The 60,948-nt window shown below is 34.1% G+C and overlaps 4 protein-coding genes across 6 annotated transcripts; 3 read left to right on the top strand and 1 right to left on the bottom strand.

The window, feature by feature from the left end:
- Nucleotides 1-1,352: 1,352 nt before the first annotated feature.
- Nucleotides 1,353-19,716, top strand: LOC130629223 (uncharacterized). Its single transcript, XM_057442363.1, has 15 exons — nt 1,353-1,398; nt 1,449-2,123; nt 2,159-3,306; nt 4,366-4,501; nt 8,833-9,063; nt 9,997-10,316; nt 10,454-10,625; nt 11,120-14,542; nt 14,628-14,660; nt 15,920-16,197; nt 16,479-16,629; nt 16,920-17,066; nt 17,253-18,056; nt 18,941-19,063; nt 19,438-19,716. Exons 1-15 carry the CDS (start codon nt 1,353-1,355, stop codon nt 19,455-19,457), a joined length of 7,707 nt encoding a protein of 2,568 aa, XP_057298346.1. The 3' UTR covers nt 19,458-19,716.
- On the top strand, nt 5,109-8,609 carry LOC130628852 (uncharacterized). The gene is made up of 2 exons (XM_057441880.1): nt 5,109-5,429; nt 6,036-8,609. The coding sequence occupies exons 1-2, from the start codon at nt 5,287-5,289 to the stop codon at nt 8,605-8,607; spliced, it is 2,715 nt and encodes a 904-aa protein (XP_057297863.1). The 5' UTR covers nt 5,109-5,286; the 3' UTR covers nt 8,608-8,609.
- Nucleotides 19,717-37,793: 18,077 nt separating the features above from the next.
- On the top strand, nt 37,794-49,472 carry LOC130628875 (APOBEC1 complementation factor-like). Of its 3 annotated transcripts, XM_057441915.1 has the most exons (11): nt 37,794-38,294; nt 39,140-39,681; nt 42,603-42,771; nt 44,876-45,092; nt 45,359-45,530; nt 45,759-45,848; nt 46,093-46,188; nt 46,707-46,809; nt 47,331-47,393; nt 47,799-47,844; nt 48,476-49,472. In XM_057441915.1, exons 1-11 carry the CDS (start codon nt 37,964-37,966, stop codon nt 48,492-48,494), a joined length of 1,848 nt encoding a protein of 615 aa, XP_057297898.1. In that variant the 5' UTR covers nt 37,794-37,963; the 3' UTR covers nt 48,495-49,472. The 3 variants fall into 3 exon arrangements, with proteins under 3 accessions (XP_057297898.1, XP_057297896.1, XP_057297897.1); XM_057441913.1 differs by lacking the exon at nt 48,476-49,472 and having other exon boundaries at nt 47,799-48,442; XM_057441914.1 differs by lacking the exon at nt 48,476-49,472 and having other exon boundaries at nt 37,795-38,294; nt 45,359-45,518; nt 47,799-48,441.
- Nucleotides 49,473-57,159: 7,687 nt separating this feature from the next.
- LOC130628851 (uncharacterized) lies at nt 57,160-60,385 on the bottom strand. Its single transcript, XM_057441879.1, has 5 exons — nt 60,363-60,385; nt 60,056-60,199; nt 58,055-58,451; nt 57,606-57,658; nt 57,160-57,415 (listed from the first exon to the last, which is right to left on the bottom strand). Exons 2-5 carry the CDS (start codon nt 60,187-60,189, stop codon nt 57,352-57,354), a joined length of 648 nt encoding a protein of 215 aa, XP_057297862.1. The 5' UTR covers nt 60,190-60,199; nt 60,363-60,385; the 3' UTR covers nt 57,160-57,351.
- Between the last annotated feature and the right edge of the window lie 563 nt (nt 60,386-60,948).

Genomic DNA, 60,948 nt, shown 5'->3' with positions numbered 1-60,948 from the left:
GTATGAAACTACATGGCTAAAACATATGTACATAGTGCAGAAATTTCATTTCAAATGATGTCATGCTTAACTAGCATAATCAAAGCATATAAGTCAAATATCATTTCGACTTTCCAAATAAAAAAGATAAATAAGCAAATAAAAAAATTCAAATAAAAAAGATTAATAGACACCTTTTGAAGCTCTTACATATGAAATCAAATTTCTTTATCGCGAAGGTTAAGCTTCAATTTTTCCCCATATGCCAGGTGGATTAGATTGAAAACAGATACACATTTATTGGCAAAAATCAAAACCACAGAAAAAATCATGAAAAAATAAGTTTAAAACGGTAAAATATTTATATCCAAACCTTTTCGTTAACAACATAAATTAAATTTACATACGTGCAGACATTTTTATTTTTCACATTTGTTTTTTAAACCAACGCCATTCAAGTGTTTCGAAACAGAAACAAACAGAATGTTTAAATTTTCTTCATTTCTTACACGCTCAATTGAACAAATGACATTCTCACGACAGAGTTTGAATGCACAGTTCTGCGCACTTATAATCGCTGTAGATTTCGGTATCAGAAGTATACCGAAAATGAGACGAGAAAGAAAATACTGATTGATGTATGAATAAAGCATGATAATTAAAATGGTGTCTACAGTTTAAAAAACAATGACAGTTAGTAATTGGATTATTATGATTGACAGATGTTGTATAATTATTTAAAATTTATGGAAATTAATGCAGAAAATGATAAAGAATGAGAGTACAATTACCATATCGACAATCTGGGCAGCTGCTTTGGATGTATTTATTTTTACTTTTCTACAAAACAGCAACATCTGATGTTGTGGAAAGGCGTACAACGAAAGGTAACTGCGATGCATTATCCCTACTTCTCTGAATATCTTGCTCATATACCAGGATAGTTTTCTTTATTTTGATGGTATCTATAATGCTTTTACAATGGTAATTCCTGTGCATTTAAAGCTTTCGGTTGAGCTAGGAAAGTTGTACAAATTCTGCTAAACTGGACACCTTCTAGTGGAATCTTATTTCGCTGTTGACTACGTACAAATGACCTATTAGCTACTTGCTAAAACAGCTAGTCTGTTATAAGCCGCCGAGCTAGGCTTGTTGAGATCAAAATAGCTAAGGATTTTCTTTTCTTTACGCAGCATACAATTAGGGTCGATCATATTTAAAAGCACTTTAAAACTAAATTTCTGCATAACATATTTTCGGTAACCTATTATTAACTTTCTACATTTCATTGAGACTCAAGATTTTACAGATATTGAGCTAGCTAGAAAACCATTTTTGGACAGGTAATTGAAAAAATGTTTCTATTCATTAGGATGTGCAAAACTGTTCATGGAAATTTTATTAAGTTAGGACATCATCGTGTTTGGTTTACACAGTCCTGTCTCATTTCCAATTGTTTTTTTTTGCAGAGGACCATGAAGTACCGAAGTATGAAGCAATAGATTTCTTTACCGAAGACAATCAACGAATAAAAAGAAGTAACTATGACAATCAGGAGCTGCATGCTGAAGCATCACCAGAACAAATCTACCCATCTGCTTCAGTAGAGCCGAGTGCTTTTATACAAGACGCATTCACAAGTAAATTAATAAATTCCCTAACATCTTCAGATAATGCTATTGAAGAAAGCGTTCTAGATGGTTTATCTAGAAGAGACAGCAGATTTGTTGACGAGGATGCTCAAAGTGAGAATAATAAAGATGATCATTTTCAAAATGGGAAGGAAGATAAATCATACACGCGGAATTTTAAACATCGTAATAGTGAGGATACCTTTTATGACATCAAAGAAGAGAACGAAGATACCACGGCAGCCGACAGCAGTAACCATCATAATGATGACGATAGCAACGATGACGTCAAGAATTTAGTGGAGTATCGCCACTATCCCAATGAATACTTAACCTCTGCAGAACAAGAAGAGAACGGAGAGAATAAAAATGCCGAAAGTGAGAAAGATACTGAACGTGGAGTAGAAAGAAGTATTGGAAGAAAGGCGAAGAAATTGAAGGACGCTGTGAAGCTGGATACAGAAATGTTGAGAAAGCAATTGTCAGCTATTAAAAATGAGGATGACAACATAGGTTGGGAAAATTTTCCGCTTTTTTTAATTTAAAAGAAGCAAGGATTTCTCATAAAACCAATATAAGTTATTCAAGCTCTGATGAGCCCTTGCATTTTTACAGCCTATTGAAAATTGTAACGAGTCTAAAATTTGTAGCCCAAGTCCTTTCAAAATTTCTAGATGACAAAGAAGGAAGAAAAAATGCTCAAATTGTAATTGATAATAACGCTCAACGAAGTAACGAAAAAGGTATTGAAAACATGACATCAAGCAAAAAAGATGGAAGGACAGAAGGTACAGATGAAGAAGAAGAAGAGGAAAAGAGACATACAAATGAAGAAAAACGTCAAAGCAATAAAATTGATGATGACGAGGATGATGAGCTTGAGAAAGAAACATCAGAATTACTCAACATTAATGTTAGCGCAGATGGAAAAATTGTGGAGCAAAAAAATAAACATAAATTTTCAAAAGAAGCTATATTCGAAAAGGAAAACCTGTTACCGTATTTAAAAATACCCCCGCGAAATAATACAGATTTATTAATACTTAGAAAAAATAAAACGAATCCAGTTTCTAATGCAGAGGCGAGGAAGTTAATGAATGATATAACAATTTTAAAAAATGATCTGAGATCTTCGTTGATGACGTCCAATAAAATGATCAGTCAAAAAATCGATGATGAACTTTATAGTAATCTTAACCTGCGAAAGAAATCGTTTGTTAAACTTGGAAATATAATAAATTCCTCATTGCCACAAGCAATGTTATTGGATACGATGTCACCAATGAAAAAGACAATAGTACCCGCGCATGCGCAGACGTTAGGATACATTCCTGCGCATGCAAAATCCAACGATTTGGAAACTAGTTTGCTAAAGGAAGAACCACAGACAAGTTCTGCTTTTAAAAAAGCTTCCTTTTTTCAACTAAAAGACAATAACCGATACCACATTATTCCGAAACTTCGAAAAAATACCAACACAAAATCGCACGTGTTTGAAGATTCAACTCGACAAAATTCATATAAACTCAACACAACGCAAAATCAACTCGTTAAGGACATGTTTAAACCAGTTCATTTTCGACTGGCAGAAAACAAAAGACTCTTGCATAGTAAACTTGAAACGAAATATAATTACCGAAATGAAGACGCTGTCAAAAAATCAATAAATAAATACATTTTACACGCACACACACAGGTAACGTAACATCAGCTGCAGTCGATCATTTGAATATATTTTTACAGACTGGAATACATAAATAATTTAACCCTATTTATGGGAAATCTTATAGGGAGGGATGTTGGATTTATTTACCTCAATAACTTTTAATAGGATAAGCAATGCTGACAACACATGGCCGATATATACTGCATATTAAAACAAATTATTTGATGCGGGTCAAAAAATGCTAAAAAATTCGGTACTAATGTAGTTGTAATAAAACAGAAAGTTGGTGGAACCCAGACTAAATAGGGTGCCATATAAGTTACATGATTAAGCTGGGGTAGTTCTAACTCCTATTTTTAAGTCAGAAAGCGCTCGTTAAACGTTTTCAAAGTTTGTTGATTGAATTCACGAATTTTATTTTATTTATTTAAATTTTACCCCCAAGTAAATTTTTTTTTAATTTTTGACAATCAATTCAAATTGATTATTTACTCCGGGCTGCTAATAAATTTTTTTGAAACATCGACTGCAGACTGTATATATTATGTGGCATTAAATAGCATCTATTTTGACTTTCTTATGCACAGGCTACAAATACAAGAAAAAAGAAGGTTGCTTCTCTTATTCGTTGCGTTCATTCATCAAGGAATATGTAGTTGACACTGGTAAAATATGTTTCCAAAAATCAAAATAAAACAGTATTTCAGAAATTTAATTGATGAAAATTCCAACCGCTAACGTCATTGTTATTTTAATAATCCTGAAACCCTTTATATTTAACTTCCTAGGGCGAATAAGTGGTACATAATAGTATAAATAAAATAAATACTTTGTGAATAAATAGTTCCAGTGTATGAATTTACCCAGGCAAATAATGACTACAAAATATGTAAGAGCGTTCTTCTCTAGATAGCTAAAAAAATGTTAGAGACGAAGTGTCACAAATTAATTATGCGTAGGTCGAAAGAATAATTTTAGAAATTGAATGTGATCATACCTTCCACTTTATTTGTTAGGTTCGTTAATACAGTATTTATCTAAATGTTTTGGTTTCGTTTCTCAACACTAACACACTAATCATCTCTTTAGAAACGCACACATACTCACACACCACACTCAATAAGATTAGAAAGAGCTTACATTCAATCAGTTCAACATACACATCCCATATCAACACACACGAGGCGACAAAATATTGCAAGCAGACCACATACATTTACAGGAGGTTAGTGTGTCCACAGTAATCATGTCTGGTTTTATGTGAAATAAAATTGCACATTAAAAAGAACGAAATGTAACGAAGAACCACGCTGGTTTTGAAACTAGTTTGAAGAAGTTTAAACAACTTTAAATCTATTTAGACAAACATGCAACAACTTCTCAATAGACCTATTTCCATATCTATTTGATTCCACGAAATACGCATGCGAAAATGCAGAATAACATGAAAACGAGATTAACTTATGATTAAATTTCAGGATGCTAGTTGTTTACATGCAAGTTTACATACAAAATAGACAGTCATAAAGGGGGTATGGTAGTGTGACAGAAAAATTAAAATATTGCAGATGATAAGAGCGTATTCTTTTAGTAAATTTTTAGCTAGTTGAACCTAGCCACGTTTTTAGAATGATGTGAATTTGCTGATAACTAATCTCGTTTTTATGTTATTCGGTATTTTGGCATGCATATTTCGCGGAACGAAAATGGATATGGAAATAGGTCTATTTAGGTGTTACCTTACTTCATGTTATTTGTCATCATGTTCTAACTCATGAAAAATCATTTACATAAGTCGTAAGAAAACTTGATCTACTTTTGATTTGACTTACTTACTCAGACCTATTCTTCCGTAGCAGCTTACTGAACTGACTGACTTAAATGACTCCACATCTGACAGCGACTTAATTTCACTTTACAGCTATATCATACACTGACAAAGAAGGACATGAAGTAACTTTTAGTATTGGTACAGAGCTATTAACCTATGACAAAGCTAGAAGAAGTTGTATGGAAAGAGGGGGTGATTTAGCCAGTATTGCAGACAAAGAAGAAGAGGAATTTATAGAGGCAGAGGTCATATCCGAAGCAGATAATTATTGGTTGGGTTTAGATGATCAAAGTGTGGAGGGACAATTTGAATGGGTGGATAGGTTAGCTTGATTTGTTTTGCATGTAACATTTGTAATTGATGGTTTAATCCCTGACTAGATTGTTCCACAACATTTGCTTTTCAAAAAAACCATCGGTTTCAATTTTGTTTTGATTTCCTTCAGTTATAACTCAACATTTGTGGAGAACTTTTTCCGATATGCGTAGTAACCTTCATCTGCTAAATATATTTAGTAGTCATTTATATTTCGTATCACGCTTATACTACGCTCATTTAATTTATCCTGAGAAAGTATGAACATAACATTCCAAAAACAACTGGCAAATTCTCCTACTACATTGTTTCAAAACTAAAAGTAGTAAGCGCTTTTTTAAGTCTTTCCGCATTGAGTGCTTAAAAGAAAGTTAGCTCCTTACTGTGGTTTACTTTGTAAAATGGAAGATTATAAACGACCATTTCACCATTGCATGATTAAGGTTGTCAAACACTTTCTTTCCCGCAAAATATAGAGTTGTGAAATAAACCACAGATTTTTGTCACTTAACAAATCCTGATTTACAAATGTTTTAAATAAACAGAGCGAATTCCTTTAGCAAAACAACAACAAATGAATTCATAAATTTAAGGAACACAAAAACATTTTTAGAATTCCTGTTTTGTACACAAAATGGAGTAATCTTGAACCTGACGATGGCACAATGAAGACCGGTTCTCTAAATCATGACGAAGATTGTACAATAATCAAACCAGGGATGGAATGGAGTGATGTGAGATGCTGGAATGAATACAAATATATTTGCAAAAACTCAAATGACAAAACATCTCATAAACCATTATATGAAGAAGAGTTAAACAAACTAAATGAACATGTACAAGCTCCTGATATTCCGAACACTGCTCATCTGCCTAGTGCTAGTGTCGCTAATAACGTACTATCAACGTCGTCAAGATCGAGTACAAACGTTAATAATGACATAGGTAGCGAAAACAAGAATCTACAAAATAAGTCAATTGGAAGATTTACAGATGTTCCTTTAAAGGAGAGTGTGGGTATGAACAATACGGAGAATCTGAGAGACATTGAAACTGAGCTGGGAAAAAAATCAAATTCTAGGGATTTATCACCAGCTTTGAGTCACTTTAAGGAAGTGCATGCTGGTGGTAATGGAGGACCAAGTACACAAATCATAAAGCAGGCGTTTAATCTTCAACAGGAAAAAGCTGTATCTTCTGATCGTATAACACCTGATAGAAAAGATGGATTATTAGGCTCTGGACAGGAAGTTGACTTTGTTTCACTGCAAAGTAAAGCTCTAGGAGATACTGGTTATACCACGAATAATCTGTTAACGAATATTAACAACTTGAACTCGCCCTTTGGGCCAAATGTAACAACAAGTAGTGATGATGGAAACTCGCCCAAGTTATTAAATTTTCTCGCTAACCCACATTTTAATCTAGCTAAAAGTATTGCTGAAAAGATTGCACCCGATATTGTTAAAGACTATTCAGCTAAATTCTACCCAGACATTTTGTTGGTACAAAATATTTGTGGAAAAACCTGCGGTGACGCAGCGGCTCAAATGAAATTAGGAAATGCTAAAGAGCTAGGTGATGTGTGTGGTAGATCATGCGCGAATTCCTTGTTGTCAATGAATCCTATGGAATTCATGACAGTTATAGGTAAAATAAGAGATGGTGAAAAGTCGAAGGACGATGAAAAGTTTAAAAATGCTCGACAGCTTGCCATTGATGCTGTTAATAAAATTCTAGCACCTCTAGTTGGTACTAAAAAGCCTTTGTCTGTACAAAACTTTAATTCTGAAACAAATGAGAAGCCCTCTAGAAAACCGGAGGAAGAAGTTGTTGCTCAAAATGAACCACAAAAACAAGAACCGAAAAAAGAAGGACAAACAAACCTTGTGGAACAACCAGAACATGTGATGATGTCATTTCCAGGAGAGTATCCATTCATCCATGGTACAAGTTATTACGAGCATGGCTATACCATTCCTGACGCTGTGTCACCGGTTACCGTTGATAATACGTACACATATCCAATCAGTTTGCCAGTTCCATCAATCGTTCCCAGTTCAGCTTCGGATTCAATTGATAATTCATCAGTACATAAACAACCATCTGTAAGTCAAAACATTCCCGATTCTGCTCCGATGCCTTTAGAATATGGCAAAAATAAACAAACATCGGATGACAAAAACTACAAGGACGAATTTCTTAAAGCAGATTCAAGTGCAGCAGATGCTGGGAAGAAAGATACGTATAAAGGCGAAGATGATGAAATGTTTACAATATCTATGAGAAAAAAGAAGAAGCATTCCAGGGGTAGAAGACTAAGAAAACAAGAAGAATGGAAAGATCATGACCACCAGAATACGCACCCGTTCGAAGATGAAAATAATTCTGTTCCTAGCATAACCGAAGGAGATAACTTAAAAGCATTTGAAACATTGGCAAAAGAAATGAAGAATTTTGTGCATGAGAAACATATAAAAACGAAAAGTAAAAATAAAAATAAAGACGATGAAGATCTAGAAGACTTTATTAAAAATAAATTAAGCGAAGGTGAAGATGTTGTTGATGTGATTGGCCATGCGGCAGCAAAATTTCAAAACAGCAACGGCAAGAAATCACACCATTCTAAAAAGAAAAGCTACGGAAAAGACCTAAAACAATATAAAATAAAGAAACTGAAATGGTTACGAAATAAAGTTACAGAGTACAAGGATTACTTACAGGAGCTAGCTGCCAATTTTCAGCCTGACAATGCACACGATGCCATTACATCAAGCAGATCATTTAATCTTCCTGATCAAGGTCCAGATGAAAATGAAATAACAGAACACGTTCAATATGCTACACAGAATGATAACTTTGATCACAAAACTGCTGCAGATATATTGGCCAACGATGAAACCAAAGAATCCAGTGATAATGGACAAACTGCTAACGAAGTTATAGAAGAAGCTAGCGAGGAAAACTTGAAAGATAAAGATGAAAGAAGTCGTATTGAACAGTTAGATACCGACCTGCAAGATATAATTGATGAGAAGCCATTGAGACATTCTGGAACTCCATTTAAAAAGAATGTTAAGGATCGTACTGAGTTTAAATCTGTAGACGGGATGGGATTTGAAGACTACCTTAAAGGATCAGGTAGAGACATATTTTCGACAATACTACTAGACAATACTACTTAATAGATACCGTACAAAAACGCATTTGCTTTGAATATATAACGCTTTTGCAAAGTTCTGCATTTTTTTAACTTTTCTAGGTGTACCTTTCCTTCCATAATTTTTTTTTTATTATCTATTGTATCTTATCCAAACAAAGTCACATGCGTGAAGGCAATTGATCGCGTCCAATATATAGTACATTGACATAAGTTTATATAAAATAAAGTACTAAAACCATTTTTTCAGACAATGAAAAAGTGAGTCTGTATAACGAAGGATTGGATGACAATCCAAGTGATGACGATAAGACTTCCCAATTTGTTAATCAATGGAGAATTCTATCCAACAAAAAGAGTCATCGGAAGTTTATACAGCCTGATACGACAGGTAACAAGCGAGGTGATATTTATGTGTCGAGAAGAGAAAAAGAGATGAGCGAGGAAGCAATGAACACTTTAGCAAAAGCTGCAGCAAAACGTAAGACAAAATTATCCTACTTTAAAATACTTTAAAATACTTTACAATTCCTTTTGCAAAGCTCTTTTACTTCTGTCATTTTTATATTTTAAAGGTAAGAAAATTAATGGATTCTAGCACTCTTTTTGCAATATCCTTGTTCTAGCTAGATCAGTAGCCACATAATGAAATTCAATAGTGGAGAAGTTTCTGCATGCCGTATATGCATTGCCCTTATTAACAGCAAATCTAAAAAATTGAAAATACCCATAACCAGATGGATTTTTTGATTGAGATTTGATCCAACTAATCCATTTTAAGCATGTTTTAAATTGCTATTCACTTCTCTTTAGATATCCACATCCATGTAATCTGGGTAGTGCCTGTATAAAATATATTTTTATGTCACACAAAGCTCTAAAATTGACTTAGCAAATTATCATAGTCACTTTTTGTGTTACATTATCCAGAATATCATACGAAATTTAACAACAAAAATTTTTTAAGGACGTGCCTCTTGATAAAAAAAAAACTCAAACAACGTTAGATTCAATTCTTATTATATTTTAACAAATAAATAGACAACAAACCAAGCTTAAGATCAGTCCTATTAAAAGTTAAAACAACTCAAATTACCATATTGGTAAAAATAAGCGGTGATACAACATATACGCTCTCTCATTGCACATTCTAATCAACCCACCACCTCCGTAACGATAAACTCATATACCACGTGAGTTGAATATAAATGATTCAAATTAGTACAACAATGTTTTAAATTATTACACGTAAAAATAGATTAGCATAAGCTTGCTGAAAAATGAAGCAACGGTTAGACTGCAGGTTGTTTATGCGTGTGTGCTTTGTTGTTACAGAAGACTTGGATAAGTCTTTCTTGTTTACGGTGTATCTTGAGAGAGCTGCTATTATGAATTATATTTTAATATATTCCAGCCACGACACTTCGTTTGACTATTAAATCTGTTGGATGTTTCGACCCGCCCTTCCATGGAAGCAACTGTGATGATACTGTAGGTTCTATCGTCGTCAATGGAATAGAACTGAGTCAAAATAAACCTGGTTTCAATTTTGTTGTAATCGATTTTAAAACTGGCGAACAAGAGAAGTCAGTTTCTTTTGACACTCATGGCGAAGCAGGTGCTTACGAAAAGTTGGAGGAGTTTATCGGTGGCCTAGACAATTGGAAAATAATATGTGTAGCAGTTAAAGATGATGGGAAGAATTATTTACCTGACTCAGCAATTAAAAACTTTGTAAATATATTTATCCTATGCCTTTATATTATTTTTCTTTCGATATCTGTACAGGATTATTGGATTTATACCTTTGGCCATGCTAAACTTAGCGCAAGAATGAATCTTCATCTGATTATTAAATTTTGATATTTTAGGAAAAAATTGGTGCCAAAGATATTGCGACACAAAAACTTGAATTTCGTTCCAGTTACGCTTTTGTTGGATTGACTGGACCAGAGAGTGCTCGTGCAAAAATGGATTGGATACGTGAAGAAAACAGCAGAGCTGCTGAAGGTCCAAGTGTAATAAGTGTCAGTATTGTCGCAGGTAATTAGACTATACCTTAATTTGACATGCTTGCCTCAGTTAAAAAAAAATATATGTAAGATCAATTTATAAACCTCTGACATTTCTACCATAACATAACGACCGCAAATGGTGTAGCAATTCACCTTAAATTCAACGTATTGAATGATGGTCGTATTCTCTTCTTCTCTTGATTCTAATAAGCAGGGAAGACAGCAACATTATGTGTCGTCTGTCTGTCTATGCGCAAAATGCTACCCGTCAGTAGCAAGACCCAAGCAAACGGTATATAAAGGTAGACGAACCCGTGGATTTTAAGCACAGGTCACCGACTAGTTTATAATAATATGCCTTCTTTAAAGAAGTGACTCTGTATACACACTTCTCAAAATATCTTATCTCCCTTTATTATCCACGTTTCTTAAAAATTTGTCGGTTTATGCCAATTTTAGTACAAAAATTGTATGATTATTACGTGTGATATCTTATTGATGTCTAATGAATTATTACTATAGGTTTAGAAGCTTATCAAATAGCTGGTGGAAAGATGACACAGGTTATGAATGGAATGTTAAAAGGTGCACAGGCTGGAGCCACAGTAGCCGGAGGGAACATGGAAGGTTCAAACGGCGCTGGAAGCAGGGTTACAAATGAAGGAGAGGTAGGTAAAAGCGACAGTGCAGGTGGTGCAGGTAGTGCAGGTGCTGCAGGTGCTGCAAGTGCTGCAGATGGTACAGGAGGATCAAGCAATGGACTCTCCGGTGGAATTGGTGGTGGGCTTGCTGCTAGTAAAGAAGCAGGAAATTCCGCTGGTTCTGGTGGAGGGAGTAATACAGGAGACAGTATAGGCGGTGTTACAGGGGGAAAACAAAATGGAGGTGTAAATGCTGGAATAGGGGATGCTGCAGGCAGTAGCGAAGGGGGAGGGAAAGGCGGTGATGCTGCTGTTGGAAGCACCATTGCTGGCGGAGGTTCCGCGGGAATAGATGCTGGTGGAAAAACTGGTGCTGCAATTGGTGGAGCAAGTGGGGGAAGAGCGAACAATGGGATAGGTGGTAGTGCAGGTGGTGGAAGAGCTGCCGGTATAGGGGGTAAGACGGGTGGTGGTATAGGTGATAGTGAAAGTGGTGGCATGTCTGGTGTTTCAGGAGGTATTTCGGGCGGTGGTGTAGGTGGAAGCGTGAGTGGTGGTATATCTGGCGGTGCAGGGGATATTGCGAGCGGTGGGATAAGTGGTAGTGCAGGTGGTGGTATAACTGCTGGTGGAGGGGAAATGGCAGGCAGCAGAATAAGTGGTAGTGCAGGTGGTGACGTATCTGGCGGTGTAAGTGGTATGGGAGGAAATGCAGCTGGTGCAGCTGGTGTAGGTGGTGCAGCTGGTGTAGGTGGTTCAGCTGGTGTAGGTGGGGCAGCTGGTATAGGTGGTGCAGCTGGTGTAGGTGGTGCAGCTGGTGTAGGTGGTTCAGCTGGTGTAGGTGGGGCAGCTGGTATAGGTGATGCAGCTGGTGTAGGTGGTGAAGCTGGTGTAGGTGGTGTGGCTGGTGTGGGTGGTGCAGTTGGTGCAGGTGGTGCAGCTGGTGTAGGTGGTGCAGCTGGTGTAGGTGGTGCAGCTGGTGTAGGTGGTGCGGCTGGTGTAGGTGGTGTAGGTGGTGCAGGTGGTGTAGGTGGTGAAGCAGGTGGAGGTGGCGTAGGTGGTGCAGGTGGAGCAGCTGGTGCAGGCGGTGCAGCTGGGACAACCGGGGTAGCTGGTGCAGCTGGTGCAGGAAGTATATCAGGCGGTGAGATGGGTGGAGGTATTTCTGGTAATGCGGGAGGTGGAGTATCTGGTAATACGGGGGCTGATATAGCTGGTGGTGCAGGCGGAGACTTAGGAGGAAGTGTTAGTGGAGGAGCAGGCGCGTTGGGAGAAGGGACAGGTGGTGGTAGGATAGGAGGAGGCGGCGAAGCTATGGGTAGTGCTCAAAATAGTGGAATGGGTGGCGGATCAGCTGGTGCCGCAGGAGGCATATCCGGGGAATTAAGTGGTGGTACAGGTGGTGGGTCTTCAAGTAGCAATGGTGTTTCAATTGGTCAATTAAACGGTGCCGGTGCGATGGGCGTGAACAGAAATACAGCTGGTAAGATTGGTAATTTACGTGGCACAGGAATAGCCCAAGGCCAAATTAAGAAAGTAGTTCCTGGAAAATCAGATTTATTAAATTCGTTAAAACCTTCAGACATTGTAAAACTACTTTCTCCAGTAGACCCAGTGGGTAGTCTTTTAAATGTTGCTAAATCTTTGGGCATAGATACAAATTCGTTTGACGATACAACGAAAGAAAAGCAGCCGGATAAATCCTTTGTTGAAGAATTTATTAAAAACACACCCAGTCCGTTATTGAACGTAGTTAATGATAACGCTATTACACGAACAGAAAAGCAAAATACCGGTAGTTCGCCTGATATAACTACTCATTCTAGTCACGATGATATATCTAAACAAGAATCTAAAAGCGCTTCGGATGAGGCAAAAGCAGCTTCAGTGAACACGGCCGCCGCAAAAACTGGTGCACTCTATGGTGCTGCAAAGGCAGCTGCAGAATCTGCTAAGGCATATCATCCAGCTTCAGGGTTAGACGATCCATACGGAAATATGGGCATGCAAGCACCAGGAACAAGTGATGCGGAAGGAAATTCTCCTGCTCCATTAGAAACACCTTCATTCAATGGGGGCCCTTCAACTATGGAAGCAGCTGCAGACATGACTGGTGGAAGAAACGTGGGAGAATCAAGGCTTGCGTCAGCATTAAGTGCATTAGGAATTCCTGACGCTGGAGCAACAGGCATAGCTTCATTAATGGCGTCTGGATTTGTAGCAGCTGGAGCTAACAATAACAAGGACGCGGCATTGAAGTTAGGCTTAGCATCAAAACTTGCGAAATCTATTGCTGATTTAGGAGGAAGAGGGGCTGCAAGTGCGGCTGGAATTGCTAGCTTAAACGAACTTTTAAAAGATGGCAGAGACATAACAGTAGCAAGGATTGCAGACCAGCTAGGACAAGCTCTGCAACGAGTTGGTGGAGCCGGAGCAGCAGTTGGTTATGCAGCATTAGCTGCCGCTTTAAAGGCAGTGGGTACTAACAAGAGTCCAGGTGGATTGATTGGAGGAATTATTCTAGCACTTGCTGAACAAGGAGCAGCGCCCGGTACTGCTGGTTTGGCTGCAATGGCCGCAGGTTTAGGTGGTAGTGGCGCTGATGCATTAGCAGGAGGGCTTGGGGGAAGCTTGCCTAATGTTGTAGCTGCAACAAGGACCAATAACTACATGGTACCCGGCCCAAGTGGTGGGGGACTCTCAGACAGCCCAGTTCCGGCATTTGATGCAGGAGCCGGTGGGGGGAATTTTCAAATGCCCGGAAATATTGATTCGCAATATACGGGACAAGGTCCAATTGGTTCTTCAACGCAGGTGGGTTTGGTAAATAGTCAAAGTGTTTCTGCAACGCAACAACCGCACGAGGTACCCGAGGTAGCTGCATTAACTACAAAGCCTTCTAATAACGTCATTACACCAGACATTATACAGCAAGTTGTTGCTAAACTAGGTAGTATGCAACAAAATAAAGGACCAGAAGCTACAGCTCAAAGCATTGAAGCTGCAGCCAACCAAGGAGCAAATTACGCAAATTTGGAAGCTATGATAGCTTCTGCATTAGGACATAAAGAAAATACTCCCATGCCAGATGTTATTGCCAGTTTAACAGCAAAAGAGCATACGGAAAATGAGAATAATCCTGCTCACTCTCTTCAACATGTCGGTGAGTCAGCAGCAAGTTCAAGAACACCTGATTCAGATGGAAAATTTGGTGGAGGTGAGTTGGTAAACGTTGATGGTACTAAACCAGAGGATAGCACGAAATCAAACTGTGGTAAGGAACAAACTGGTTTCTCTACAAGATGTAAGTAATCTGAAGGCGTATTTGACTAGGTTATGAGCTTGTAATGTATATGAATTTTTATCTAGTGAACTGTTTTATTTTTAAGGTTGGACAGAATGCAGTAACAAAAGAGCTTTGAGTAAGTATTTTTCCCGAATCACTGCTAGGTATTTAGCTAGATGGGCATATTTTACATGGCTAGCCTCACAAATATCGAGGGATATACCCTGTCTATTACTTCCAGGAAGAGCCATGCCTTAGATGGGGTGTGATAGAATATTTATTATTGATTTTTTAAACTACGCTGACTTAATTAGGGTTCGCGCTCTACCAAACAACTCTCTGCAATATTCAACGGCCCGATTTCCCTTACCTGACTTGGGTTAACCCGGGCCTATGGTAACATTCACTCGCCCATATTAAATTTCGGCGAAGGACAATCGAACCCTGGTCTCCAGCACAAAGTACAAGAGTTATAGCCACCAAGCTACGGCGCCAAAATAAATAAAGCAAATCTAAAATAGGTGATAGAGTTGTGATAACAAAAACATGAAACTCGACATAAGCGGATGTAATTATTCGAAGTAACAAAGAAGTAAAAAAAGTGAATACTAAAATAAAAAAGGTCGATTTGTACATTTAAAAGAAAGTTAAAAACATTGATTACACCGTAACATTATGAACAATAAACCTGCAAAATATACGTTACGTTGCTTTTCATCATCTTTGAGATATTAAAAATACATTAAAAATCAGTGCGTTGGTTCAGCGTTCAACCTAATAATAGTTAGCCACTACCTGACCATTTATACACTACCAAGGGATTCACCTTGTTTTTATATTTGTGATTGTAACGGGTAAGTTATTGCATGCGTTGTTGTGAAACGCTTCCCTTTCAATTAACGATGTATACATAGGTATAGTGTTAAAATGAAAACAAAAACAAGAAAATGCTGTGCATATTACAATCGCGAAGAAGAAGCGATACGTTTGTGTAAAAACAAACTTATATTATACTTCATAAATTATTAATGTCCGTTGGTTAAAATGAAAGATTTGCACATTTTCCCGCACTTTGTGATCTATTCACAAAGTGCGGGAAAATGTTCGTATAAAAGTAATTGTTTTAAACCACCTTAAAAACGTCCAATTGACGATGAACCAAGCCGAAACCAAACCATCGCGCTATCGCAATTGAATAAATAAATAAATATCATAACTTGAATATTAAGGAGATTTAATTCTAATTCTTTTTTGCTTAACTGGAACTAACAGCCCCCTCAGCCATAGTCATGCTATTGCCCTTGTACGTCTTCTTGCCTCACACAGCAGGGCACCCAATGAATAAATTACATTTAAGTTGATCGAAAAATATCATTCTTATGCACCATTATATAGTTGGCCGGCTTGTGGATGTTGAGTCTTCTGATAAACGAGCTGTTATAAAGGTCAATAGTGAGGATTGGAGCAAAGATGAAAATGGCTTCAATGTTGTTGTTGTTGATTTTAACACTGGTGAAGTGGAAGCTACTGAAACATTTGATACTGAATCTGATGGAGGAGCTGCAAAAGCAATGACAAACTTCATCAGATCGCTTTCACCTGGAAAAGTTGTATTAGGTGCTACACGTGGCAATGCAGGGCGGTTAATGATTGATGATGCCTATAGGGTGCTTGTAAGTAACTATGTAGCAAGTTTGTTTTGTGCATATTAAAAGAGACTAGTTACAAGCCCATGGAAAGGTAGACAGACAGAAAGACGTTAGCTCTGAAGAATCTTTGACACTGCCAGAGTAAACTAGTCTTGACGAATGGTTAAGAATTTTACTAGATCGAAGTATAGTATAAGGAAAACATTTGGGTTATATTATTCATAGAGATATAGACCGAAGTTGATTATTTCCACCGAATCTTTGTTGGCCAATAATATAAAACTCCAAATACTTTCTTATATTAGGGTAGCACTGGAGCGAGAAGTTTGATAGCCAATCGATTACGAAAGGGAGATAAATATGTTTTTGTGGGATTTAAAGGTGAAAACGTCCCGTGGGAAAAAGATGATCTAGTTGACAGCAAAGACAGCATTGCACAAATAAACATGCCGATTGGTGAGTCAAATTGTTTCCGGTTTGTGAGTATGTTTTTTTAAGTTATGAAAAGTTAAGTTTTTTTCGTTGCTTTATTAGTATGAACTGTCTGATGCAGCTTTTAGTCCAGCTCTTGTTACATCAACCTTAAAAATCTTCCAGATAATACTCCTATATAATCTATTATAATGCCCGTATACGTCTGTCCGTCCGTCTGTCTGTCACGTAAAATGGTAGCTTAGCTGCAACCGGCAAAACCGTGGATTTTTCCACAGGCTAACGACTGGTACTTTCAATTATTTTGAGTTTAGTTGTTGGACCTGGTGCATTAAAGAATTCATGCTTATGTTTGCAATCATGCCATGAGAAAGAGCGTAAATTTGTAACTCTTGACAGATTCAATGTCAATACAGAGAAGGCGTATGCTGACATGGGAGGAGACATGCCAGTAGCTGCAGGTAAATGATTAGCCTTGAATGAAGTTTTCCTCTTTGTGTGTTATACCAGACTAATCTTAGCCTAGATCCGCACCAAATTTCAATTGTGAGTACTTCACTGCCAATAAACATATTTGTAACCATGAAATGATTTGTCTCTATGAATCAAACTTGCTCTTATATAATACAAAGTATTTCAATATACAGGAAGTTCTGGTACAAAGAGACAATCATTCTTTGCTTCAAAAACTGATGGCAATCTTGTTAAGAGAAACGCAACTAGCGTTTCTTCGAGTAATGAAAACTCTGATGATGACGAAAGCAATGAAGATGATGATGACGATGATGATGATGAGGAGGAAAGCAAAAATGGTAGCAAAGAAAGTAGTAAATTAAACACGAGAGCACATGATGCAGTTAAACCATTTATAAACAAACCGATATTGACTCATTTGACTGGTCATAAACATTCCGGTCTTGTTGTGGTGCCTATTACAAAATCGAAAGCCAAGAAAGTAACTAAACTAACGGCAGCCGAACCAAATGACGTCGATAACGAAGATAATGCTAATTATACTAGTAATGACTTCGAAAAAGATATTTTTCATAAAGTAGCGCAAATTACCAAAATAGCCGATAAAGAACAAAAGGTTAATTTTCTGCAACAAAAACTAAATCTTTTAAAACAAAAGAAACGTTCTCACAAAGTTAATCTTGGGAATGATGTTGTAGACGTCGAAAAGATGCCACAACACGCTTCCACCACGAGTGCTTTAGCTAAAGTTTTGTCAACTACTTCTTTAAAAGAGCTGCATAAATCAAGCGAGGAGGATAGCAACGGTGAAAAAGACAAAGAAAATTTAAACAATGTTCTTGAAACATCACAAACAAATAAACATTTAAGAGGAGTGAATGCAAAGCAGCAAGGTTTGTCATTATTGAGTAATCCTGATAAATATCAAGACACAACTCAAACGACGAAACCAGTTCACCATGTGGAGACTACTCAAGGTACGTCTTCTAAACACATCTTTTTATTTTCCTTGTTACATGTGCTACCATTCTCTTTACTACACTTTTCACTGGATTGATGTTTCTGTTAAGCATGCAGAATGTGAATTTCAAAGTGTTTCTGCATTTTAACCCTATTCGATCCGGGGGCTGATTCGACCCCCCTAACGGTTTTTTTTTAATAAATCCTTATTATTGTGTTATATGACTATAAAACTTACTGAGTTCAATATTTATCTAGTAGACACCTGTATGCCAAATTTTAGGTCCCATACCTTTCAGAGGCCTTGATATTGGCCATTACTCGAAACTACCCCTAAAAATCTCTATGAAATCCTTATAAAGGGGAAAATTTAATAACTCCTGTTAAGATTATTTTTAGAATTTGAAATTTGTAACACAACTTTGTTCTATTAAGAAGAATCGGTTTGCATAAATTGGACACGTGATTAATCCGATCTCCCGATTTTGTCTACCCGAAAATCGAAAAAAAACCGATTTTGTTCCTTTTATGACGTAATATAAGTGTGACAAGTTTGATTCAATTTGAACAACCCTATGACAAGTTTTTGAGGGGGGCGGATTCCCCCCCCCCTCCCCGGTCATAGTATGTTCGAAAAACCCCAGTCCGAATAGAGTTAAACTTACGATCTTATCGTTTTTACAAATATGTGGTATGCAGGAGAAAGCTTCTCGAAGGAAGGAATGCAATTTTTCTTTTATTTTCCGGGAATTATATTTTCAAACAATGTAATGGAATTAGCCTGTTTCTACAGACAACAGTCGTTTTTACTCGCGGATATGCGTAGGTTGAGCATTATAAATCCTGGATACTTTATTTGAGAAATATAAGTACGCAATGTTCTAAATTACTCTTTATTTAGTTCTTGAGTTTACCCACCTGAAAAAAGGTAAATCACGGTCACACACACCAAGGAAAAAACTGAATAAATACAATGAAGACATCTATAGTACAATAGGAAACAACTTGCATTCGAAAAAGTCGGGTAAGTTTTTAAATTTTACATTTTCCTGTGTATATGAATATAAGTTTATGCGTTACCCAAAGGTAGCAACAACTTATCGCTTTGAAATCTCTCCATCGCAGTTCATGCGTCTCTTCACCCTCTATGACAGTTATACTACGTATAGCATATTAAATAAATAGGTTACGTTAATTCTTCTTTCGTTTATCAAAACAAATTTTTTCTCGAGACACTCAGAATTTTTAGAGCTCAGTAAATAAATAAATAATTGTTATAATTACTTTACGTATGAAATTAATGTCAGTGGTGTTGTTTTTAGCTGTGTTCTTTTTAATGTTATCATGTCGTATATATGTACGCCTTGACTTACGATACAGTAACTTTTAATTTCCTAGAACGCCCTCGACCCAAGTAAAGTTCAACTGAAACATGCAATCATCTTCTGGGAGTAATAAGAAATAGTGCATGTTTTTTTATGATAACAACAACTTGAAGACAGACAATTCCTTGTTTCATCACAAGACAATAAACAAAACATGGTGGAGTTTGAGTTGGGATCGTAAAATGTTGAATTTATCAGTTCTGTTAAATGATGTACACGTTAGGGGATAATTATAATATATTTTCATACTTGTAAATTTTGGTTTGTAAAAATGACCACAAGTTAGATAGAATAGAGTGTGTTCTATAATATTTAATTCTGCGTTTTTAAAAGACTCTACTGCGGAAAATAGGGATTTTTTAGAGGACCAACCCACAGCAAATTTTGGATTAATCTATAATTATATTATTCTATAAGAATATATTAATTGCAAAATTATGTTTTGCGAATATTAATAACGGCATAAAACGTATGTCTTTTACAAGCTCGTGAGCTTGTATTAAAACGCAAATGTGTCCTACAAGAATGGAAATTTTGCCTCTCTGAGCACCGACACGTGAGTCGTCGTGTGTTCGAATCTCATCTTGGTAACTATTTTTACTTTTTTTTTCTTTTTTCTTTTTTAAAAAGATAAGACAAGTGTTCAAAACACTTGTTTAACTAACTAGTAAATAAAGGTGTTTCCACCAAACTTTTTAAAAGTGAATGTAGGCAGAATTAACCGAATTAATGAATTTCGCAAATTTTGGGGTTTGTGGGTTTGTGGTCTTTCTTCTTCCTGTCAGTCGGCTCACCCAAGAGGGACCCATCGAAAATTAAAAGTTCGAGGAATTTTCCGTTCAGGAAGGTCTCACAAATCAATTTTGAAAAATAAGTGTGTAACAAATATTATTGCGTATCTGAATAGTAAAATATGTCGTGTCTAACTTCGTAACAAAAATCCCAATTTGATAGACAGCTTTTTGTAAACTTTATTCGCGAGGTTGTTTGCGTATATCATACGTCTTGTTTTATTTAAAATGGGTATAAAAAATAATTGTATTATAAACTTGTCAGATTAATTTTTCTCCTTGACAACGATGGATGTCTGTTTTGTGATCTTTCGCTGCGTCAATATCAGCAAATGTATTGTATTTCCAGGTTTGCCCTGGAACTATTTTTTATAAAACTTCATGGATAAGTCAGAAAGAATAATAGCAAAAAAAATAAAGTCCGATGGAGCTACATAGATGCCGTAATATATATACAAAGTTATGCTAAAAAAATCTGCTTTTAAGTGTCTGTACTTTCTGTAACAAACTTCGCCAGATTTAACGTGGCAACGAATCAGTTCTCTCGAAATACGATATTATTTTTTACTTCAAAATAATAATAAAAAAAATCACAACTAATTACAAATTTCAAACATACGTTCCATCATCCAAAATAAGTAACTTAGGGTAGATTCACCACAACATGAGTTCTTTTATCTGTTCGTAAGGTAATTAACCTAGTTCCATCTTCTTCGATCGTTTGGACATAACAATATGAAAACTGCTTCGAAACAAGCAACTCACTGTCGCCATGCTCTTCAGATTCTTGACGCACCACTCGCCCTCCACTTCTTCTTCTTCTTCTTCTTCTTCTTCTTCTTCTTCTTCGCTCTGTTCGTTCTCTTAGCTTTTTCACAAGCAACACAAACACTGATCGCATGTAGCGAAAACACCTCATAAAGATGCAAGTTTTACAAACCATGATTCTTTTCTATTGCTCTTGCTCATCTCATTCGCATATGATCCAATGTGCTGTAACAAAGTGCTATTCGGAAAAATATATTTTAAGAAACCGAAACTAATTCATGCAAAACTTGTGTCTTGATAATTAATAATCTTCAACAGAAACTAAATTATGTTAATTTATGCGCTTAGGCTATTTTGGTATCATGTTTTGTCATGCAACCACGAAACAAGGAATTTCCCATTTCCCGCAATACAGACTTAATCAAGTTTTAATCGTCTACCTATTAAAACAAGTTGTCAATATGTTCTTTATTAATAAATTAGTTTAACTTTTTGGTTTTCCTCTTTTAGTTCACAGAAGTTGTTTTTCTTGTGAAGATTGTTTTAACCCAACAAAATGAAACTCATAATATTGTTTATACTCCACAAATTATTTTACTTCACACGAAACAGTGGTTAGGCAGCAGAAACAAAACATTAACGATCAATTACAAAACGTGGAAACGTGGCAACCACTTTGCATTAAAAACAACATGTCTTAAAAATAACAGAACGTCCTACTGTCCTACTTAGAACAATTAGGTAACTTACTTGGAACAGTTAAGAAACAACATCACTTAGCTTATGTAATAGTTTTCGAAACCCACCAAGAAAGTAACAGATAGTGGAAATCATTAATTTCTTCTTTTTGGGTTAGATCCTAAGTTTATAATGACTTTTTAGAACATTAAATCACTGCATTCGTGTGTTTAACTAAATTTTAAATTAAAAAATTTTACAGACTTTTTCAGTCAAAAAAAACCAAAAAAAAACGTAGAAGCAAATTTTTGACGTGTCAGATTATAGAGAAGCAGTGAAGATAGATAACAAAACTATCATCGATGACCCAATAGACGCCAACGACAAAGAAACGCCCGTTTTAGAATGTTCAAGGTTAGCACACGAATGTATAACGCCCACATACGGCTATGCTTTTGATTTTTCAAGGGCAATCACACAAATATATTAATAATAAACATCTTCATCTGAAAAAATGCTTACACTCAAATATCCAGGTTAAGTACACGAATGTATAGTTGATAAACGCCCACATGTAAAGAAACGCCCATTCTATAATATCTAGGGTAAGCGCAAAAATGTGTTAATAATAAACGCCCACATGTAAAAAACGCCCATGTTCGAAAGTAAATATCACGGGGTGAGAATCATAGACGTTTAATTATAAGTGGAAAATTGTTTATTCATTCTTCAAGTATGAAGATGTTATCTTCGTTTTAAAAGCACAGGAAACCAAATCAACTCCTTCTTCTGAAACTCATTCAGGAAGATCTGTAAAATTTACAATCAATATGGCAATTGCTGAGATAGTTAAAAAAAGATCTTTTAACAAGCTTCCCCGCGTTGAAAGAGACAAAGGAGACATTGTGTTGGGGCAAAAATTGGCACAGGAATTGGAGGAAATTTTGGTCTACAAAAATTAGGTGTTTTCATTTAGACCAAATAACATCATTATATTTTTCCGAATCTAAAAGATGGTATAACAATAATTTGGGAATTGACGTTGAATGTGTATAGTTACACGACATACTTGTGTTTGTCGGATTAAAATTATGTCGGAATAAAAATTATGTGCCTCGCGCCATGAACCATGTTTTTCTTTGAAACAAGATCTAATCGTCATGACTCATTATAATCATGTTACAACACTTAAACTTCCTTCTTTTCTTTGCACAGTGTAGCGATAGCTTCCAACTTTAAATCCTATTAAAAGATAATGAGGTTAGCTTCACATATCATTAAAATTGTAATACTTCTTCTTCTTTTGTTGGAATTCCATTATTAAGAGTTTTATTTTCTGGGTTGTAAACAAAATTAGTTTTATTAAACTTCCGTCAAGCGATTACGAATATATTATTACCACGTGACAGGGCATCTTGTTGAATGTCAGATCACGTGCTTAGTGTGCTAGTTAGTGGTGACAGTAAAAGAACGAAAACACGTCAGCCAGAGTAGCTATATATTTACTTTTGTCACCAAATTTACAGCACGCTACCTTTCCAGGTTGCGTCAATACTAGAATTTGTTGACTGTGTATACATATTTTAATAACTGAGAATTAAAATATAAAATTTATAAAAGGACCCGGAGAAAACGGACGCACTTGGTTCGTTCAAAATTGCCAACTGGCTTTCTTTTAAAAAAACATAAAGTCAAAATACAACCACGCGTCAACAAATTTACATAACAATACAGAAGAAGAACTAGCCAATCACATTAATAATAAAAACAATATATACAACATCAACCAATCAAAATAACTTTCACACATATAAACTCAGCTCCGACATCACAGTGATCAATAGACTCAAGATTAACAGAGTCTAAACAGTTTCACTCACAAACAAATTCACATGACTGGATTTTGCTAGTGGGCAATATGTTTTTTTGAGGCATCCTGACTGGCTCAACACACTTGTGGACTAGCCGCTACTACCCGTCGCGAAGACAAGCGGTAGCTTAAAACGTAAACAAGTGCAAAATATATTTCGAAAGGAATTGGAAATAGTTTTACGCCTACTTCCAACTAAAAAATATTCCATGAAAGAAACAACGACAATGTTAAGTTTCACAATTAAAGTAAACAGATTCTTCGAAGTTTCTTCGACATAGCTACAATCATGTTCAAAAGTTATTCGAAAATCGGCTTTTGAGGCTTTTTTCAGAGTTTGCCTCCTCTCCCCCTACAGCCAGTGTTGATTTGGTGTGGATCTGTGCCCCACAATACTGCTAGCGACTCTGAAAAAGACCTCCAGCCGACACTGAAGAGTGGGGGGAGGAGGGGTGGTGGCGAGTGGTTTTTCTAAAACTATTATGAATATGATTGTAGTTAGCTACCCACACATTGTTTGTGTAAAACAGCGATGAGATATCCAATTCTACTGAAAATACTATTACAGGAGGGGAAGTTTATAATACAATACTTTTTTCCTAATGTCAAGCCTTCTTTCTCCTTCGCTGTTTTTACTTTTTTAACGAAAATCCTTTACGTTGTTTATTAAACTTTACACATACTACAATGTAAAAAAAACTTCTGGTTGCTGCATTGTTTTATGATATTCGTAAAGGTATACGAGTTCTGCGTAGAATGTTTGCTTTTTAGACAGATCCTTTTACCTAATCTAAACACATTTCACTCACCTTAAATTCTTAAGTTAAATAACAAACATCATAGTGCCCTAAAATTTGTGAAGTAAATAAAATGTAAAACCGTATTAATCGCAACTAATAATTCTTTAAAATACTGTAACAGCCGAACGACGTACATCTGCCTAAAAGTAAGTTAAACAAACGACGTGTTATCTATCAGACACAACCTATAGCTTTTGTGACCACTTAAGCTCTACTTGCTTATTTTAAAAAATATTTGCCACAAATATTAACGGGCATAAATTAATTAAAGTGGCAAAAAAATCTTTAGTTTTGGTCATGTGATAAATTGCTGACGTCAGCAAAATTTTTAAAATTGTTGGCTTTTAATTTTCTTGAGTATATAATTTGCAAATATGAAGTAAAAGATCAAATTGCACATTTTTTCAACCTAAAATATTGTGGCTTTAGTCTTCTAATTTTCATTGCAGGTCAATCTATTATTTTATTGAGGCGCTAAAATAACTATATTTATTATTATCTTATTATTTTATGTCGACCATCGAAATTTCAAAAAAGTTTTTATATAATACTTAGAACGTTTGTGTTTTAATGTTATTTAGGCCAATACTTATGTAATAGAGTGCCAAATGTGCTAAAACTGTTAATGGAGTGACAAACATATAAAAAGACATTTACCGCAAAATACGGGCGTAACTTTCGCCCACACGAGGCAAAATAATATGTAAAGGCGTAATAAATGAGTGAACACCACACAATATAACATAATTCTAAAATATTGTTAACATATCGTAAAATCCGTTTAACATTTAAAAAAAAAATTCATAACTAATTTTTGCATAGGGGATCTTAGAAAAATAGGCGTATCTGTCCACGTGTTGAGGGCACAATTTTTTTTTCGCTAAATCAACTAAAAAAGTTAGGCAAAATAAGCCAGGCAAACAAAAGTTACAAGTAAAAAACGGAAGAGTAGGACCCGCACGTAGTGTAGTGGGTTCGTCTGCGGCTCCCAGTTCTGGGGAACGCGGATCGAATCCCGCTCGCTGCTTGGCAGTATGTTAGTGATGAACAAAGTAGTTCTTCTTCAATATGAATTAGCATATAGTTGCTATTAATATGGTCTTGATGTATTCTTAACTTTTGGCCAAGTGTCAGCTTAAATGAAAGAGGGTTCTGTTTCAAATAGCTTTTTAAAAAGCTAAATTTGACAATAATCTATGCTTTTATAGATTGTTCAGTTAAGAACTCAATAAAAAGAATATTATCATCACATCTAGCTAAAATTCAGATGCTTTTATAAAAATATAAATTCACAGAATGAAATAGTCAACAAAAGAAAAATCCACTTTCGTCTTAAAATATATATTTCTTCGTGACATAATTTGTTTTTGTTTATTTCTTTATAATAATATTACAACGTTAATTGGCCGTGACTTAACTTGCACAAAAAATTATAACAAAGCATTTGTTACGGCAAATTTAATTAGCACACAGTAGAATTCCTTGCTAATAAAATCACTTTGTTATATCACGTGAAGTATTCTAGCTAATTCAAAATGTAAACAAAACTTTTATAAAACATGGAACATGCATCCACCATGGTAGCCACGTACCACCGTTTTACAAACAAAAAGAGATGACTTAAAATGATTATTCCCAAAGCTAAAAAGGGAGTTAAATATGACTAAAAAACAATACAATTAGCAGTTATTTAGTTATCCATTGATTCAAAAGGGCTAAAATTATGGCTTGGTCTGGTCCTTTAACTTCCATCGGTTTTAAATGAGTGCATGTTGCTTTATTGTGACACCTGGAGCACTGTTTAGTTTTGCTGTCAGTATTTTTAACCTTGCATCTGGAGAAATACCACTTGTTGATAAACCAGAAAAGTCCTCTTTAACTTTTGATTTCGATAAATATTCACAGCATTTGTTAGAAGTTAACTTAAGGTTAATTTTCTCTGCCAACTGGAAGAGCGATAAACTATTAGTTTCTCGCCAAGAGCATAATCAGCGAATCTTTGAACAGAATTAATCTGATAATCCTTTAACATTCCCAAAATTAATTCATAACGGTACTTCGTATCAACCCAATAATCTAAGTAAACCAGAAGCTGTCATTGCTTTGTTTTAGCTACTACTAAAATCATTACCTTAAATTCATTAAAAGCAACTTTGCTTTTGACCTGGTATTTGAATTGTCAAAATTTTCCCCTCCGAAAGAGTAGAAGATTCGTACAATTTTTACCAATCCTTTTTTTGTTTTACCCCATGTAGCTATATAATTCTTAACCTTAAAATTTGATAGTTATGACATAAATATGCTGTTCATTGCTTTACTAGCCTGCCTGATCTCAGATTCATAAATACAGACTAATTCCTTTAGGACCGGTGTCAGTTTTTTAACATTTTGATTCATTTTCTTCCTAAGTTCTATTCGTATTGTATTTATCTTTACTGTACATCTATAGCGTTGTAAAATGCTGATCGTCAAAACTATTTGTAGCAACAAACGCCATCTTGTTTTAGATTTAATGACGTTAATATTGCTTCAAAAAAAGAAAAATATTGTACTACACTTTTCAAAGTTTTGATAGCGTCCTAAGTCTTGAAGAGATTTCGTAGGCTATTACTTTCGGTTGAAGAAAGTGAATAAGAAAATAACTGTAACTTAAATATTCTCAGTGAAGTAAACATGTTCTTATATAAGCTTTTTTGTGCCTTGTCTTTTCAAAACTTACAGCTCTTAATAAAAAAGAAAAGAAAAAAGTTGTACTTGTCCATTTGAGGCTGGCTTGCGGTTTACTAGTTGCTAAAAATTTCAGCTTGTATAGACTTTTAACAAATTTCCTAATTATGCCAAACTCAATTAAAGAGGTCAATACTAAGAATGATTCTTCTCTCTGAGTTCCTCAGCAAAAGGTAGAACAAATTATCTAATTTCATAAATACTTTTATTCGTTAAGTGCCTCAATTCCGAGCTAAAAGCTACGGTCCCACCCTTCATGTAGTCGAGCTTTTTAAGAATAGCCTCGTTTTCAAAATAATTATTTTCTTTAAATCTCAAATAAAATCCAACCAGAATATTATATTGCTCTAAAAACTTCAGTTTTGTCATGATAATTTAATATTCCATCTGAATATCCTTATTTGAAGAGCACAGAATCATTATAAAATTTTGGATGACGTCATAATTATTATAATTTATGAAATTCGGAAGGTGTATTACTTATAAAGTGTTGCTTATGCTTTTTTTACAGCGATATTACTTGTACTTAAATTGCGTAGCAGTCTTGCAAGTTTTAGTAGAATTACTTAAAATAAAAAGCATGTTTTAATGGACAAAATGCCAACATTTTTTTTGTCACCTAAAAATCTTATTTCATACCAAACATAAATATCTACCTCTCTGCTCACTTATTTCGTCTGAATATATGATGTCTAGCACATCTAAGACTGCTGATTTGTTTTTTCCTGTTATGTTACACGTCTTATAATTCGAGGAGTTAAAAATATCGTCAAATACAGGAGATGCTGCCCCTAGAATTTGACTATGAACTTGAAAGGTTTCTTCATCAACAACCAATGTAGCGTCGCTGTTATTCCATAGTTCACGATATGCGTTATCTTTGCCAGACTACCTTCGCTTTCTGGGTTAATAATCGATTACTTTCTAAATAATAGTTGTTTTAAAATAAAGCGTCCTCTCGGTTAAAAAAGCAAAAAAAGCGCTACGTAGGAGCTCAAATAACTAGACAGTTAGTTGATTGTTTTTATTACCTTTGTCATCCGAACAAGCGCCCTGGGCGCTTATTAAATTTTTGGATTTTTTGCATTGGCGCTTAATCGAGGGGGGCGCTTAAAAATGCTGGGCGCTTATAAATTTTCCCACAAATTAAAGACAACAGTAATTTTCAACTTTGCTTTTCCTGAAAAATAAAATTGAACAATAGATGTAACAAAATGAAGTTTAGTCTATCTCGGGTTCTCGATATAAGAAATTTTTTTTAAATAAGCGCCCAGTTTCTCAAGGTAGTTTTCGATTAGGCGCCCCCTTTTATCAGGTGGGCGCTTATTCGAGGGAGGCACTTAACTCAAAACATTAAAGGACTTTCTGACAATGATCACATGAGGAAAGAACAAGAGAAATAGCCAATCAAACAGCGTGGTCAGTATTCAGGTTAGTTTTTCCTTACCTCGTGCTGGTGCAGAGCTAGTTAGTTGTTATGCATGAACTTTTTAGGCTACTGGCACGGCTTAAACTTGCTAAAATTTAAACTCACTGTAGTAGTTTTGCTAACTAGCGGAATTCTCGATTATTTGCGTACTTATTGTACTAGAAGACAGCAAAGCGAGACGAATAATAATTTTCGCTGCCCACACTATAAATGTGAGCAGAGCTTGTGTCGTGATCATCCAGGGCTAGGGGTTTTTTCAGGTTCCGTGCCAATGTAAAAAAACCCCGAAAAAGCCCAGGGGAAGAGGTTTCCCTTCTGTATTATTATTTGCAATTTCCATCATAACAACTTAAGAAATAAAGTAAGAACATTTTCTAAACATTTTCTAAACAATGGTAGAAATTTTGTTGCTTTGTATGCACTTTTTGTTAGTTATTAATATTTCTAAGTGCTGAATAGAGTTAGTTTTCCTTACTGTTTCATCTTAATCATACCTGATTTCTCAATGTATTTAACGAGTGTTCACTCTACGGACTACTTCACATCTTAGAGGAAAGAATACGGAATGTATTTCTTCCGCCAAGGTTACATCTAATGATTTGTTACTTTTCTGTTGTTGTAGCGCTGCAAGATTTATGCACACGCTTTTTTAAATAAGTTAGAGTCTATATCGACATTTCGCAGGCAAAATTAGAGATTAATAATTTCAGTTTGCATATTTTCAAAACAGCCGACTAAAATTTTGGAAATTCGCAACTTTTCCTTTAACAAAAAAGTTTTTTAACAGCATTGAGAAAAGAAACCAGGTGCGTTTAAGTCGGTGTGGTACAATAGGCACTACTCAATTTCTCCTGAAAGTACCTTATATTCTCGAAAAATAGCGTAGTAACAGCATTGAAATTACTAAAAGCAGCCCTGTGGAGAAGTTTTATTTAATCAGTTAAAAGTTTTATTACTTTTGCGTCATCAAATACGTGACGCTTTTATTTTCGAAAGCTTACCCCATACCTCATGCGAAAACAATTACAAGCGGCCTCAGTTTTAAAGTTAGCCATTAGGTTGCTAAGGGTAAAGGACCTTCTTGACCCTCAAGATACTTAGCTGTTTGTGTACCTTTTGCTTCTTGCAGCGACACAATACAGATATTGTGAACCCTACATTTAGCCTTTGTACCGTGTTTGTCAGTAGTTAACTCAACACACACAAAACTATTCTTGAAAGCACACGTAAATGCCGTTGAAATACTGGCAATGTTGCTTCCCAGAAGATTTCTTACACAGTCCAGCCAGGAACAGTTTTGAAGGAGGCAGTAGTGTTCTAGAAATTGTGGTATAAAGGTTTCTAAACAAGTTGTTTATTTCTAGGCTATTTTGAGGCTTAGACCTTCTGAAAAAACAACGTGTAGTTATTAATGTTGGACCCCTGTATATTTATCCTTTTAACAAAATTTATACATACACATTTCATCTATGTAATTTATAGACAAGCACAATTTAAAAGATGTTAACAGAAAACTGGTGGTTGACTCCGGAATTTTTTCTTTGATCATCATTTTTTAAATTTTATTGATGACATTTTAAGATATTGAACACAGTGAGAGGAATAAAAAAATTTCTAAGAAAGTCTTTCAATTTCGCGGAAACTAAAACGAGAAAAAAGTTGATCAAATTTTGCTTGTTTATACTTGTCACCAGAAGAGAATTAACTAAGTTGATTCGTTTTCAAAGAAATAGCTAATAGTTTTAATTGCGCTATTTAAATGTTATATAATTTATCATGCACAGATAAATGGTTAACATTCGTGGTTTGCAAAAAATAAGGAGAATGTAAATAAGGTGACAATTTCGGTGGACTCAACCACATGCATTTTAAATTAATTTCACGTGTTGTTATAGAAATCGAACCCCAGAAAGACTAAATGAACAAATAGTTTTTCTTCAATCCTCATTATTACTACTTTTTAACTTTACATGTAAACTCACCAAAAAAATAACACGACTCCGAAAAAAGTCTTCCTTGTCTTCTGTCTACTTGGAAATTTTAGTAAATTTGCAAAACTTATATATTACAACTTCGGGTACAAAAAAACTTAGTTTAGCGAAATTAGAGACATAGAAATTTGTTTTATGGAAAAATTTCAGGAAATTTAGCCTGTAGTTACCCTACAACAGTCACATAGCAATTTTATTTTGCAGAGTAGCGTTTGATTTCTTATATTGCTTACAATTTGCTTGTGTATTTAATCTCACTTTGTAGCTTATCAAATCACAAAATTAGGTTAGATGTTTGCTAAAAACTGTGTTACGTCAGAGCACGAGATAATATTTACATGTGATAGTAACAAATATAATTTTCATACAGAAGTAGAGCTAGTTTGTGTATCGTTAACAAATTGCCTGGGGTCAATCCTCGGTCCCAAGAACTGGGAGCCACAGGCGAACTTACTACGTGCGGCAATATATTATCGATGCAAGCAGATAGCGTTTCTGGATGGTAGTTATAGAGCTAATTTGTACATCGTTTTGTGTGTTTGTATCGTCGACACACGTTCCTACAAAATCTCTATAACCCATAATAATAACTTCTGTTTGTATTAAGATTATAAATTCAAACTTACAGCATAACTCTATTTCAAGAGAAATATTTCTACAAAATTTAAACACATAACGAAGTTATTGAAAGAAAAAAAACATGACCCACGACATATCCACTTTTTATATTTTTCTCAGTAAGATAAAATACCAACAATAGAAGTAAAAAAATGTAACAATAGAACTATCAATTTAATTCTAAAAGCATAGACTTTACCGTGTTTTTTATAATAGGACGGTCACACTCAATTAATAAACTCTCCATCAGAGTGATTTAAAATCATTAGACTTTTCCGCAAGTACTGTGAAGATGTGAAACGATGCGGGAGAGTGATTAAAAACATCAAATTTTTGAGAACGGCAGTGGCGGAAGATCAAGTTTAACGCGTTTACTTGTAAGTTCGGAAATACCTAGGTGCTCAGATATACAGACTTTAAAATAAAGTTTTGTTTGCCATAATAAGTGGCGTTGCAGCCACTACAGTAACAGTAACAAACAGTAAACAAGTCCGGGGCGTATTGATTTGATTATTCTGTCCTTAAAGAAAAAAGCATCTACTTAGCGTCCTCTTCAAAGAAAATGTAATTTTAACATCACAATGCAGCTATTTTTTGCTTAAACAAGCGGGACATACGTGTTCTGATTCGTAAATAAATCTTTCCTGAAACCGGTAAAACAAGGACTAAATCTGTTTTAGGAGCAAGAGACGCTGGCTCCTTCAAATTTAAAAGAAAAAACAAACCGTGTTTATATTCCACGGGTAGAAAACTAGCAAAATTAGTAATATACTTCACTAAGTATTGGTTTCCTATATACGTTAGTGACAAAAAATCACCTTCACGAACGACGCAAGCGTCCAAGCGTGACAAAATTTTATTACATATTCCTCAAACGTAAATGTAATATTCTGATGCCTGGAATTAATATACTCTTAATTTTGAACATGCTGACGTGATTCAAATGAAAAAATCATCAACATATCGCCTATAAAAGGTCGGCTTAAATTTAGACGGACAATTTTTAAGCTAAATCTTTTTATAATGACACAAAAATATTAACCAGTGTAGGCTCCATGTCAACACTATCGATTTGCTTATAATATACGCCATTGAAACAAAAATAGACTTTGTAGTCGCTAGAGTAAGAAGACGGGAAGTTTCAGCGTCCTTGGGGATTTCTATGTTACATTACAGCTGGAGATACGTATCGCATTGCTGTAACTTGCTTGCCTGTCACACAAGCTGACAGCACTACAAAGTGCGCCGGAGTGTAGACTCGAACCCAAAACCTTATAAATACAAGCCGAATGCGCTACCACTACAGTATTTCCGCCTAAAAAAAATTCAATATTTCGATAAATAATTCTATTTTTCACTTTTTGTCATTTACAAAGCACTGCATTGTGGAAAAAAAAAATTTTTACAATATAGATGTTTTTGATTTTTGTGGCGCAAGTTTAAGCAGTGTTTCTTTCAAAACTAAGTTATAATGCCCGTATACGTCTGTTACGCAAAATTGTAACTACACTAGCGAGACACACGAAATAGTAAATAGATGACGGGTGTGGATTAATCTACGGGCAATCAACTAGTTATTGAATTTGCACTTTTATTTGCAACTATTTTCTGCCATTTAATTTAAATATGTTAAATTTTTAGTTAAGGTCATTTGCAGCTTTTCTTATTGTTTTTCCTAAGTTTCAAAATTAGTCATTAATGTTTGTGTCTTTTTCAGATTAAGGACATCGATGCTGTAGAAACAGAACAAATCGAAGAAAGACGAAGAAGTCTTTAATACATTAACTGCTTCACGAAATAACTGGTATAAATCTTTTACATGCCAATGTTGGCCAAAGTTTTATCAATTGACAATTGTTGCAAAATCGCGAGATGCTAACTTTTAAACTGTCTTAAATTTTTATCATGCAGGCTTCCTGTGTTGTTTTGTCTGCATTATGGATTTTTAATAAATTGATATTTTGCCAGGGGAATAATCTTTTTGTTGTTTTTATTTTTATTATTTTATTTTAATTTTGAGATTTTGAGACGAACATAGAATGCATGGACATCGTGTTTTCTTTGCAAATGTGGTTTGTATTTGCGTGTATTTATTTATTTAATTTTGTTTTTGTTTGTTGATTACAAACTAATTATCTTCGCAAATAATAACAATTTTATGACAACAATTGTAAAGAAAAGAATAGATAGAAACAAACGCAAATAAAAAGAATGAAAAATATTATTCATTTTAGAATTATATTTACGTCATATTTATATTTATTTTTCAAATATTATACTACTTTAATTTACTTTACAAAATCCGAACTTGAATGGATTAAAAGCGCCGCTAAAACATTCAAATGATGATTGCATGTTATCAACGTTAAATATGGCGCTAAAGCTGTGGAACCACCACTTTTAATTTCTTCGTTAAGTATACAGAATCATGTAAAACTTTTAAAAGAAAAGGCGACTTAATAACCAAAGTACAACGGTGTGTTTGGAGCTGAGAAAATGGGTGTCTTGAACTGTTCAACACACTAAAAGAATTGGCAAAATAAGTGTATATTTCCAAAAAAGTGGGAGCGGAAGTGCTTTTCGTGCCTAAATGTTGAGTGTGTTGCTTCATTTAACCAGTAACTTATAGATCATAACTGAACCTTCTTAAAGTCAACACTGTCCTCTATATACTCTATCCTATCCTTTTCAAAAAATCAATTGTAATCATTCACCATTTTAGAATCAGATTTCTCACCACAATGAATATACATTTCCCGTAATTTTTGTTTTTCAAATAATTTTTAGTGTTACGTCACAATATCATCAGTTTCTGCCCAGCTTCTGCCGCTTTGACCTCAACTCAACATGGTTAACAGAGATGTTGTTAATTAGATCTTTGAATAATAAAAACACTATCATGGCGATTTTGTCCTAATTTTTATGCGCCACATCTTTCACAAAAGATATCAGCCATAAGAAAAATATTTACATCGAGATTCTCTTCACGCCAGCACGAATAGTGCTGAAGGGTTAAAACAAAAAGGGCGAAGCTATGAGAAAATGAAGTGTAACAAACAAGATACTATTTTCACATAAAAAATTGTCATTCTTTGTTTCTCCACGATTGCCAAAGTTATTACTTCAATTTTGCTGACATAGTTGGCGTTTAAAATGTTTTTTTACAACAGAAAAAGTCACAATACAAGAAGAGAAGTTTGTTTGTTTATGATTCCACTTATGACTTTTAAACTCCTTCCTAGTAACCGTTATGTAAATGTTTCCAATCGGAACAGCACTTCCATAAATAGAAAAAAAAATCACACTAACCTGAAAATATCTTCCAACGTATGTCTTTAATAAACATAATTTACCCAAAACTTTGTGACGAAAACTGATCTGTAAATAACCTTTTTCGTGCTTGGGGATGGAGGAGGAAGGTGGTGCTGATTCACCTTTGCCCCCTCTCTAATCAACTTTTCTAAATAAACTTTTATGAGCTTCTACAATCCTGGACATAATGTTATTGGAAAAGGCCGATTTTTGGATATTTCTCGAACGGGTCAAAACTCTGCAGCTGGCAGGCTGCAAAGGCTTCGCTTTGGGAGATGTGTAGGCCAGGTAGATAACGTCTAAAATGCGCTACTGGCAGTTTCTGTCATGTCCACATTTAGGAGCAATCCACACGACAGCCCGCTAAGGTGCTAAAATTTGGGGAAACGGGGTGTGCTGTCGCCAGCAAAAATTAATATATATTAAGAATTTGAAACTATCCAAATAATCTAAGATCCGAAGTCCTAAGTCCGTTTGCGATGTCTGTTTGCGATGTCTGTTTGCAATCATTGACAAGTTCGTAATGTCTTTGTCTTTTGTAGAAACAGTGTTTATAACTGCTTGTGGAACCAACTATGAAATCCCGCCCTCTTTTCCCATAAATTAAGTCCGGGATTGTAGTTACACTACCGTAATGCTTCGAAAAAACGCCCCTTCTATTAAACGCCCTCTCGAATAGACGTCCCTCCTTTTCAGTCATTTTTTAAATAAACGCCCCCTCGAATAGACGCCCCTCGAATAGACGCCCCTTCCTCATAAGGGGAGTTTATGCGAGGTGATAGTAAAAGTATAGCTACTTACTTACTCACTTTTTTCCTAAATCTTAGGTTTAAGGTTGGAAATTTAGCTTTTCGCTTTTAAAGTTCATTCTCTAAAACATGTGAATATCTTCTATTTTCTGTTGTGAAGATATATATTATAGGTATCCTTAAAAACTGCAAAAGAGACGAAGTGTTAAAAATTTAATAAACGCCCCCCTCTTTTAAACGCCCCCTCGAATAGAAGCTCCCCCCCCCCAAATGTCAAAAAATTTAATAAACGCCCCGGACGTTTATTCGAAGCATTACGGTATGAGATTTTATTACTTTTTCTAACTTCTATTTAGATTTCATTTTTCATAATTTTTCTTTGGAAAGTATGCCAAAGTGACGCAATTTTTTCGAATTGAGTAAAGTCTTGAAAAAACCTTTAATGTTTTTAAAAGCTATTTATTGCAATCAAAACATTATTTTTTGTTTGTCACATTAACTAAATACCAAGCAATGTTACCAATATTCTATGAATTTTAAATTTCAGCTAATTTTTACGCATTTCCGGAAATTTGATGACACCATTAGTTGAAATAATAATTTTTCCTAGACCAAGACCGTACTTAACGAGTTGATTAAGCTCAACCCCTCCTGGGCCCCTGCGCCCACTCAAATATACATTTACCAAGTATCTATCCTGGAATAACAACGGTCACCAAAGTTAGAGTAACAACTAGGCCCAATTCAGTTAAAGGGCAACAATAACACCTTGGGGGAATAAAAACGACAAAGATATATATATTTTTTATCCTTAATAAGGTTTTTCTTTAAATCATTTAAAATACTTAGAAATTATATTTTTCTTGTTTTTTTTTGCAAGGTTTGTTGGTTTATAAGATTTTTTCTTATGCAAAACGTCTATTCCTTGTTTAGTGTACAAAAAAGAAGAGTGTTAAAAGTTAAAAGTGCAAAGATCAAACTTAAATGGTGTAAAATTTCAGCTACGCTTTGACTGAAACGACTTGAGAAAATCACAAGACCCCAAATGTTTGCTCTTACCACTCACATACTATTAGCAAAAGAATGTATGCAAATATTTAGTAACTAAGTTACTAAATAAACAAAGATGGCAGACGCATGTTTAGACGAAGCCAACTTTCGTGCTGATTTGCGATGCTTGTTTTCTCAACATAAACAAATATGGTGGCAACACGCTTAGGCAGGATTATATATTTGGCAATCAATGCTATTCATATATCATGCATGCTTTCTAAATCCTAGCGATTTAAGTAAACTAAGCCAATGTCATATATACGCTAGTGATCAGGATAATAAATAATTAAATATAACTCAAGATAAAATTAAACAGGTTTAAATTTTTCTTGGATTTCAAATAGACGTGGACAATACTCAGAAAGGTAATAGATGTTATAAAATGTTACAGTTTAAAGGCAGAGAAAGTATGATGATTTTAATGAATTTTTTTCTTAGATATTATTACGAAACGATGTGGATACCCATCTCTGCTTTTAAAATGTTTATTTATGGTTTCATTTTATTTTATCTAATTATTTCCTGCTTTAAGTGACCTGTCAACATTTTGTTTAAGTTCGACCTGTAAACGTTTTTATTTTTTTAGTAAGGTGGAGGTATATTTTTAAGTTATGTTGGTCAGGTCTTGGAGTAAAGGAAGCACGTGTTTTTCTATTCTTTAAGAATTAGATGCTCTTGAGAAGAATTAAGTTTTTAAAAAAAGTAAAAAGTAAGAATAATTTTTTATTTATTTATTTCAATGTGATAATGCATTTTATTTCGAATGATACATTTGTTTTTGAAAATTTTGAAAATATCAATTTTTTTAAAACATATTTAAAAAATTCAAACACGTGATTTTCTTAAAAGCTGAAACGACTTGCTTTCTGATTTTTCTTTTGGCGGCATTTATTGAAACGTTTTGCGCAATGCGACACCGTTTTAACCACGTGATCCGTTCTTTTGTTATTTGAAACCATGACAACATACCGACGCTTTTGTTTAGGAAAGATTAAGTTGTTTTGAATAAACACTATTTAAAGAATGTTCCACGGCATGATCGAATTTCAAAATTTGCCCCCGTTATTATAAAACCCACAATTAAACTTAAGGCAGATTTTGTTAAAATTTTAGGGGGTTCATTTGCCTACCTGAACTACTTCTTATTTTTCAGTTTTTGACCTAAAAATTAATAAGGAAAAATAACGAACATTTAAATTTAACTCGTTTTTCGCTTACTCGAGCGTTTAATCCGGGGGTAGGAGCCAACCTTTATGTAACAAGACGTAACAGTATACAAATAAAAAATTTTATATGCACAATTTATTAAAATTTTAAATTTTACTTAATCGAGACAAAATTGCTCAGTTACCAGAGAAATATATAGATCACATGTTACTGCTAAACAAACATCTTTTAAAATTTCTATTTGCGCAGATTCTACAAACCTTTTTAGAAAGACGGTCACGTGACGTGAGTTGGTCAAACACACTCTCTTCACTTGTATTGTAAATGTTGAAATAATATTGACTTGTTTGCCCGTGTTCGTTATTGTTTTTGTTGAGTCAACGAGACAAAAACAACATTGAAAAGAAATCTGTGTTAATAAACGCGTCGAAACAGAGTTTTTAGATTCATAACTGTTATGATTTGATAAAATCAAGGAGGGATTTTTTTTGTTCAAGATTATTGACTCCGTGATTTCCTTTTGATCCATAACCAATTACGAAATTTTACACTTTACACAAGACTTTACTTGTTGGAAAGTTCTATAATGATTAATATTTCTAAGAAATTGAACGAATTCGAGAATCAATCAACACCTGATTTGAATAACAATATTGTACCACCAACACTGCCATCACCAAAGAATCACAAACAACAACAACAACAACAACAGAAACCCAAACAACAACCAAAAAGAAACGCAGAGATGACAGTGAACAGTGCAGAGAACGGACATGCAACAACAGTTAAAGTTGGGAAGGAGGCTGTTGCTGGGTTAGCCAATGAAAAAGCTTTGTTAGAGCTGATGGAAAGAACTGGATACCCAATCACACAAAATAATGGTCAACGTAAATTTGGTCCACCACCTAATATGACAGGTATGTGAATATTTTTAGATCTTGCAGCCACTAATGGTTTGTAAGTTTACAAACCATGTGTTTTTGTTTTTTGTTTTAGTAATTTTTATTTTGGTTAATCTCTTAAATATCTAACTCTCTCTTCTAAATTGCTAAATTTAGGATGAAATAAATCTGAAATAAATCTAAGTATAAAAATTAGGGAGATGAGACACTGGTCAAATATTTGCCCGGATTTAATCTTAGTCATTTTTTAGATGCCATAGTTTCTGCGTTTGGATGAAAGCTTAACAAAAAAGATTTGCTCTTCATAGAGTTGCAATAATATTCGATGTAAAGTAAGCAAATAAGAACAAGAAATAAAATAACATAAAAATTAAGCAAATATAAAAAAAAATCGACCACGTTTTACTCTCTCATTACAACACAGTTGAGCAAATCTCGTCTCGTTTAACATGTTACTTTCCACCGCAACTCTTTGTGTTTTGTTTACCTAAGTATTATCAGAAGACGTTAAGCTGAAATGAATAAACTAACGTGGTTTAAGAGGATAACATTTAGAAATGTTTAATGTAGAGGAAGTTATTCCATTTTTTCTTTTCTTATTAAGGCTGGGAATATAAAAATCTTAATTCTTATACTTTGGACACTTCCATTTTAAAAGTTAATGTCTACCCTTTTTCAAATTTAAAATTCTTAAAAAAATAACATTATCCGTTTTTGTAACGTTGACAATTATTCAATTTTGTACATTTTCTTATTAAAAATAACCAAAGCTTTTTTGAAAATTTAAAGTGACGGGTGTGAAGGTGAATCAGAGCGATCGTCACAGCTGTGGCCTTATTATAGATTGTAGTTTTTTTTAGGCGTAGCTCCATCAAGAGGGTGCGAAGTGTTTGTTGGAAAGCTTCCACGTGACTGCTACGAGGATGAGCTCGTCCCTGTTTTCGAAAAAGCTGGAAAAATTTACGAGTTACGGCTGATGATGGATTATAACGGTCAAAACCGTGGTTACGCTTTTGTAGTTTACTGCGCAAAGCGAGATGCACAAAAATGCGTCAGAACGATAAACAACTATGAAATCAGAAAAGGACGACTACTTGGGGTATGCCAATCAGTTGATAACTGTCGACTTTTCATCGGTGGAATTCCAAAGAAAGTGAAGAAAGAAGAAATTTTGGAAGAGATTTCTAAAGTCACTGACAATGTCATTGATGTGATTGTTTACCCATCAGCAACAGATAAAACAAAGAATCGTGGTTTTGCATTTGTAGAATATGACCATCACCGAGCAGCTGCAATGGCAAGAAGAAAACTCATGAATGGAAAGATTCAACTGTGGGGACATCCAATTGCAGTGGACTGGGCTGAACCTGAGCAAGAAGTTGACGAGGAAATAATGGATCAGGTAATATAATAATGCGTTTTCAATACACATCCACTAATGCGAACATGAAAGGAATCGAAAATATTTTTGAATAAACAAATGTTCAATTAGGCAGCGAAAACAGAAGATGTTCATAGAGCAGCGAGCATAGAAAGTGCTTTGTATTTTCTTTTTACGGCATATATATCATTGGATGGTTCATCTAATCGTTTATACAATCGAACCTCAAAAACTCGAATCGGCATGCGATTAAAATAAAAAGTTTCTTTAAACTTTTTAAGTAGTTAACTAAAAATGATACAGGGGCACAGGGTGTTATCAAGTCCTCTACAGGAATTGAAGGACTTGAAATTACACGAGTTAAAGTACGAAAAAAAATTTTTCTTTATGTAGCGGTTTATAGTAAATAAATACAAGTCATAAGGAGAAAAGGAAGGGGGAGAGGTGTGGAAAATGTGGAGGAAAAGAGGGGGTACGGGAAGGGGCTAATGGCAAAACGTTTTTGAAAAATTGACTATTTAGATGTAAAGAGGGTGCAATTTATGTCTTATAAAAACTCATTGTTGGCTGTGGTAAACAAGAGAAATTATTTTTTTTTCAGTTTTCTTAATTATAAGGGATTTTCCCTTCTGCACCACCTTCCTTCCTTATTGTGATGTGCCTCTTGAATAATAAGGGAATATTTTTACTTCAATTCCTTTCTTATTTTTTTATAAGTGCCATAACCATATTTCATGCAAATTAAAATTTTAGGCATGAAGTTAATTCAATGGTAACACCTAAGGACCAAAAAGTCATATTTGTATTTACAAAATTATTTTAAAAGAATCATAAACGAAGAGGCAGAATAGGAGAAGACTTTAATCTAACTTATCCTTCAATAAATTTTGAGTCAAGCAACTTGAACTAACATGAAATAAAATTCACATGATTTAGAACGCAAATCCTATGGAAAAGTAAAGAAACACCATCTTTTATGTTTGCAGTGTGTGGGCTAAGCTTAAATCAACCTTCTTTGTTTTGTTAGCTAAGCAAACATAAAAGTCAAAATAGTATGTTAGTAAGTAACAGGAGTTAGTGGACGAACTGTTCTTGTTCTATGTTTGAACGGAGATACTATATATACTGGGTGGGGTTGGACTAAGAAAAGTTTTTACTTTAAAAACGTCCTAAGACTCCTCTCCGGCGCCGCAAAATGTGGATTTGATTTTTCTTTAATTTAAAGATCAAAAATTAGATAGCTAGATATAATTATTTTAATTCTAGTTTAAAAACCAAATTTCAGCCAGCAAAGGTTTTATAAATGTGATCCATCTAATGACCTGCTTCGTTGCATCTTGTGGAACATAAAGTCGACAAAGTTTCTAAGAAATCAACAACAACAAAAAAAAGACAATCATATTCTTGTCAACTCTTGAACTGTGTTAAAACATGTCCAATTTAGGGTCTCCAAATATTGCAACCACAAAAGCAGGCTCTATTTTTGTAATTTTCACATGAAAGTGTTTCGTCTGAAGCATGAGTGTTTGTCTTACGCATACAAGTATCTGTTTCAACATGCTAGCTTCAAACAGGCCTCGGCATGTCGGCAATAAGACAACAAATACATTCCAACAACTTCTAAAGTAAACAAGAGATGGTAAGACAAGACTAGAGACTAGAGGTTTACCAGGAAAAAACAAGTTGTCATAACGAAATGTCATGTCTGCTCATGCGAAAATCTTGTCATGTGTCAAATTGCATGACATTGATGGTGCATGCATATCGTGATGTGGAGCTCAATACGTAGTATGCTTATCACTTTCAATACGTTTCTTTTCCTTTTAACTTGCAATTGATAAAGAAAATACAGAAAGAACCATAAATAGGAGCTTATGGATTAAAATTTTTGAAGTTAAGAATTCAGGTTAAAGTACAAACTCGATTTCCGGAAAACCAGCTGCAAATAACCATTTTGTCAGCGGTTGACCCAGAAGAATTTTCTTACTAACGCAAAAAAACTAAATTTTGTAAACATTGACACGGTCAGATTTCTGTTAACATTTCAAAAAAAAATGTAATAATATCTCAGCAGATAATCAGCTGATAGAGGTCAGCGAACACATGACAGCATGTCAACAAAAACGTCACTTCGTGGGAGTTTTTGATGCAACAAAGTCACAAAACGAAAGTTCCATTAATTTGGTTTCTTGTATTTCAAAACTAAATATAGCTAATCCTTTATCTTTTATTTCCTCTGCTATTGATAAAAACAACGTCGCCACCTACATGAATCGTATTTAAGTCCTTTCATAGTTAACTAAACCTTGAAAAAGTATATCAACAATGCTGATAAAATGTTTCAGTGTTTATTGAACGTGAGAAACCCTTCTAGAAAATATATAGTGATGACATTGGGCTGCAAAAAAAATTGTGGTTTACTCAAACGGTGTTGACATGTTTGATCAATGAAAAGGTTTTGTCAGAAATGTGCTAAAACATATTTGCGGTTAGAGGCTAATCAATTTTGGCAGCTTGTGAAAAAATTTGTTTTGTTTAAAGAAAAACATACATAGCAAACTTGTTAGCTAGCTGATGCAATGTACAGCAGCTTTGGACATTCTACCAACTGCGGCGTTTGGAAAAAATTTGAGCAGGCAAATTCTGCTCGTACGTGCTTTTTGATTGGTTACATGCCATTATCCCTAGAATGTTCTTATTAAGATGTCATCAGCATGAATGATATCTAGTTTCTTACACTCGATGGAATGAAAATTTTACAAGAGTTGTTGACTTAAAAGTTAATTTATCATTCAGTATTTTCCTTGCTTCTAGTGTACAAGAAAAAATATCATGTATGTCTTTGTGTTTCTTTATTTCATGGCTCATCTGGACAAAATAGCAGTCCGGACTACTTATTTTTTTCAGTTTGACATGTCCTTATATTCTTAAATATTTTCTAGGTGAAAGTTTTATACGTTCGGAACCTTCAACTCAGCACAACAGAGGAAACCATTGAAAATCTGTTCAAGAAATTTGCAGAAGTTGATCGCGTAAAGAAAATTAAAGATTACTGTTTTGTGCATTTTTCTACACGAGACGGTGCCCGACATGCATTGGAACAAATGCAAGGTACGAGCTTTTTGTTTAGATTTGTATATCCTGGTACAGTTGTCTTGGGAACAATAATTATTGCATTAATTAAAACAAAGTCGGAAGTAAATACAACTTTGCTAATTACATTTTCACATTATTTTTAATAAAATCAAGCAAAGGCATATCTTGCTGTTAAATGTTATAACCATGGTCGCTGTAGATGATGTTATAAAACATACTGATATTAAGGCATACTTATCTAGTTTAAAGTACTTTAAGAATTTCTTGTATTTATAACTTCAAACCTTTGTGTTTGCGTTTGCAACAATTTTGTTGCAATGGCGCCTTATTAATAATAACATTCACCGATTTGTTTACCGAAAAAATATTTTGATTACATTGTCTAAACTCGCGCGTAAACAATATAAATAAAAAAATTTCAGAACATCTTCGATTGACTAAATCTTGAATTACTGTCTAAAGGGAAAAAAGTTTATTGTTTACCAGAGATTAATGAGGAGACAAAAAGTTCAAGTTATTCGTAATCAATTATATTTCTTTTCTAATAAAGTTTCGTTCTTTATTTCAGATGTTTATGGTTTGTTAAAGCTAAATTAATATTTCTACTGTTTGACAATAGACTCACAGGTAAATAATAAACAAACAGAAACAACAATAACAGAAAATAAGATATTAATGTTAAAGAAAAATTCGTTTTAGGCAAATTAAAAGAAAATCTAGATTAAACAATTCATCAATAAAAAACATGCCGAAAAACAAACAAAAGCGGAATATAAAAATTAAGGCTGAAAAGGCTGGATTTTAGACATCGCCACATCCATGTGCATTGTCAACATACTGCCTGGCAGTATATAAATATCAGGTTCATTATGCCTGAGTCATGTAACTATTCAGAATTGAAAAAATGGTGTTTTAGAGTTGACTATCAGGAGGAATATAAAAGTGGCTGTGATGGAGACTGCAATGATAATGTGCTAGACATGTCAGCACCTGTTTCGAAACCATAAATTGCTGAATCATATTTATGGTAATCAAATTCTTTACATTTGTCCAACGAAAGATTTTGGAAGAAGTTCAATTTTCGGGGGGGATGAAAAAGAAAGAACCTAACTGGTCCCATTTTGACAAAATTGGACTGGATCCAACTATACTTAAATATTTTTTTTAAATATTAGCCACAAAAAATAAACGAAAATATTTTTCGAAAGGTATTTTTTTATTATTAGTTACAGGCATAAACCGCTAACTTTGAGTTTAAAGAAAACAAAAAGAAAAATTAAAAAAAATCCTGAGTTTACAAACAAAACAATTTATACGACACTATTTAGCTATCCATCATATTTAAACTTGCCACTTTCGTTCCAAGCGGTACTTCCTTTGTTTACATGGTTTTGTTGGCTCATCAGAACACACAAAACACACTTACGCTGTAGATTATGGCAAAACCTTACATGGAATTTCAATTTACCGTTTGTTTTCTTTAGCATCAGGAGTATAAACAAGTTCTGACTTAGATCTTAAACATAAACACGCTTAAAAATGTCTATAACTGCCATCTTAATAGAAAAACAGAAAATTAGACTAAGATCTTTAAATCGCTTTTTAAGTCTTGTTTAAACAGTTAGTTTATTTAGTTTTTTTAACAATTTTATCTTCTACAAAAGCGGATTTTATAAATGAATTATGGTTTCACCTTATTGCCTTTTTTCTGGCTTGCTTGAATTTTATGACTTTAACTGCCACCCTTAGATTTTTTCCAGCTAACGCCGTTTTGGGACTAGTTTCTCACCAAACATTAACTAAAACAAAAAAAGCACGTTGATATGGTTATTTGGAAATCTCTGCGCCAAAATTTATTTACATAATGTACGCCATCCGGGAAAATCAACGCCACCTAGGTCGGGAGTAAAGGCCGATAATGTGACTCATGTGATCATACTGCGTAAAATTATAAATATAATTAGCGGTTAGCCAATGGAAATTATTTTTGGCACAAATTTCGCACCGTAGTAATAAAAATAATGGCAAAAAATTACCTTCTTTCTTATAGAATATATATTGCAGAAAGAACTTTGTGTTTAATAAATAAAAATATTCCACTGTTCATTTAACATTTCAGGAGAAAGTATTGATGGAGCTGATGTGGAAGTCACACTTGCGAAACCAGTTGATAAAGAACATTACAGGCAACAAAGAGCAGTTGCTAAACTGATGCAGATGGCGAATCAGTATCCACAATTCCCTGTTCCTCCCGAACTTACACAATTTAATGGCATGCATCCATCATTTAATCACATGCCTGGTCTTGTTTACCCACCGCCATTTCTACCTGGAGGGTAAGGATACCTCTCTTCAGTCAATAGGCTTCCCACCACCTGATGAACAGTGAACCGGATGATAAACTAGACAACTTTAAAGGAATGCAAAAATTTTAAACACCTTTCAGTTTAACATTAATTTTAAACCCGCTAAATTCCACTTTATCAAACACATCCATTAAATTTTGCAACTTTAATTAATGTCGATAAGACCAAACAGAATATCCTGTTGCTTGGTTGTTTGAAAAAGCTGTTCTTATAGCGTTGTGCAATGATTCTTTCAGGGGCCAAGTAGGAGGAGTTCGACCAATCGCTCGTGGTAGAGGTAGAACAGCAGCAGGTTCTAGATCAGCTGGAGGAAGAGCGTATGTTCTAAATGGTTTCCTGCCATCTCTTCATCCTCTTCTACAAGCTTCAATTGGTGGAGGAAATAACCTGTCACAAGTAAGATGCTGTGTTAGTAGTGTTAATTTTTTTTACCATAATTGTGTTATTTTACCTTTAACCTGTTTGTGGATAACTTAAACGATCTTAAAAATGCAGTTAATGCAGTTCTAACATCACATTCTGTCAGACACCAACTTTCGAACTAATTTTATTCATCTGGTTAGACCACATATGTTGCGTAGAAAAATATACACAATAATTTTTTTTCATATTGATAATGTTATTTTAAACTCTTAGGAACATATGTATGATATCCTACCAGGAATGGACCTTTCTCCGACCAATCCATTGACATTGAAACCACAATCGAGCAGGTCGCCCCAGCAAGTAAGTACCTTAATTTCAGCATATTATCATCACGTGGGCTTCTGTATAAAATATGCTAACCGAAAGCCTTTTGCTTTTTAATTTTACACCTCCTCCTTTTCATAGTTGCGAAAAAGGAAATAATAACTACGAAACGTCGTGCATTCTTCTACGACTTCATAAGAACTTAAATTAAGTAATAAATTATCATGCTGAATAATACGATTTATGAATTCATTTTTTTAATTATTATGTTTTTATTTAGCTTCTTGAGGAAATCTGCCAAAAGAACAATTGGGGGACACCAATTTATACTTTACACAGCACAGTCACTAACGACGGACAGTTATTCCTGTACAAGGTAGACTTTAAAACTTGTTGTAGAAAGTTGATTTTCTAGTCGTAAAAATCTCTTATAGTATGGCGAGCGGTCATTTCAAAGCAACTGCGTTAAAACTAGCAATGTCAATGAGCTTAAAATGAGAATAGTATTGATATCTTATTATTAATACCTGCAAAATTGTAACCTTGTTAGAACTCCTGGTATCTTAGTATATAGGATAAAAGCAAATAAACCAAAGTCTTAGCGCCCTCTGAAACTGTACCTTAAACAATAGGTGGCATCTGTCCGGGTTGGGCGTTATTGGCGTTATTATTAAAATACGTACTGCCAACCCCTTATTCCGAAGCACAAAATTTCGGTTCTTCTTACCCAACATACATTATTATACAATGCTGCACAAAAAAATCCTGAATCAGAAAGAGGCATTATTTACTATTGCACCTTCGGAGAACAAAATCTTCTCATACAGCAGCAGGACCAATAAATCCAATGTTTACTTCAGAAACTTGTACTTCTACTTTATTTGATGATTTTAGGTTACAATCCCACCATTAGGACACACATATCAACCACAGAAACTCTGTCGAAGTTTAGATGAAGCGAAACACTTTGCAGCAGAATATACGTTATCACAAGTTGGTAAGTGGGAATGTAGGCTTTTATAGAGCGTGATTTTTCTGCTCAGTTGCCAATTTGATTTAAATATCTTCAGGACTTTTTTCAAAAGCATCTTCGAATACCATTCCTGATATTAACTCAATTTGACCGGGGTTTTTCCGCCATTTTATAGCCGGATAGGTAAATGTGTTCGCTCCATAATTGTGTGGTGTAAATTTCAGGTGCTAATTACAATTCCAATGGAATTTACCATATTGGATTTCAGGGAATTTAAGGGGTAGTTTCGAATAATAGCCAACAATTAAAGCCCTTAGATGTATGGAACCTAAAATTATAATAGACAGGCGCATAATATTTAGGTATAATAATTAACCTATTATTAGGCCAAGTTGAGAAAAATGAAATAACCGAGTCTTAAACTGGATAGACTAACAAACAAACTAAAAAAAACCCTTTTTGTACAAAAATCTAATTTTAAGGAAATTTTTGGCTAGTATCACAATTTTGGCTTTATACAAGGTTAACTTAATTATTTCTTATAGGTACTGATGCTAACAATTCACCTCAACTTTCCCCTGCACCTTATCCTGTTCGTGTGCCAGCAGGTTAGTATTCTTCTGGATTCTAGTAACTGTGAAATACGAACAAAACACTATTTTTAGTATGCAGCATTTCATAAGTGACAAATTTTAAAAAAAGTAAGCATCGCATAAATGATAACACATGATCGATAATATTCTAAAACCTGAAACACCTTATGTTTATACAATCTTCAAAATATAGTTGGATAACAAACTGTGTTCTTGCCATCCAAGAGTTATAATTCACAATTAGTTAAGAGTAAGAGCAGGCTTTATAGAAACAATGTTTAATATTGCAATAAGTTACAAAGCATCTTGATTTCCTGAAATATTAGGACTAGGTTGATCTAAGAGTTACTTGTTGCTTAGTTAATGTTAAAAAAAAGGAAAACCACTATGTTATGTATGCTTCTTCGATGTTTTTTCTAGCTGCCATGAATGGGCGTGGTAACAATGATGGTGGAAACTATCCAGGGTATGTTCCTATCACCACACAAACTCCAGTAGTACCAGGTGTTGTTGCTAAGGTCACCTGGCCTAATGGTGTTCCACCACCACCTGGCACATACTTTGAGTTTCCTGATCCACAAGAGTACCAGCAGTACCATCGCTACTAAACCAAACTAGATTAATAAATATCTCTTTTGCACTGAAAACGAGAATAGTGAGAAGCGTATGAAATATAAAAGTTCAACTATTTCTTTTTACCTTCTTTCGCTTCGTTTGATTGTATTAACGAAAGATATTTTTTTGTTTTTGGTAAAACATATCTTGAAAAAGAATACAAGCGCTTTTCGCTATATGCACCATTAAAAAAGAGCTTATATATTGTCTTGTGCATGCACATACTTTATTTCTGTTTTATATATACACCACGGTTATATATTGAAGTATATATATATCAAAGGCATATTCCATGTCATACTGTTTCATTTTATTGTTTAATGTCACATCTATTTATTTGTACATAACTGCCTAATCTAAACTATGCTTTCGGAGATTATTACTATGTTCTATGGTTTTCACAAGTTGAATCCAGTGAGATGCATAATACATTTTAAAAAAAAATTTTGAAAAATTCTAAAAAAACTTCTGCTTTATTCTAGATACATTATATGGCGTTAGACTTGTAATGCACCCACATCCAAAAACGTGCTTTACTATTTTCTGAGTAAATATTGGGTATAGTGCATTATGGGTGTACTCCTTACGAGTGCATTATGGGTAAAACTTAAATATTGTGCATGTAATATTGGTATTAAACATTTTGGTTAGCAATTTAAAAACGCATTATTCTTTTGTGCGATGTTTGGTTGTCTAAAATCAACTTCAGTGATTTTTGTAATATCTATTCCAAAAATAAGGTTTATCGTTTTTTTAAAATATTTTAAACGAAAAACTGAGGCGAGTTTTCAAACTTGTATTTTTCGAATACCATCGAATTTTTTCGTGTTGTTTTTTAGTTCAAATATAGTAATATTTAGTTATATATTTTGTTCGCTTTTTATTTGTTTATTTTTTTCCTCATATTTAGGTTTTATGACTTTCCCTTTTGTAACTCGATATTCGAGTATATTATTTTTCGTAAAAAGAGGGAGTTTTTTTGGTTTAAGATATTTTTTTAACTTTTAGAAAAAAATAGTAGCAGATATAGACATATAAATATATACTGACTTTTACTACTCTAGAAAAGAATGGTTTCTATATAGTCGAATACTATCATATATCGCATTTCTATATATTTCTAAGCAATATGTAGAAACCATTCTTTTTAAGTCATTAATGTTTTGTTTGCTGCTCATAAAAGGTTGTACATTTTTGTTTTTTGTTTTATTCTCTTGAAATGTTATATATAAAAGTACTTGATATAAACATTACATCAAACAATCAATTTACAGGCATACATTCCAAAGTGACGTCATACCATATAGATTCGATATAATTGAGATAATTTCGCCTCCTTTTCATATGACGTCATGTGACATGCATGCCTGAATAATAGTTGATTTATCACGTGATCAAAATGTATACCATCGATATGGAATATTTATATGGTGGCTTTTACCAACAATGTACAAAAACGGAATATTAGTATAGATTAAATTGCAATTTTTTTTTCCCTGTCCTTGCAGAATCATTATGAGAACTGAAGATTTCGAACTTAGTTTAATTTATGCTAAAATTATCATTGGGAGTGGTAAAATAGCATTGTTTGTCCAGCGTGCTGATTTTCATCGAAAAAAGAAACCTTCTTTTAGGCTAGGCGGTTTTTTTAAATCTTGTTTTATTTCAGATAAATATTGTCGAATTTTTAAGGTATTTATATCAATTGAAACTAGATGGACATTTGGAACATTGAACAAAAAGAAAAATAAATACAATGTATTGACAACATTTCGGGTGTTTTTTACACCATTACCAGGTAAGAAATCGTTGTCAACGCAACAATCAAAGAGAGCTTTTTTTATCTTGCGTGAAAATACCGTACTTAATAATAACATCAGGTCAGCGCCGTTGTATTTAGATTTGAAAATTTCTCCAATTCATTGCTGACTAGATATATCGCGAAACAGATAAGTAAAGAATTCCTCTAAATTTGGCAAAAAAAAAAAAAAAATTTTCCGAGAAAAGAATGTTTTTGCGAAAAGCTAAATATATAGTTACAACAACTCTGGTATGTTATCTCTCAAATACATTTTTTTAGTCTATGTATACTTATTCTAGTGCTGCTTACCTAATCTTAACGGTTTCAGATGATTGAAAATCACCTAAACGAATGGTTCTTGGCTTAGTCAATGTTTTTTCTTTTATTCTCCACAACAACAGAAATGCTAAGAAGAAGATCGCTAACACAATAGCGACCGAGATGATCGATCCTTCCATTTTTTTCCTTCTTTTTAAACGTATAGTATTTTTTTAAATTTATAAAACTAAATACAGATAGTAAACAATAATAAATCTATGGCACGAAACTGCAAAAAAAAATTCTAATAGTTAAGAAAACTCCATTTTAATCAGCAAATTTTCAAGCATAGTTCAAGTAAAATTTGATTTCAAGAAAAACATGCTATAAAGGATGGATCAACAAGAGTTTATAGGAACAAGCAAGGTTTGCAGGAAAACATGAAAATTTTCCTTCTGTCTTGACCTAGACTTGTCAAGGGATATTAAACTATGATGATGATGCATAAGCAACATCAATTTTAATTTGGCTACAGTGCTTCAAGCTCAACATGTCTCCATAAGGCAATCTCTCCATAGGACAATTTTAGAAACGGTAACACACCAAATGGTAGATCTTTAAACTTGGCGATAAAGAACAAACCAATAAATAATATTTACAATATTATAAACTGTAAATGTTAAGGTTAAAAATATTTAAAAACGTTACTGAAAAAAAGAGTGCATGTCTGTCTTCCTTTATTTGTATCTGCTTCATATTAACTTCCTTTGTCAGAAGATAGTTAGAATCGTTTTTTAAAGCAATTGCGGTATCAATACTTTCTGCAGAGACGGTTTCTTTACAAAAAATATGCATTATAAAACATGACAAAATAACTGTTAGTCTACCACATCCATGGCTCTTCTTAGACTACCAAATCGACCTTTCAGTCTCCCGAATGTGTTTTCTATAAACCTTCTTGCGCTTGATGAACGTAATCCAAAATATTGTTCTTGTACATTGTTCCCATCTTTTAAGAGAAATGGAAGTAGAGGGTAGGTAGGGTTGGATCATTTGATTAAAGAATACTCCAAAAATTTGAAATTTCGATTATTTTTCCTTTAATCATTTATTATTATGTTTATTTGTTTATTTTAAAGTTTTGATGAAAAATAATTGGTTGTCAAGTTATCGCAAATTTGAAAATTTTTGACTGTCTTTTTAATGTTTAGTACAGTTAGGCAAAATAAAAAAAAGATTCTTTATTAAAATTTTAACAAGAAGCCCTGGGGGCTCTAAGAATTTCCGCTCGCTACCAAAATATTTGATGACAACCTGCTAATTCGTTGTTATCGTGCCAAACATTCGAAGAGGTTTGGTGCTTGAAGCTCTGAAGATAAAACACACAAGTGACATTACATCTTACAAAAAACGCAAACAAAACGAAACGTGTCATAATAAACTCACACTTTAAAAGAAATTGCGAACAAAATTATAGCCTATCATTCATGGTTGAAAGTCTTCCGATTGAAACGTTTATGGTCTTAAACGGCATTTAGTTGACAAAAAAACAAAATTTTGATGCCACCATCATGTTCAGCATACTTTTTTTATTAACTGTGCCAAATTTTGTCGAAAATAAAGTAGTTTAAATTTTTGGACCAATTTTGGCCTAAAATGACATTTCAGGTGGCAAAAAATCAAAATTTTGATGCCACCATCATGTTCAGCATACTTTTTTTATTAACTGTGCCAAATTTTGTCGAAAATAAAGTAGTTTAAATTTTTGGACCAATTTTGGCCTAAAATGACATTCCAGGTGACAAAAAATCAAAATTTTGATGTGACCATCATGTTCAGCATATTTTTTTTGTGATCTGTGCAAAATTTTGTCGAAAATAAAGTAGTTTTAACTTTTGGACTAATTTTTGCCTAAAATGAGATTTAGGTGGCCAAAAATCGAAATTTTGATGTCACCATCATGTTCAGCATACTTTTTTTGTTAGGTGGGCAAATTTTGTGGAAAATAAAGTAGTTTTAATTTTTGGACCAATTTTGGCCTAAAATGACATTTAAGGTGGCCAAAAATAGAAATTTTGATGTCACCATCATGTTCAGCATACTTTTTTTGTTAGCTGTGCCAAATTTTGTGGAAAATAAAGTAGTTTTAATTTTTGGACCAATTTTGGCCTAAAATGACATTTAAGGTGGCCAAAAATAGAAATTTTGATGTCACCATCATGTTCAGTATACTTTTTTTGTTAACTGTGCTAAATATTGTGGAAAATAAAGTAGTTTTGATTTTTGAACCAATTTTGGCGTAAAATGACATTTAGGTAACAAAAAATCAGAGGAACGTGAAATCCCAGGGTCGATTTTTTCTCAAAAAATGCTCCAAAAGAAAAAAACGACGGTTTTAAAGAATTTCCTACGCCTTCGGGCGCGGAAATTCAATGACATCATCAAATATTTCCGTTTTAATAACTATATACAACTTTAGTCGACTAGCTGAACCTCCTGGAGTTTAGTTTTTTACTTATCGACTATTCATGTCAAAGCGGAAAAATTTTGATCATCAGGAGATTTTTTTCTAAAGTTTAAACTGCAACGTTGTATCTCCGGCGTGGTGGACGTTGTTTTTATGGTTAATATGGTTCTTCTTAAAATGATAAAAATAAATAACTAATCTAAATGAAAATAAGTTTAACAAAATAATTAAGTAAGTGCAAAAATATTCTAGAAGATACGGTAGTAAAAAAATAGAGACTTACCGGGGAAATTCGAATAAAACATATATATGGTTGGACGAAATTGGCGATATTGAAAAGGATTTAATATAGAAACTTGCTTGGGTTAAATTGGATGCAACTAACGCGTCGAGAAAACACAAAAATAACTTAATAAGCATCTGAGACTTAACTAATTCGGGCTAGAGTGAGTATATTGAAGGCATGGACAGTAGTGTTTGCGTAGGAGGCAAAATAACAACTTTGAACGCATGGCTGGTAGTATGGAGTATTTTAAACCTTGGTTTAAAAACATTACGTGACTGAGCATCAAATGTAGGGCTCGAATAAGAAGTAAAAGGCTTAAAATCTGGACTTGTAAAACGAAGTAAAAATTACTTCGTACGGTATAAAATAGACAATATAAAAACTTGAGATATTTAAAAAGTTGCGTGACGAATTAAGCAAAGCATTGGACAAACAGAAGATGGAATTTATTATAATTGATATTTCGCCTTGAATGCACCCACCGAAACTAAAATAATCTGATTTTTTTCTTTCCTTTTTTCCTTCTTTCTTTTTTTAGTTTATGGAACGAACAAAGACTTGGTCCTAGATGTGTATTTTTGATTTTAGAACACATGTATTCGTCAAGATCAACCCCCCAAAACTTAGCAATTGACTCTTGTTCAATTAATAAGGTGGGATCTGTCAGTAGGAAGTTAGCTTCTTGGCTTTCTAAAGGTGATGAACTGTAATTTGTCATTGTTAGATACTCAGCATTGTCCTTTTGACCAAATTGATTTTCTAGCACTGTAATACATTTCTGAATATATTGATGTTTACAAGAACAATATAACGTGGTGTCATCAGGATACTGGATAGTAGTTCGTTTTACTTGCGACAATAGATCAGCTACGTTACTGTTAAATAGGATTGGGCACAAAATATTACCTTTTAAGAAAACACCAAAGTAGATCGTTGTTCGATTGTTTTTCATCGATTTGAACAAACTAGAATCTGTTGGAATGGTAGTTAATTATGATACGTATTGTATTCTTTCAAAGTTTATAGATTTCAATTTGTCGATTAGTATCCCATGGTTGATAGTATTGGACGCTTTTGCATATGAGCACTGCCAGCTTTATTTCTTCTCTTCTTATTGCTTTGCGAATATTGTTTTTTGTTTTATCAAGAATGTTTAGGTCGAATGTCTGAATGAGTCTGATTGCAGATGTTCCACTGGACACGATGAACTCTTTATATTCTTGACAGCAACAACAAGACAGATAAGGGTCTATAGTTTTTCTATTGAATTGGACTCTTGACTTTTGATACTGGACATACGTTGGCGATTTTCAATGAATCAGGGAAGATACCATGATCAATCAATATTTCACGGGTATTTCTTTGTAACCAGATAAACAAATATTTTCTTCACCTCATCAGGCGTCGTATGTGTGATTTTGAAACTGTCTGTCGGGTTGACTGGTAAATTATTTAGCGTACTTTAAAACATTAAACCCACGTACAAATAACCTTTAAAACTTGAAAGCAAAACTACAAAAGAGTAAAGAGGCAAAATCAAAGACAAACAAGGGTGGAAAAATATAGAAAAAAGAATAAAAAACACTCGCAAGATTATTAACGTAAGTATTAGGTAAACTCCAAAATTCTGAAGCTTGCGTTGTATAATGTTTATTTAAGACATTCGCGTCGAAGCTCGTCATTCTGTATATCCAAACGTGTTTCTTTGTGGTTAAAGATAATCAGATTCGAAGAAACGACGATTTTTTCTCTCTTTTCAACCTTTTTGTAATCGTTTCAATCAGTACAGTAATGATCAATATTCTTTTGTATCTTAGATCATCCAGTGGATTTACAGGTTATCATGTTTGCGAACAAGATAGAAAAGGTTCGTTGAACATATTGACCTGATCTTCAAAGCTATAAATGGGTTCAAGGGGAACATGTTGAAATCACCCACCGAACTATTTTCGATACCAGGATTCAAATCGTGTTTTTTTAATGTTTATAATGATGTATCGAGTTCGTGATCATTAATTTCATCAGTTAGTACGACAGATCTTTGGATTGCTTTTTGAGTTATACTGGTCGATATATGATCTACAAGTGTCTTTTGTTTTCGTTTTGGCTATGTCATTTTCTAATAATGAAAAGTTTTGTAGGATTTTTTCGTATGAATTCCAGGTAGATTGTAATATAAGTAGGTTGATATTGAAGTCACCGACTAAATCTATGGATAATATATTTTCTTGAACAGATATAAACAATGTTTGACTTAACCGGATAGAAAAAATCTAAATACAGATGGAATTTTGTGCCTATTCTTAGTGGTGATAATGTTTGTGTCCATATCAATTGCGATATAAGCGTTTTGTTTGGATCACCACACGGATTTATGTATCTTTCTATACCAAAGGAGGTGGTAAAGCTGGGCTTCATTACAAGCGTGACTATAAACCAAACAGCTACGAGCAGAATGGAACAGCCAAATGGTCGATCCAGTAGCTACTTTAACTTTCTGACGTCATGTCATATTTGACTTAGTTTTCAGTGAATTCTCACAAACTGAGATTTTACTTTTTATATATGTTTAGGCAACACAAACGCGTGATCAAAAACAAAAACTAAAATACAACAAAAGCGTTGCTGAAATGTTTACATTGTTGTGTCCATCGCATGAAGCTGTGGCAGTGGGAACTTTAGTAAATGGCGAAGATCTACGAGCTTTATTTTCATATTTTTCATTACCCTATTCGGTAAAGGGGAGGGGGAGACGAGGGAGACGGGGGAGGGGGAAGGGAGACAGAGTAGAGGTTGGGTGAAACTACCCCTTTAACTTGTATTATCTCTATAATAATAGCCGTCGTCTGTCTGTCTCTGCGCAGAACCCCCACTGAGTTAGAAAATGATGTGACGGAAACACGAATATCAAATGCGATTATTTTATCCATTTTGTTGCGACGGGTAAATATAAAGGACGGGCGAACCCGTGGATTTTTCCACGGGTAACGACTAGTCTCTATAATAATAGCCGTCGTCTGTCTGTCTCTGCGCGGACCCCCGCTGAGTTAGAAAATCATGTTACGGAAACACGAATATCAAATGCGATATATTTTTATCCACTTTGTTGCGACGGGTAAATATAAAGGACGGGCGAACCCGTGGAGTTTTCCACGGGCTAACGACTAGTCTGTGTTATAATACCCGTATGCGTCTGTCTGTCACGCAAAATGGTAACCGTAGTAGCGAGACACACGAAATGCGGCTAATAAAGGACGGGCAATTCCGTGGATTTATCCACGTGTTAACGACTAGTTTCTATGAATTCCTTATCAAAATATGGCTACCTTTATTAAAATCTTCTGATTTCCCAATATTTTATAAGTTTACAGGAAAATGGGAAAAAAATTAATTTTTGGGCAAATTTTGGCGTTCTCTAATGGCATTTATGTAAAACCCAGAACGTATATGTTAAATAACTTTTACTTGGCTGTTAGAAACTTTAAACAGAATGCTATTTTTTGTTCTAGAACTAAACATAATTGAACTTTAGGTAAGGAGTGATATTGTGGACAAATTTTTAAGCTTTAGGTGACGTTACGAAAAAAGTGCTGACAACAGCATAAACTTATTCCTTTCCTCTCATGACGTACACATGAAACTTGATTCAATTTGTATTTGCCTTCGATGAAAAAATACTCGAAAACCCTGTACATAATGGGGTTAAGTTAATAGCGTCCCCCAGAATAAGAAGAATGGTTTACGAAAGAACTGCCTGAAAATAGATGAAAGGAGTTGTTAAACCGCCATAGTTTTTATCTCAATCATACAGCGCGAATGGGATTTTATTTGTCTACTTTTTTCAAACGAATAACCCTTGCAACAACAAGAAATGAGTTTAACAGTGCAAACGGCCGTATCATTTGTAAGACGTTTGTGCTGTTAAATGTCATCATTTCATTTGAACATGTCCGTTTATTCATTTATTTTTCAATATGAAAATATTTTAAAAACAGCCTAATATGCGAACAAGAACACTTTCCTAGGACTAGCGGGGATGCAAGAAAAAATATGCACGATTGTCGTGAGCAAAAGCAAATTTAATTTATTCCTACAGGGACATTTTTCCTACATCGGCATGCAAGTTATTATATGTTTTTGCCTAGGTTAGGATCATAAAAAATACAACAATTGTGGTGTGTGACATTTGGAGTACATGGACGCACTTGCCTGTCCTCGCTTTTTTGTGACGTCATTTATAATTATTCGTGGAGAAGCGCATGGGTATGAAGTTATTAGTTATAAATAAAAAGTGTACGCGATATATATTTGCAATTTAGTTGACTAATTGCAAAAATTGACCCAGAAAAAAAAGTCACCATATATCAGTATGTATTTACACTTTTTATATAAGAAACATATAAGATTTATAACATTTACAAAGCTGGAAACACTTTGTGCCCATACCTCCATATTCTGCCTAATAAATTAATACCAACAACATATAAATTATCTATTCTCCTATTTTGTTACCATTGATGGATTAAAGTCCTTGATGCTTTCCAGCTCATGATATGTTTGTGTTGGATAAAGGGACAGGAACAGGAGCTTTTCGTACCCAGGCTTTTTGTCTAAATAAAAAAGTAGCTCATTTTTAAAATTATTATCATCAAAGTAAAAAGAAAATTGCGGTTTTTCTTATTATAAAATTCTAGACTAACTCCAGACGATAATCATAAATGCAAAAACAATGTAGGCCACACATAAAAATGTATTTCAATCAAGATAAGGTTCAACAAATGTCACTATAGAAGTTGTTACCTAGAAAATTTTAATTTGGATGGCTTTTGTAAATGTTCTTGCAATATGGAAAACTAAAAAAGAAATAATAACACATATAATAGATTCAATCACACATTAGTTTGACGGTATAATTATTTATTTCCTTTGGTAAAATCGCTTATTACTTAAGCATATTTGTAGGGTCACTAAATGCGTTTTATCAATTGGATATGCAACTGATTTAATTTGCGGTCAAGCTTCTACACAAAATTTAATTGGTCTTATTTTAACGAATTCCTCAAAATTGTTATATCAATCAACTGCAATGCACGGAAATGAAACTTATGTATGGCTTGAACACTTGCAGTTAGTTAATAAACGTTCATTTCTTTTAATACGCAGCTGGAATGTTTAAAACCTTTTGCTGCAAAATCAATGCCAAAAGGCTAAGATGTTAAAACATCATCAGCAATGGATGACATACATACTGTGTTTTGTATGTCAGGCTGTGTTGTCGAGTTGTTTGGACAAGATTTCCTTCTATCTAGCTTCTCTTTGAATGATTTATGTCTTGGTATGTCTGAAGTGTCGCAATGCACGGACGATGTGGTTACTTTTTCTGTCGAAGTAAAAACGGAACAGCGTTCAATGATATTAGTTTGTGTTTGAGTACTTTGAAGTAATCTTTCTTCAGTCTGAATTCCTTTTGAAATATTGGAATTAATTAGGACTTCTTTGATTGGTGGTAGATTCTGTCGTTTTTGTTTTTGCTCCTGATGTTGCCATTGTTCTTCTTTATATTTAGAGTTTTCTGTTGCAAGTTGATTATTTTCCTGTCGTAGTTGAATTATCATCTGCTGTAATTCCTCATTGCGTTGTCTTAGGCTAAAAAAATACAATAAAAAATTGCAATAAAATGCATTGTTTTCTGCGAAATTGCTCAATTAAGTGCATAGAAAGATGAAAATGAGATGCAAAAACAAAAGAATAATCAGAACGTAAACATTCGCGGAGAAATGAACATAGGCGTGGGGTCTTATCGCCTAAGAAAAATTTTTTTGTATGTAGGGATTAACTGAGATGAAGTAATTCAACGTGGAAGTAGATAAACCCTTGAGAATATGTACCTAAGAAACAAAAAATTTCGCTGTAAATATTGTCTAAATCATTATCCAACTTTATCTGCGTATAAAAAGTAATTTTCGATTTGCCTACCTATCTATTATGCTGTCTATCTAGTCTTGGTAATATGAATGTATAGCTAAACAACATTCGTTTCTTGCAAAAAGCGGTAAATGCTTATCAGCGCTTGTTCTATTGGAGTTACAGCTCTTACCTTGAAAAAAGCCAGAAAGAAGGCTCAGAGCTTGTCATTCCATCGCATATTGTGGTAATTAGAAAAGCGTGCTTAATCGTGACTGTTTAGCGTCACCATTTAAAAGCTGTATGTGTTTGTAATAATGAAAAAGTCATAAAATTTAATACCTAGTCTACACCAAAAGAAAAATCCCGCACTTTAGGTTTTTGAGCATTTCATTGGTTCACGACCAATCCAATTTTTGCGCTAATGCAGCTGTTGCGTTGCGGTCACTTTTAATGGAGTATGATTAGATGTCGTAAATAAAAACGTTTAGGAAACTTTTTCTTGAACATTTGCCAAAATAAAAATGCTTACAAAGTACATAGACAGATTCCTTTAGCATGACCTGTCAAAAAATCCTCCCTTTAATGGAAAATCTTTAGCAGGATGTAGTCCCTAATTTTTATTTTTTAATAAAAAAACGAACTTTTATGAAAAAGTTTCTGTATGGGAATTATTCTTTGTTTGACATAGATGTAAATGGCTTCATGTGTTACGATAGCCCGTTTACTTCCTAATAGTACTGCTATGAATAAGGTACTTGGAAAGGGTGTGCTTTTGCATCTCTAAAATAATAGTTTAAAATTGTTGTTTAAAATGATTGAGCCACCGATTTTCCTGCATCCCCGCAGAGAAATTTTATTACGACTTGCTAACAGGGGAACAAGAATGCACGAAAGATCAATACGGGAAACATACACACGACGGGATGGTTTCCATGGATGTTCCACGTGTTAACAACTAGTCTATGATAATAATGATAATTGCAAGTAGCGAGCTGCAAGTTCTCGTGGATTTGTTACGGTCTAATCACCAGTATGTTTATACTGGGCTTAAAAAAGATCAATTTGCTCTTTCATAGTGCTAGAATAACTCAACCAGAAAATAAACCGGCGATCATGAAGCAAATATTCTACTACAGGCTACCAGTGGGTAATTTTAAATTTTTAAGAGCTCTGTCCTAAGCGTTGAAGGAAAGTTAATTAAAGTAAAATAGCCAAATAAATAGAGTTTTAAACACAATAAAAAAGAAAAAAAATCTAAAAGAATGTCAATACCGATGTCAATTTGAAATAAAATAGTAAAGCAAAAAATAAGTTAAAAAGGTTTAATATTCTAAAGAACATACTCCCTCTTTTCTTTTTTCATGATGGCCAACTCGGTGCACAATAATACTAAATGTTCTTTCTCGTTTCGCGCTTTGTATTTTAGTTCTTTTATTTTGCAGATTGCTTCATATACATCGAGTGAATCCTCTTCCATAGTCCACAAGCTAAAAAACCCAAAACACTCTTACAATTTTACAATTTTACCATCAACACCTTTATATGGAACTTAGTTTAAAAACTTATTAAAGAAAGCTTATATATAAAGTAAGTAAATAAATAAATCTCAAGAAAAGAATTTTACTGTAACAAATGAAATATTTTGCACACCTGTTTAGAATGAATACAAGGTCAAAATATTATCACAACTTTTGTTCTCAATTCAAACGCTACACGTCTTTAGAGACACGTTTTGTTTGTGTTGCGTCATTGTGCCACTTGAATGTTGGATTTTTCACTACACTAATTAACCGCGGAACGTTTTTAATTAAAACGCATAAAATTAAAATTATATGATGACGAAATCCATTGACAACTTGAATGAAGCATGCTTGATAGAGAACAATACTCAATTGACATTTTCCGGGGATTCTTAAAGATAATTTTGGCTTTTTATTACAGGCTTTTTCTTCTCTGTCATGTTATACCTGTCTTTTCAATTGTGTACGAGAAATAAGTAAGGAAATACGAAATGCGATATATTGAGGACATGCAAACAGGTGGATTTATGGACGAGCGACCGACTAGTCTCTTATACTAATATAGTGATACCTGTTGCCTAAATGGTCGTGCATCAAAATGACACCAAAGTATTTGCTTTAATCTTGGCGATAACCTAGCAAAAGATTGAGGGTACAATTACTGAGAAACCGTAATAATCTGAGGTCAACTTTAATACACACCAATTCCTTCGATG

This window comes from Hydractinia symbiolongicarpus, chromosome 15 (genome assembly GCF_029227915.1).
Source record: "Hydractinia symbiolongicarpus strain clone_291-10 chromosome 15, HSymV2.1, whole genome shotgun sequence".
Classification (NCBI taxonomy): domain Eukaryota; kingdom Metazoa; phylum Cnidaria; class Hydrozoa; order Anthoathecata; family Hydractiniidae; genus Hydractinia; species Hydractinia symbiolongicarpus.
This window is presented reverse-complemented; position numbering and strand designations above follow the sequence as displayed.

What these genes read in the sequence shown, in the direction of transcription:
- LOC130628852 (XM_057441880.1), top strand. Translation starts at nt 5,287, where the DNA reads ATGGAAAGAGGGGGTGATTTAGCCAGTATTGCAGACAAAGAAGAAGAG. An exon ending in CAATTTGAATGGGTGGATAG is followed by an intron (nt 5,430 to 6,035) that starts GTTAGCTTGATT and finishes AAACATTTTTAG; the next exon opens with AATTCCTGTTTTGTACACAA.
- LOC130628875 (XM_057441913.1), top strand. Translation starts at nt 37,964, where the DNA reads ATGATTAATATTTCTAAGAAATTGAACGAATTCGAGAATCAATCAACA. An exon ending in ACGAGGAAATAATGGATCAG is followed by an intron (nt 39,682 to 42,602) that starts GTAATATAATAA and finishes AATATTTTCTAG; the next exon opens with GTGAAAGTTTTATACGTTCG. An exon ending in TGTCACAAGTAAGATGCTGT is followed by an intron (nt 45,531 to 45,758) that starts GTTAGTAGTGTT and finishes TTAAACTCTTAG; the next exon opens with GAACATATGTATGATATCCT.
- LOC130629223 (XM_057442363.1), top strand. Translation starts at nt 1,353, where the DNA reads ATGTGCAAAACTGTTCATGGAAATTTTATTAAGTTAGGACATCATC. An exon ending in TTTTACACGCACACACACAG is followed by an intron (nt 3,307 to 4,365) that starts GTAACGTAACAT and finishes TCATCTCTTTAG; the next exon opens with AAACGCACACATACTCACAC. An exon ending in ACTCAGCAATTAAAAACTTT is followed by an intron (nt 10,317 to 10,453) that starts GTAAATATATTT and finishes TTGATATTTTAG; the next exon opens with GAAAAAATTGGTGCCAAAGA.
- LOC130628851 (XM_057441879.1), bottom strand. Translation starts at nt 60,189, where the DNA reads ATGGAAGAGGATTCACTCGATGTATATGAAGCAATCTGCAAAATAAAA. An exon ending in ATGAAAAAAGAAAAGAGGGA is followed by an intron (nt 58,452 to 60,055) that starts GTATGTTCTTTA and finishes GTATTTTTTTAG; the next exon opens with CCTAAGACAACGCAATGAGG. An exon ending in AGCCTGACATACAAAACACA is followed by an intron (nt 57,659 to 58,054) that starts GTATGTATGTCA and finishes TTTCTTTTTTAG; the next exon opens with TTTTCCATATTGCAAGAACA.